At 35.0% G+C, this 72,089-nt stretch overlaps 1 protein-coding gene and 1 long non-coding RNA gene across 2 annotated transcripts; both read left to right on the top strand.

Moving 5' to 3' along the window:
- Positions 1-1,151: 1,151 nt before the first annotated feature.
- LOC149773719 (putative inhibitor of apoptosis) lies at positions 1,152-34,995 on the top strand. Its single transcript, XM_089946116.1, has 10 exons — positions 1,152-1,301; positions 17,640-18,537; positions 19,388-19,539; positions 20,795-20,855; positions 21,862-22,008; positions 22,790-22,962; positions 23,304-23,397; positions 24,178-24,294; positions 24,884-25,102; positions 25,937-34,995. Exons 2-10 carry the CDS (start codon positions 18,144-18,146, stop codon positions 26,131-26,133), a joined length of 1,554 nt encoding a protein of 517 aa, XP_089802242.1. The 5' UTR covers positions 1,152-1,301; positions 17,640-18,143; the 3' UTR covers positions 26,134-34,995.
- Positions 34,996-47,363: 12,368 nt separating this feature from the next.
- LOC149773720 (uncharacterized) lies at positions 47,364-51,649 on the top strand. Its single transcript, XR_016417310.1, has 2 exons — positions 47,364-47,757; positions 51,394-51,649. It is a non-coding gene; the product is annotated as an uncharacterized LOC149773720 (long non-coding RNA).
- Positions 51,650-72,089: the final 20,440 nt, after the last annotated feature.

The raw sequence follows: 72,089 nt of genomic DNA on the forward strand, positions 1-72,089 counted from the left end.
GCCCTAGGGCCGGGCCTGACAATAACGTTTCAAGAAGTTCTGCAAATTAACATATATTTTCTTATTCGATGAAATGCGCTTCCTTTATCCCGATGAAGAGCCTGCTTCCCTGCATTGTGGGGACCCAGATTGGTGAGTTGTGCTGAAGATGGCGTTCCCACACAAAAGATCAGTGGTGGCCACACGGTACTAATTATACGGAAGAACTGTGAACCAGTCTAGAAATGGGTGAAGAAATAATAGAGTATTTACAGGTTTGGTGGTCCATAATTGGTTAATAATGAAAATTAAAATTTTAGGAAAAATATCTTTTGAGAGCTTATCCTATATGTAATGTAAAAAAAAATATTGACAAATTTCTACTGATGTAATTTTAGCATTTTTACAGGCTTGACTCAGGAGTACTGAAAGTAGTACCTGATTCATTTGGTGCAGAATCAATAACACGTGTTTCATGCACATGTATGTAAACAAAGTGCCGCGGGTCATATGGTGTTCTCCACACATAAGCTTGCACCAAGATTAGATGTGCATGAAGAATTATAGGTGTCATTATCAGCACCCAGAAAATTTAAGTTATTGAATTTTGAATATGATAGTGTTTCCATATGTTTACCATTGGAGTTGAATTAGTACCGTGAGTCCTGGCGTGTTTCTCTCACTCGACCTTGAGTTTGTTATAGAAATATGATCACTGCATAGGCAGTTGTATTTATAGCAAATACGCGAGGTAATTGAATATCAGCAATGGTGTACCCCGTCAAAAGTGGATAAATGGCAGGTAAACAGTAAAGATTTTAATTGAAAGTTTAATAAAGATAACGTCATAGCTCATACAACGAATGAGGGAAAGATGGGAATTTCCAATGACTGTGTTTACTAAACCCTAGTCTGTCTAGCTGCCAAATAGTATTGCGCATGGCATGACTGTAACAGGATCAGCCGGTCAACACAAAATAGATCGATATTACATATTGGGACCGGTTATAATATTTTATGTAAAGTTTCATATTAGTCAGAAATGGCTAATTATTGCAGATCAAGCAAGAGATGCGTAATCCATCTGTTCTTGTTACTATACTCTATAGTAAGAATAAAGTTATCAGTAATTATCTATCTTGTTTACGTGACCCACTTCGCTCATTTTACATGTTGTTTTCATTTATTATAGTTCAGGAAATAGCACGTATGGTTGTGGACTGTTGAACTGAATTAGAATCGATATGTTTGTAGCAGCCGTTGACTGTCACTGATCTTAAAACATAGTGACTTTCGAACTTAACAACCTACGCTGCATCAATGTAAGTATGATACGCTATGTTTGCTTTTGCATTGCTCCTTTTCTCTGTCTCTGTCTGTCTCTCTCACTCTCTCTGTCTCTGTCTCTCTCTCTCTCTCTCTCTCTGCATGTAGATGCACTCGAAATGGCTCCAGATATGTATTTTTTCTATATATCCAATCTACCATTGCAAACAGTAGCGTTAAAAGCTGCGAATCGTATCCTTACACGAAAAACATTACCGCTGGAAATTCAATCTCTCACTCACAGGGTAATCATCATGTCAACATTCTCTATAATTATTGCACAATCATCGTCATTTCCATTGAATAAACTCTTGAAAAGATTACTTGTAGTATGGCAAATTGATGTACAACATGGTGTATAATGGTGGTGACATCAAAGTAAAAAATTAATTCTATATTAGTTGAAAAAGTATTATCTTGGGGTAACAGAGCAAAATATTACCCCATCCCTCTCCCACCCAAGACCGAATAGTTGGACCCTTACGTTGTAGGGAATTATTCCGGTGGCCCAATGGTTAGAGCGTCCACCCCCGATGCGGAAGGTCGCGGGTGCGAACCCCGGCCGAGTCATGCCATAGACTTCTAAAACTGGTACTAACATTTGTCTCGCTTGGCGTTCAACATTAAGAGATTAGTGTTGTGTCTGGTCAGCCTGGTGTCAGGATAATGTGACTAGGTGGGACATGATGTCATATGTCTGAGACATGATGCCCCTTTGCTAGACATCACTATAAACTGTCACACTGCATACAACGTAGCGATATGACTGAAAAGTGTTAAAGCTATGTAAATTTCCATATCACACACACAAAGTTTTAGGGATTCAGAGTTAAATATTATAATAAAGGTTGATACTATTTTTGCGATGCATTGACAAAAAAAACCCTATATTTATCTGCACATATTGCCATTTGTGCTCTAACTATTTACCTATTTCTTTCCTAAACCCTGTAGGAAATGACTTAAGTGTTTGTTTCAAACTTGCCTGAAAAGAGAACATGTTCCTAGCACAATGCAATTACACTATTGTAGTGTACATCTCACTTATGTATAAAATGAGGTCAATACCCATTGTTGCAGTTACAACAATCATGTACGAGTTTTAAGTCCGAGTTTCTCATGGTTTAGCAGAAATTTCAGAGACCTATTTATTCATCTTAAACAATTCAATACCTACGGATATGTTATGTAGCAGCAGAGAGGATGAACCGACCTCATTTTATAAGCGTTATTTTGGTAAACTAAGGCTTATACAAAAACGAAAAAACAAAATACGCTGATAACGTGAAATCGAGACTTCTAACCTTCCGAGAGTCTCTCTGGGGGGTTAGCTTTTTTTGTTATTTTTTGTTTCGTGTCTTTGTTTTCGAGAAAACATATATGTGATTTTTACTACGTTGACGCCTTATCGAGGTCACACCCTCTCTGCTGCTATCAATTAAAATCATTGTTATATCAAATAATAGCCAACATTGGCGAAGCGTATACCATCCGACTAGCTCGAGAACGGGCAGAAGCACCAAAGAAATATATACCACTAACAGATGATGTTAAGGAAAAGCTACAAGCAAGACAGGAATTTCAAGCTGAATTCGCAGAAAGTGCAGAACAATTGTTTAGACCTGTTACAAAAGTTACTGAAGGAGTCACAATGGCCATCAAGGAGAATCTTTTTCCAGTATCAAAACAAACTGCTGAGCAAACTGCAAAAGTAGCAGAAAGAACTAAGAAAACAAAAATAATTTTAAAAAGACTTCTAATTGATATAGCTGCCAAGCAACCTCCACCTGTTGATGAAGAAATACTTGAAGGTATTGGCAAAATTCGTACTGAAATCGCGGATGTGAAAAAAGATCTTGCATCTAAACCTAAAGTAAGAAAAGAAAATATTGAACTAATTAGTAAATTTAGAGAAGGTGTTGTTGAAAAGTTTAGAGAAAAGGTTAAAAAGAAATATTTTTCTCGTGCTGCATTTGATATTTTTCCTCAAAAGTCTAAAATTTTAAAACATAAGTATGCTAGCATAAATACTGATAGTTTGTTTAAATGGCTGTATCTCATGTGTTATAACAAAACCCAGGCTAGAAGTGATGATGAAGAAAACATTGAATATATTAACTACATTAAAAAAAATTATTTGGAGTCACAACTTCAACAACAACAAAGACTACAACACCCCCAGAAGGAACCTTCATATCAACTTCCTCCACCGCAGCAACAAATAGAAGAACAACAATCTTCTTCACCGCAGCAAAGGTTGATGCCGGATCTTGAAAGGTAAAAAGCAAAAGTAGAAAGATCACCCTTAAGACTATTTTAGAAAAAAAGCGGAAACAGCAAGTGAGGAAGAAGGAGCAACCGTAAGTGGTTTTACTACAGGAAGTGGTCTTATCGCTTGTCCTAACAACATCCTCGATGACTTGCAACGAACAGAAGTTCTTTTAGGAGGAAGACGAGCCGGTAACAATTCTCCGGAAATAATCAATGCAGCAGCTGATATATGTCGACGTTTATTTCAAGGCGGTATCATGGATATTAATGTTTATCGATCTCTGATTGATGAAATCGTGGACAGCTACTACAGCGATTAAACAAATAAATAACAATTAAGATGATCATACACAACAACGGTCACCGCAGACCCGTGATGGTCAGAGTAGTAAACTCACGATTACCTGTTTATATAATATATTACGGAGATGGATTCGATAATGTTATTCAGGAATTATTTACAAGGATTGCCCCAAAAGCAGGGCTGATTGCAAAACAATTATAAATGAAATTCATCGACGTTATTCGTAAAAAAGCTCCTGGTGCAATAAGCGACGTTGCTGGTAAAGTATTCTCGGCAATCAAACACAGAATAGCACGATTAATACGCCGACCGCAAGTGGTCCGACCACAACCACCAGTAAAATTACCCAGCACCGAAGTTATGCCCGCAAATGTCAGTAAAGTAATAAATCAGGCCGCAAATCAAAAACTAAAAGAATTGACTGGTGTACCTAAAGAAATAGAAATAAATATAACTGCTAGTCTGATAGCAGGAAGTGGTCTTCGTGTTGGACGATAACAGCTAAAAAAAAAATGTTCAAGCGCATATCTGACCTAGCATTTGACGTAGATGCACCAGTTCCCAAAGACGAGTCTGTACATGATTATCAGTATTATTCTTATGACGCACGCCACGAAACGAAAGGGGAAGAATTGAATTACAAGTTCAGGATACAAGCACATTCCTACCTTCTGGAGCATTTATCGAAGTTGAAGGCAGACTCACAAAAGCAGATGTAAATAAAACATCATACGGAATTGGTGATCGAGCTGGTTTTGTTAATAATGGCATAATGGCGTTATTTGAAAGAGCTACATATTCTATTGATAGAAAGGATATTGAATGGTGTCTTGAAAAAGTCGATGTTGCCACGACGATACTTGGCCTTGCAAGATACTCCGATGATTACACAAGATCGGCTGGTCCAACAAAGATGTTTGCAAAAGACGCAAATGATCATCCAGAAAACAGAATGAATGCAGCTTGAACCGAAGTTTCATCAATGAATGAAAATTACAATCTGAGTTTTGCTACACGTCGAGGAATGTTAAGCGACAATGAAGAGTTTGTATGCGCGATTGCACTGACCTATATTTTTTGACTTTGCAGAGATGTTAGCAAGGTTATATTTGGCGCCAAGTACACATTATTACTTGTTAGAAAACCTACTGACGATGATGCAATATACCATTCTGATAGAGATGATGATGGTAAAGTAACACTAACAAAACTGTCACTGTGGATGCCATTAATGACTCTATCGATTACTGAAGAACAGCGATTACTTTCTTTTATGAACACAGATGCTAAATCGTTGCTGTCATGGCTTACAATGTCCACAGATAGTACCTCCTTTAACGCCGCTGGTTTGTTCACGTGGCAAATAGCATCACAACAGGGAGTGTCAGCACCACGACATATATTTGTTGCGCTTCAGGTGTGCTATAATCGTGGTACTCTAAGTATGATCCGAGCAGCTGTGTTTTGAACTTTTTGACGTTTCTGGAATATTGAGATGAACCAGACAGAATTGAGTTACAATAGTCCAGTCTTGAAAGTACTAATGAACACACAAGTGTTTTAGTGGCATCAACTGAAAGATATTTACGAACTGAGCTGATGCGTCTCAGCTCAAGATATGCAGCTTTGCATATGTTCATGACATGTTGGTGCAATGTGAGAGTACTGTCCAGAGTAACACCTAGGTTTCGTACTGATTGTGTGAATTTAATGTTGGTGTTGCTGATATTTATTGTTTGAGGTAAAGGATGTGAATGAGAAAGTCTTTGTGTTGTGATCAGAATGGCCTCAGTTTTATCATCATTGTTACAAGTCATCCATGATATCACATCAGAAATGCACCTCTCTACACCTTGGATGGTAGCATCAACTTCAGTAGGGTGGCTAGATTTGTATATTTGCGTGTCATCATCGTACAATTGATGAAACACTGGATGATGATCTATGACACTTGAGAGCGACTGAGTGTACAGAATGAAGAGAACAGGTCGAAGAACAGACCCCTGTGGAACACCAAAACATATATCAACTGGGCTGGAGTATTCCATTTGCAGATACAATTTGTGTCCTGTTGACCAAGTAGGACTTGAACCACAGTAAGGCTGTATCATGAATGCCAAATATATGCTGGAGACGGTGAAGTAATATATCATGGTGTATTGTGTCCAGTGCTGCAGACAAATCAAGGAGGGTGAGGACTGTAATATTTCTGCTATCCAATGCAGAGAGAATGTCATTGACTACTTTTAGAAGAGTAGTTTCAGTACTGTGGCAAGGGCGATATGCAGATTGTACATTGCTAAAAAGACTGTTTGAATTTAGATGAGACACAAGCTGGGATAGAACAACCTTTTCTAAGATTTTTGAAATGAACGGGAGATTAGAAACTGGGCGGTAGTTCTTTAAATCGTTATGGTTGGTTTCTTCAGCAGAGGCTTTACAATGGCAGTTTTTAAAAATGATGGGAATTCCCCAGATGAGAGAGAGGTATTAATAACATCAGTTAGTGAAGGCAATACTGGATCTAAGCACTCAAGCAGCAGTGATGTTGGAATTGGATCAAGTTCACATGACTTTGGTGCACTCTTCATCACGATTGTACGTACGAAATCCATAGAGACAGGTTCAAATGCTGCTAATTGTTGCCGCTCAAATTCTGTATCCCATCTGTATGGTGACGAGTCAATTGAAATTGTGGTGTCAAGCTTATCTCTAATGGTGTGTACTGTGTCACGGAAAAAATTTGCAAACATGTCCGGAAGGTCGACTGGAGAGAAGGTAGTTGGAAGTGGTGTTGAAAAATATATCTCTTTTATTTCTAAAGTTTAACTTAAATTGCCAATATAGTTTTAAAATAATAAAACCCGTTTATACGTGGCTGATGTCAAAGATGCTTGGTTGTCATGGATGCTGTATGAAAACATCAATAACTAAATCATGTCCCATTGAACCTTTTTTGAAAATTTGACAACACTAAATGGAGTGGATTTGAAGTAGGTATGGAAAGTAAGTGTTTAACTCGGTTGTCACAGGGCCAAGATACCCGCCTTTGTATGTAGATTATGGCGTAATAAATATTTCATCCAGACTTTGAAGAACAAGCTACTATTGTATTTGGGGGATATGTAAAACATGTGTTTTCAACCAGATTGCGGTGGAGTTTTAATGGTTGATATAGAAGTTGTCAAGATAGAACGTGCCTAACAATACTCCTTAAATGTTTAGTGAATTATTGATCTGATTGTTCTAGGAATTAAATGTTGGACTCTACATAAGTTCATGCAGGACAGATGATGAATGAATACGATATGGTGCTATATGTGTCATGTCCCACTCTCTTTGAAGCTCCACATCTGGAATAGTCTTGTTATTCCAAGCCTATTTCATAGATATGTTCAAGTGAAGAGTTCTTTGGTACCAACATTTGTGTCATACTGAAATTAATGGAAAGTTATGTATGACGATTTTCCTTTTAACGCATTTGTAACGCTATATTGATATAGATACTGTATGAAAATTCCATGACAAAGGAGACTAAACTTGCATGAACATAATCTGCACGGGTTCAAATATTATGCTTGTACATTGACAGACGTTGTTGATTTTGTATTTTCCCTAGCTGTAACCTTAACCTTCAGACTGAAGACATGGTTATGTTATCTCTAATTATGATATATAACTAGTGAATGTTTCAATAAAATAACTTAAGTAGTTTTTAAGTTATCCTCCAAAAAATGACAAACATTACATAATTACAATTTCCCTCGCCTTGCTGTGAACTCGAAATTGTGGCAGGTGGCCTGCATATGTTTCGTGACACGTCATCTAGTTATGATATATACATGGGAACAATTTCATGAAATCTCTCGATGTATCACAAAGTCATGGGTTTCACAAGCAAATGTTAACAAAAGGAATGAATGAACTTGTGTTTACGTAATATACCTAATTTAATATGGTTGTAAAAATGCATCATAATTTAACATGACAACGTAAGTGTTCCGGGCTTTATGACAAATTGTATTGTAAAATCGTAATAAGGATGTTTTAAGTACTGTTCTTCAGTACATGCTTTTATATTATTGCTGCATGTTAAATACGTACCTTTGTAAACCAGTCTCAGGTATTTGAAGAAATAGCATTTGTCTGACGTTTTGTAGTAGGAAATAATGACTTTATCTGAAAGAATTGTTTGCTTGTGATGACGTTTCGATGGTGCAAAGCTATATTGTTGACTAGTTGTCTGGATGAATAATATATATGCATGCATTCATATCAGTCTTGCCATTTCTTGCTTTATGTTTCAAAAATGTTAAAATATTTAGTTATGAAACATTTATCATTATAGAATATTTTACAACTGTATAATATAACTTTCTCATGGATATCATATAGAGTCATTAGGAATGAGAATCTTTTATGCTTAAAGTTATATATTTATTAAAAGCTATTACCTTTACAGTTAATTTATTTATTTATGGAATTACGTAATAAATTCTTTAGTGTTAATTACCACGTACTTTAACCAAGAAACATATTACTGCATACGGCATTCTGAACATGCATAACTATTAATAAATTACCTGAATGCAAATTTGTTCACATAATAAATTGAGCTTTGTTCATTAATTTGACTTCCTCATATGCTTGTAGAATGAACATAATTCACTATCAGATAGTTTTTATAAGCAGTATACAACATTATTTTATTTTGTAAATATTATCAATCAGAAAATATAAAACAATCCGTGCCAGCTTTCATATAGTATTCTAGCGGATGTATTAATAACACAACAGTATACCAAATTTTAAATTATAGAGTGACGTGAGTTTTATCGCCCACGTCAGCATGGAGGCCTCTGACCCGGAAGCGGTACGAATTCACAATATCTACTTGTACAAAATATGTTATAACATCGGAACTTGTTGCATATATTATCTTCTTATAAACTCTAGCATATTAAGTTTAATCTTATGAGCAACTGATTAACGACGGGCTGTGTATAGAACTTGTTTCTCTAGCTTCTATGCTCGAAAATGGAAGGGTTTAAAAATCTTTGTACTAAACGGTTTAACCTCTGGTATTAGTTATTTTTAAAACAAATAATATTATGGCTTTTTCTGGAACTCATACAGATAAAATTGTCTCATGGGCGGTGGGTTTGTCGTTTCCTTAACAAAATCTTTAAAAAAAAAGATTAATTGTGTCTGAGCCAGTACATGGTTGTACAACTCTTTTCAATAATTTAAAATATTTATGTTTCTTTCCTTTGGTTTGAATTAATAATTTAGTTTTAATCCTGACTCTTTTATCACTTCCGCCTGTATTGATTGTCGCTGACCTTGCCACAAAAACCAAAGTATGCTGTCATGACATTGGATAACCGGTACAGGAGTGGAGCTTAAGTGCACCATTAATTCCAAATTCTGGAATTTGTGAGGTCAAAGGTCAGATGCGCCGTGGGGGTTAACGCCAAACACTCATTCGTAAACAGTCAGTAAATAATTTTTTGAATGTTTTTCTATTCTACTCTGGATATGAAGGCTTTTTTTAAGTGTGTTGGACTTCACACAAATGGGTATATAGAACGTAGTGATATGAAGTACAGTTTATTTTGAGATACTTCAAAAAATTCAGATATCAGAATGCCATGTGACCGTTGCAAGGTAGAGCACGCGTTTGGATATCTGTAAATGCAACTCATGCAGCTTATGTAGTTAAATCAGATGAGGAAAAGTTAAATTAATTCTTTATTTGTCTATGTGTATCATAGGATATTGGTAATATTCCAGACCATAGAGGGAAAACTGGAAATGCCGGAACAAAATTTGATAATGAAAAATAAGAGAGCAAGAGGACTGACTCTGTACGACATGGCGGAGATGCAGATGCACATGTTTTAGTCCATTTCACAGTAAGAACGTACGAGTTATCACCCTCTTAAAGAAAGATAATAGGAAGAACATGTGCTAGGAGCTGAGTGATTAGACGCATTTAGTTCGAGGTCTGTCTTTATGATTGACTTCATCTCAGTAAGATTATACATGGTGTCATAAATATGGCAGTATTCATCGCTGATTCATTTTCAGCCGAACCTGGACCTGCGTGAAATCAGTCTGACCGTGGAAACTAGGTTTTGTCAAACTTCCTAATAGCAAATGGGCTTGCAAAAGGTATCAAATTGATAATAGCCACGCTTCTTGCATGATTAGGACCAGCTGCTATATAACTATTTGATAGTTCACATTTGATAATGCTAACTATAGTGCAAAGCCAGAACAACTAGTAATCTCATTGGAAAACAATGTGTAGGAGAAACAAATGCAACCTATCGGTACAGTTTCAATTGTCGAAGTCAAGAATCAGGCTAGCGTATTTATGCATACGTCTCAAAGCTACGGTCACTAGCAAAAACATATAACTGTTTAGGGTCAGTGGACTGTTTGCTGAATGATAGAATGATCATTGTCATCACAGACTAGAGTAAACGGTTACCAGGCTGAGCGGAAGAGCGAAAAGTTTTCAAAGCATATTTACATAGGAGAAACTGTGATTAGTGTGGAAACCATACACAAAGCGAGGTCGGAGTTATGCCTAGCCGATGGAAAAATCTGACCAAATATGTGCAAAGTAACATGGTGCAGTAAAGACCCAACGGCAAACGTCAAAGAGGAAACAACACCGACTGCAATATCAACAGAAAGAAGAGGTAAAAGTTGTAGAAGAAGATTCAAGAGGTGACGAATTAGTTTTTACTGTCAAAGAAGTTAATGAGTATAAACATGCCCAAAGAAATTGTTTGCTTAAATGACTTCAGTTGAGAATTAGACCAATTTCCAGTTCAGCTGTGGTATTATGCATTAGCGTTCTCTCTAAAACATTTTGTAAGACGGTATGCCATGATGTAAACTGAAGCACTTGGAAAATAAATATTTGATACCTGTTTTGCATAATAACTGTGAAACAAGAGTCTTGTGTTGAGGAAAATTCTACGTTACAAATACAAAGAACAAGGAAGTATATACTTTAAAGTTTCGCATTGTTCAAAATAATACCAGACCCTTCTTGGAGTCAAAGAAATGCAGAAAATGAAACGTATTGCTGTAAATAAGCACCATGTCATGACGATACAGACATCACACAACCTCATATATAAATATGGAAAAAGTCTCTTTTAAGGGAAACTCCACCATCAACTGACAGAACAAACCAATCAAACTCTCAGTGAGAAAACTCCCACTCACTGTTACACCAAAACCGAGGGCAGTAATTGAACGACTGTGAAACTTGAATTACTGACACCATAGTAAGAACCTACATATTGGATTTGTTATATATTGGTTTTGGAGGAACAACAAGAAAAGAAGTCCCGAAAAGAAACCGTTGCCCGATTTCAAACATTGAAGATATTTTACCAGACCTAACCAAAGCGAGAATCATTACTGTTTTTGATTCATACAACTGCTTTTATTTCATGCTACGGTATCTAAGTCACATAGCTAACTCACCATTTGTGGAGCACCATCGGAACGATACAAATTTACAAGAATGTCATTTGGTACACAACTACTCAGTGAGAACATCAGGGAGAATTGTTGAATCTATGGAAGCGATACAAGATGTGGGAACAATAATTCTTGATGATATTCCAGTTTGGTGAAGTGCTGAAGATCACATTAATGCCACAAAATGCCATGACATAAAGCTTATAGGACATTGTAACGGATGTCTCAGAAATAACTTAAAATTGAGCAAAGCTAAGATGGAATTTAGGCAGAACTCATAATTATGGGACATTTGATTTCTGCAGAAAGGATGAAAAGTGACATTGCTAATGTAGTAAACAATCAAAGTAATGCATATACCAACAGTCACGCAAACAGTCCAGGAAGTGACATACATGTTGTTCAAATGCTATTTGAAGTGACCTAGCCATTGGGACAATTGATCAGGAAGGACAATGAGTTTTATTGGGACCAAATGAATGATACATTCATGCAAGAAATTGGACAGATAATGACATCAGATATTATCAAGTGCTTGAGATTGATACTTGCTCATTCAAGGAGAACACAGTAGAAAATGTGAACATTTTTGAGCATCTTCCACTTTCTATGGAATGTAACACACATATTCAGAGAGAAACTGAAACAGATTTTGCAATGAAGACATCTTAATAAAGATATTTCGATAGGATTGCCGTAAGAGAAAAAGACACCGCAAGAAATACAGTACTACTCTACTTTCTGAGCGGAAATGGCTTACAGAATGATTTGATTTTCCAAAGTGACCAAGTAGTGACCCCAACTAAACTAAAAGGTTCAGCCACGAAAATTATACACTCCAATCACATATGAATACAAGGGTGTCTGAGAAGCGCCAGAGAATCAACATGTTGCCCCAACATGAATCGTGAAATAGAAAATTTAATTACCAAGTGTAAAAAATAGAATACATATTCTTCTCAGCAGCAAAAGATGCCTATAATAAGTCATGATGTGTCATTTCAGTCTTTGGGAGTTCAGTATAGACTATGTGACTGGAATATTTAAAAACAAATCACATCTGGTCGAAGTGGACTTTTATTCAATATGCTTTAAGCTGATAGACCATGTAACACCAAAGTCAAATAAGTAATATATAAAGTGAATGCTCACATGGTCAAGTATGAACTATCTGATGAAGTTATATCTGGCAAATAACAGTCGTTCTTCTCAGATTTGTTATGATGAGTTGCTACTTAAGAGTTCAAACACGGAACTAGCTCATCAGGATACCCTCAGTCAAATGAAAGAGAGAAGAACAGGTTGAAATCAATGAAAAAACTATTGAGGAAGGTAGTACAGTTTAGATCATATCCCTACTTCTATTTCCACTCTAGTACAATCAACAATTTATTTCCCTGCAACAATATAGAATGTTCCGAATGAAATCTAATAGTCTTGAATGTCTTGATATAACACAAAGATGCATTCCAGACTCCCTTTGAGTGAGTTCACAAACCAGTGCAAAAGTCAATGAGCACATTGGTAATTCTAATGAATATTTTCGATAAATAATACTCTTGAATTATAACACAACTCTAAACTATGATCACAACTGAATTCCCAAATATTGATCTAAAGTACAAATTAGTTATTTGTTCACCAAATTCCTAGTTATACATGGTTCCACTTGGCTTCGAATATGAAGCATTCAAACAGACAAAACAGACTTGATGTAAACGGGACCTGTCTTGAACTTAAATGCTTTGTAAACATTCTGTTTACGTTTGTTAGGGTTAAGCTAAGTGCAAATGTGAATACATGGCGGAAAGAAACGTTTGCATTCTCTCGTACAGATTCATACAGGAGATGGTGCTGTATATCGCAGAAGTTTAACAGAAGTTTGTTCGTAAACTAAGGGTGAACATTTCAGAGATCCTGATGTTCAAGATATACACGCGTCACGGAGGAATCACGTACATTAGATAGACTCCTTTTGTCAGAAACTTGAAAAACAGAATCTGAAATTCATATGCTACACGAATCTAAAACAGTTAATAATGGTGCACCGATTACATCACAGGGCAAGAATGTAACATGCGCACCAGAACATGATTGAGTGGACAACAACCATTGGATTACACTGGACAACAAATTTTTACAAAAGTCATGTTACTGAAATAAAATTAGTCAATTCTTATCAATTTTTATGTGCTGAACACGAATATGACAGTCAAATTGCAAAATTGGCTCTAGTTTTTTTGTAATCTGCAAGAAATTAATGTTTACATAACGAAATGCATTCCAATAGTAAAAGGTCAACTGTAATAGCCTACCTATAAAAAATCAAGTCATTGACTACATCTTAGATTTCTTCGCCTGTCTCTTGTACAGCTGTTCGGGAGCATCTCTGAGGAGTGTCCAGCAGTAGTCAGCCAGCATTGTAGTGGACCATTTTCCCTGGTATCTTTGTTCCATTGTTGCGATATCTTGATGAAAACGTTCGCCGTGTTCATCACTAACAATACCACAGTTGCTAGGAAAGAAATCCAAATGGGAATGAAGGAAGTGAATCTTTAGAGACATATTGCAGCCAAGTTTCTTATACTTCATCAACATGTCTTCTACTAGTTCCTTATAGTTTTCTGCCCTAACATTTCCGAGGAAGTTTGTAGAAACTAGGCGAAAAGCATTCCATGCTTGTTTCGCGTCACCTTCCAGCAAGTTGTTGAACCGGTCATCTTTGAAAAGCTCTCGAATCTGAGGACCCACAAAAACTCCCTCTTTAATCTTTGCTTCGCTGAGTCGAGGGAATTTTTCATGCAGGTATCGGAATGCTGGCAAAGTCCGGTCAATGGCTTTCACGAAGTTCTTCATCAAACCTAGTTTGATGTGAAGGGGTGGTAGCAAGATTTTCTGAGCCTCAACCAGAGCTGGGTGTTGGATATTCTTCTCTCCAATGGCTACATTCTGCCTGTGAGTCCATTCCTTCCTCATGTAGTGCATTTCCCTTGCTCGGCTATCCCACTCGCATAAGAAACACATGTATTTTGTATATCCTTGCTGCAGTCCCATTAAAAGGGCAACTACCTTCAAATCACCACAGAGGTGCCAGCTGTACTTGTTATACTCAATGGAATTCAGTAGCTGCCTTAAGTTATCGTATGTCTCTTTCATGTGGACAGCATACGCTACTGGAATAGATGGAAGAACGTTTCCATTGTGCAAAAGCACAGCCTTGAGACTCAGTTTCGAAGAGTCCACAAATAGTCTCCATTCTTGTGGGTCATGAGTGATTTTTAAAGCATTCATGAGGCCCTCAATATCGGAACAGAATATCAGATTACTTTCCTTTCTGAAGAAAGGCTCCAATTGCTGGTGGCGCTTTCGATATGCAGTAATTGTGACATCTTCTTCTAGAAGATTCCATTGTTGGAGTCTTGATCCTAGCAATTCTGCCTTGTTCTTTGATAAGTCCAAATCACGAATCAGGTCATTTAGTTCTTCCTGTGTTATTCTGTGTGGGGTTGATGATACACCACAGTGAAAATCTGGATCACTGCATGCTGATGGACCAGGAGAAGAACAGGTCGACTCACCTTTGTCTTCGTCAGATGAATCAAGAGAATATTCTGCTGGAGGTTCTGGAATAGGAAGTCCCTCACCATGTGGAACTGGTCTCAATGCAGACGGAATGTTTGGGTAGACTATTCTCGACTTCTTTCGCTTCGTTATTCCGCCGGAAAGAGGAGGAACCAAGCAGAAGTAACAGTCATTTAGGTGGTTGCTTGGCTCTCTCCACACCATTGGGACTGCAAACGGCATTGATGACCTTTTGCAATTCAACCACTGTGAAAGCTGTGTTGTACATGTAGCACAGCATATATGCGGAGCCCAAGGCTTGTCTTGGTCACCAACCTTGCATCCGAAGTAAAGATGATATGCCTTCTTCACTTGAGAATTGATACTTTTCTTCTGGTTGGCAAATGTCACTTCCCCACAAATATAGCAAAAATTGTCCGCGGTATTAACACACTTTCGAGGCATTACTGTTCTTTATTGTACGTAAATGGATAAAATAATAAGTTTTATGTAACAGTAGCTTGAACTGTCTCGCACAACGTCTAAAATATTTTAAATGCTGAACCTATCTGATTGGGCTTTATATAGTACACTGCTTACGTCAGCTTCAGCAGCCGCCTGGCATTAGTATAATAGGCCTACACATGTATAGTACACTGCTGACGTCAACTTACTTCAGCAGCCGCATGGCATTAGTATTGCATTGCATCAGAAAATGATGCAATCAACTGTGGATGATGTGAGCATGATGGTATTATGCAATGTTACATCATTATTCCGGATGTTGCTGCAGTCCTACTGGAGAAATTTACACAGTGAAACATAGAAAATGAGGTATATGAATATCTTCAAAACGAGAGCCAATACAAATTTTTCACGGTTATATTCGTGTTCGGCACACCAAAATACTACAGATTAGGGCCTTTTCAAGTCAGTAATGATTTCACTGTTGACCAGTGTTATAATAGTGAATCTACAAGAGCATATCAGCCATCTAGAGGGAAAAATATCAAGAAACATTTCTATATTAAAGATTATACTACCTGATATGACTCTATGGCCATGAACCAAGTAACAGAAATAGGCAAAATTAACAAGTTTTGTAAAGCTTAACAAATACATTAATTATCAGAATGTTAATTAAAATATGATAGGAACTTAGAGTATTATGAAGTGAATCCAGAATAATCCTGTAAGAGTTATATTAAAGTCTACAAGAATGAAAACCCGTACAAACTTCACAAGAGGAAATTTATTGGTCTGCCAATAATTCTGATGATATCGAAATGGTGTTGTCCAGATTTCTTTTGCACAGTTCACAATAGTCTCAAAATAATATTACAGAAACAAACTGAGCTCTTTATATTCCCGCTGAACAGTCCAAGTACATGTTTTCCTCTCAAATAATACTATAAGTACAAATTAAAACACGTCCACATACGTGATGTTACAATAGAAGAACAAGAAATACGAATGACCTCAAAATAGGAATGAGTCTGATTGCTCAGTTGACTCCTGAAATAAATTACGACTATAGTTCACAACACTCCTACCCCCCAGGTGACCAATTGTGCCACTTAACAAATATTTGGAAATACCTATTCATTTGCCATAACTCAACCTATCGGAAATTACTGAATTCTGCTTGAACCCTACAAAACCCACCATCTAATTAGAAATTAACCCAAAGGTGTGAAAAACCACTGAGCTACCGCGAGTCCCAAGAGAACTGGTAACACATGTGCTAGGAACTAAATAATGAGACAATTATACAATTACGTTTGGCTTAGATGATATAGAGAAGAATGAGCCAGTAGATGTGGTGGCGGATCTCAAGTTAATTCTGTACTAAGATGTTATGTGTCTTTAAATACCTCTTTATGAATATGTGCACATATGTTTTTATTTAATGTATAAGCTTATACGTATTTATGTTTCTAGCTACATGTTCATGTGTGTATGTATGTATGTATGTATGTATGTATGTATGTATGTATGTATGTATGTATGTATGTATGTATGCATGTATGTATGTGTGTGTGTATGCATGCATGTGTGCGTGTGTGTGTGTGTGTGTGTGTGTATGCATGCATGTATGTATGCATGCATGTATGTAAGCATATATGCATGCAAGTATGTTTGCTTTCATCCATGGAAGTATGGTAGGCTAAAACCATGCCAACAGAAATGCAAGATTATTCAAATATGTAATGTATGTACAAACAAACTTTCACTTTCCAGTTCTCTCTCTCTCTCTCTCTCTCTAAAAAAAAAAGAAACTTCAATACAAGTATAATAACGGAGGTTTAATCTGGTAATTTTGATCTAAGTTTATGAGCATTTTTATTTATATTGACTATATTTATGTATTACAAGGATTTCAGCATAAATAGGCTTTTCACGTAGAGTACTGAGAATAAACGCATTACCATTTACATTGAAAGTATCAAGCAGACATCGAATACAATTCGGCGTTTTGTGGCATACAGCGTACAGTTTTGCCTTGTTTCTTCTTTTATTTGGTGGCCTTTTGCCGTTGTCTGCACTTTCAGTATGTATAGCTATTACAATAGATGCCTTAATGCAGATTTTGCTTATTTATACGCAACTTTTCACTTTTAAGAATATTCACTTGTATGAAAGAGTTGCATATAAACTGTTAGTGCCTAATTCTAGTATTTTTGTTTTTCAGATTACATACAAAGTATGCAATTTTATCATCAACACTTTTCCAGCTGTTGTCTTCGTTGGAATTTAAGAAGTATTGGAATACACACTTTAATTTCATTACGGATATTCACTTCCATGAACCTACATAAGTGCATATTCTATATGCCGCTAAAGAAAGAGTACTACTTCATGCAATATAAAGTGGCTGTACTACAGTATTCAGCAACATTGTTTATCAATGTTAAGGGAGTTAATCGATTGAACCTATTTGTGCACTGTTTCACGCCAGGATAGAGAATTACTATTTTATTTCGATATTAAATATAGTAAGAAATAGTAACTTCAGTATTCGGATAGTGCAGTAGATTTATCACTTGTAAGAGTGGTATAAATATAATGTTTAGAAGATACGACATTACTCATATGCAGGTGAACTTGAACATTAGCACACTACATTTTATCAAAATCTGAGATATGTATTTTTACGGCTGATTAGTCAAACTAAAATAAACGTCGACTTCAAAGTATGTTCATGTATCCAAGGAAATCTTTATCTGGTGCCTATGTAAATAAGGCTCTTTTAGACAACGTCTCTCGTCCGAGATCAAATAGGACCCAAGGTGGTGGCCATACAGTACCCGTTTACGTAGACGATGCCTTCATTGAAGAAACACACAACGGGCATGAAGCGGTATTCCTAACATTTGTGGTGTGTGATGAGGCCTCTTACTACCAGAAGCCCCTTGTTTCAAATTATGGTGGAACTCCTGTGGCTTGTGAAAATGGAATGACCATCACTCCTAAGGCGATAACTATATACCCACAGTTCACGCAGCGCTCTACGAGACTGGCGACGTTTGTTCACTGCAAGTCTTTTACTAACCAAGAGACTTTTGCCGATCTTGGATTCTTTTACAAAGGTAAAAGACATTACTTGTCGTTGTACGTGTGATTTTATCACCGGTCATGCATGTTCTCAAAAACAGATTTGAAATATGCTTAATTAATATCCTGATGTATCACACCAAAGAGAGTTCCTGCTAAGTAGGTTTAAATAACTAATGGATTGTATATTGATATCCTTTATCCGCACTTTCGCCGCGGAATGCCACATTTGAACTCAATACAACAAACATTAGAAACTATATTTAGAGTTTTTCGATATAACTTCAGGACCCAAATAGGTATACAATAACAAACAAGATATGACCCAAATTTGCATGCTTTCATTTGTATAGCCTACCAAAATATTTACATTACAATCTCTACCATTTTAGAACAAGTGCAATAGTTGTGATCTGAAGTATTGTTACAACGGAGAAACATTTGGAGATCCTATTGATATAAGATTATATTTGAGATTGAGTTTAAACTATCATCCAATCACCGGTGACTTGCCTAAAGTACAATCCTCTGTAATTGATTGAAAAATATAAAAGCACAAAAACATATAAAACATTACAGCTTAAATTTAAAACCAAGTATTTTTGTAATGTCCAGGCCAGATTTGTGTCCATTTGGGGCTTATGTGTTGCACTAATTCTTGTTTAAAATTAGTAATTTCTTTATTTTTTTTCTTTCTAATGTGGTCCCTAGAAGGAAGTCAAACCAGATTATCAATGGCAATTTAAGTGCAAGGTATAACACTACTGTTTATTATTCAGGGTCTGAATTCATGTTCCCTCATCAAACGTTCCAGTTAGCTTACGTCATTCGCGTAGTGCTTATCATACAAAAGTCCGATACAATCTATTGTGTTTATCTGAGCAGGGCAAGGGGACAGGGTATGCTGTTACGAATGCGGAGTCACTCTGTCTCGATGGAGTAAAGATGAAGATCCTTTGCTGGAACATGTCCGCTACTCTCCAGAATGTAGATATTTGGTTACAAAAATTCCTTCAGCCGATCTGAGAGATTACAAGGTAATAAATGCATTTCCTTAATAAGATATTGTCGTCCGCTATTATTTTATCAAGATTTCGGTAGACAGTTGAGTGTTAGAAATACTTTCAAGTAAGCGAAACAAGCAAAATAATTCCATAATGGATCTTACGCGTCACGTACCATTTTAAGTATGTTGTAAGATAAACTACTTGAGCTGGATTTACACAAGGCTGTTCAGTTTAAATGATACAAAAACAAGTATTAGATCTCTTTATTATTTTTATGAATTAATGAATAAGATAGACATGAATGCGTGTGATTATTCGGCTAACTTTGTGTCAGTTTCAATCTGGTGGATGCAATTTTAATTAAATGTGAATATCCTAAGCAAATGTGCTCTTTAAGGAAGTACGATACCGTCTAAATTAAATATTCTCCCATTTTCCAGTTTCTGATTTATGTTCCAATTTGTGGTTAATATTCAAGTTTACAGTAATTCTTCTGTTTACCTAATGCTAAAATATTAAGTGTGCAGAACATAAGTGTGATTAATTAGAAAATGATTCGTAAGTCACTTCATCTACTTTCAAAGGCGGAATTGCAATAGCTACTGTAAATACTGTATGTGACAGCACATGCATATATTCAGTTACCTTTATAAAAACTATAATCTTACATATTTTAGACCAAATGTATCAGTATTATCATATACGTAGTTAAAGAGTCAGAAGATTATGGAAATGCCATTGATGGCCTAGACATGCAGCAGGTGCTTGATTTGACTAAAAGTTTAAGACTAATCCACTAATTAATGAATATGTCCATATTTACATTTTGGCAATTTATACACTCTAGATGGATGCAAAGCTGCACACGTTATGATTCTTTGTGCGCTTTTAGAAGACAATTCGGAACGAATTTGATCTACCCTGTGCAAGCCAGCTAGTGTGCATGGAAACGTGCGTCCAGTTTAAATTAGGTGTATCTCCTAAACATATATATAATAACTGAAATAAACAATGATAACTATAATATGAAACGTGTATATATATATATATATATATATATATATATATATATATATATATATATATATATATATATATATATATATATATATATATATTCATAGTGTAGTAAATGCTTTAATCCGTTCTTATACGATTTGATTATATGAAAGTTAGCAAGGACCGTCTGAAAAACAAAAATAAAACGAAAGCAAAATTACACTACAAACTGATTTCTTGTAACATTAAATTTCAATGCGACCGTCTTGTCCATTTCATCTTCTAGGAACACCTCCAGCAAATAAAAACTAATACGTCAGGACAAGGAGTGACTGGAGTAAGACGAGGTAAGGGAATAACAGTTTCTTGTTATTTCTCCCTTTTTACGCTGTATCAGAGCATTTTATTATAATTGCATCACACTTCCAGTTCTCGAGAGATGACAGATATATATCATCCTCCATCTTTAGTCAAAGTACAGAATCTCCGATCTATGAGTGTGTAAAATTTAAAATACAAAAAATATTCGGTCGGTTTATAGATAGATGGAAGCTCTTCTCTTGCAATTGATCAATTCTTATGAATAAATGACAGATTCACTGATGTTGTATATTAATTATATATTCTCGTTCGGTATTTTGATGCATTCGTTTGTCATTTACACGTGTTGAACAAGAAGAATCAGGCTTGGGTTCTTTGAGATTTTCTCATCGTTAGAATGAAGTTACTTTTAAGTATGGAAATTGGCGTCTGGTTTGAATTTTAGTAATACAGGAGTAATGATCTACTTAAACGTGTGAATACCCTTTCTGGCTGAGTCAGGAATGAGGTGCAGTTGTACGGCCACGTGAAGCTCTTTGGACTTTGTGTTACTTTTGTATATTCGTCTGTCCATTGGTCACACATTTCTGTTGTGGGGCATCTGTGCTCCATGAATACCTTTCTTTTTTATATATGTGTGTGACTGGACTTTTAACGTAGCTATAACAAATGTTCAGTCATATTAAATATGTTACAACCTGCATAGCTTGGGGACAAATGTACATTCTCTATAAATTAAGTACTTAAATATATGCCTGTGCTTCCTCAAAGACCACGTTTAAAAGTAAATATTGACTGCGTAGTGCACGCAGCATACAACTCAGATCCAGACCTGCCATTGCATCATTCACATCCAGATCGTAGTCTAGATAATGCTCATAAAAAGTAAGAAAAGAATACCATATTCCGTAGAGACAAGAAGCTGATCTGCAAGCGTGTTGTGCCAAGGCAGACCGTAGGCTACGTTGCGTGCAGATCGGTGAACGTTATACGGTTTTGATCGGTAATAATGCTGTTTAAAATCTTCTTCAGAGATTACATCGTCTCAAGGAGACAGAAAGAAGATAAGGTCTCCAGAATATTCATCATATAGCGTGAGATTGTCAACTTTCGCAAGGTTTCCAGCCATCGATGGATTAGACGTCGGAAGGATTGCAGATGCTGGATTTTACTACACAGGTGTGCATGGACCTATTGGCATTACCGTTTGGCATGTCTCAAACAAAAGCAAAGCTAGATATTCAAGCAAGAAGTTGAAACTTTGTAGAAACTAAGAATTTTTGCTCTCTTGTAATAATTTGTGTTATTCTTAGTATTATTCAAGGGTCAGTATAATGTAATTTTGCTACTTAATAAATCTGATATCTGAAATATATTAAATGCTTTAGATATTAAGTTCTTTTTTAACAAAAATTATTTTGTATTCAAATGATTGCGCATCTTTAGTCACACCTTCTTTCTTCGTTGTAACTGCATTTATGTAATTGTACACTGTTAAATAATAAAGGGGAAATTATATCAATTGACCCAGAAAATAGTCATTTACTTCCAGAAAATAGCATACATAAAGGGTTAACAAGCCAGACAGCAGACAGTTAATTACTCACATTGTTGAAGCATCCACGTTAGCTATTGTAGTGACAGGTAATCACCTGGTCAATTAAGATCAGTGGTTAAATTTAGTTTCTTAACAGCTTTGTATTAATATAATTAGTGTGAACGGAAAACAGAATCTCACTGTTCATGTCCACACTGTCGATTCATTATCATAAGATGAACTGGTTAATGTCTATTTCTGTACCCAATTTAATACAATCTAGGGTTATGATCAAGCTCTGGCACCTTGTATACTATACATATGCTTCGTTTTCGTAAGGGAAATGATATATAAATGTCCACGTCACCCAACATTTACATCAAATTGTTTTCAACATGATGTTTGCTATCAAATCACGAACAGGGAATCTTGACATAGTGAGATGTTACGCATGTGATGGTGGCTTAAAGAGATGGGAACAAGGGGATGACCCATGGGAGGAGCATTATAAATGGTTTCCTCAGTGTCCCCATCTTGAACAGTCCAAATACCAGATGCCAAGAAAGGAGACAAAATCAGAGATTGGCACCACAAAGGTTAGCGAAACATTTATTTCAATTGTGTGAGATATATTCATAGACATGCAATCATTATTTGTAGCGAATTTACAGTCATCTATGTTGAATCTCTATATAGAAAGGCAGTTAATGTGCAGTGTCATTGTCTTCTTCTAATTTCAGAGTCTTTCGTATTTTGTATATCACGATATGCGGTAAATAAAATGAAATTTCGTTTGATAGCTTAAAGAGTATTAAATCTGCTGTAAATCTAGCAATATATATATATATATATATATATATATATATATATATATATATATATATATATATATATATATATATATATATATATATATTCTCATTTATGTGTTAATTAGTCTGCAGATACAAAAATAGCTTCCGCCAGAAGAGATCCTCACTCAGATGATGTTCTGGCTGGGATGGTGAATAAGTTCAATGTTGGAGAACAACGTAAGTTTATGATTTCTTAAGAGACTGCAACAATTGAAACATGTGCTGATAAAAAAGCTGAGTGTGATTCTGGCACCTGTTCCAATGTGAGCAAAAATATTTAAGACAACTATGATTTAATCTTCTCCATGGAATACCGTTCGATGATGAAGAAACATATTTCAGGGCAAATGCGTCTAATATTCTTCCTGTACACCAGTCCACGATGCGATTGCTGCCTCTGGACCCTTGTAATCACACGCATTGTCATATCGCATGTCAAGGTCCCTATACTTATACAAGTATGGTTCATTGTAACATAGACGATACGATGACTATATAAATGTGTTACCATGTACAATGGTATAATATTATTTCATTCCATTAGTCGTTTTCAAAAGACATTATCCTTGAAATTAATGAAATATCAGAGTGATTTGATTAATATGGTATGAAGCACAATTACTTTAAATTGTATCAGTTTTCATTACGTAAAAATTATTTTTCTTTTTAAAAAATCTAAATCTTAAAAAGAAATTAGATTTTATACATAGACATCTGCTTTAAAACAAGCACACATTTGTACATGGCATAGCTGGAAGTTTTAATAGGCATTGGTTTTATTTAAAAAGACGGTTTGCTCAGGTTCGATACATGTATCTATCAACATCTAAGGAGCAATTCTATTTTAAAACTCAAAAGACCTTTATAAAATCAGAAGAGAAAATCACAATTGCCATTGTAGTATACCTTTGTATAGTATTTACACCTTTATCTTATAAAAATACTTTTAATCTTTAGAACCCAACAAACAGGAGGCCGAGCCGGATTTGAATACACCTGCAGCTTTGGCTGTTCTAGACATTGGGTACTCAAGAACAGCCGTGACTATGGCAATCAAGGAACTTATAAAGACAGGTTATAAGCATTTTATTCGCCCAGTGAATGAATTTGAGATGCATTTTTTTATATATTAAATATTAAATTTAAAATAAGAAATAAACACGGTAACAAAACGTAATCTGTTTGGAGTATTACAAGAAGTAATACATAGAGAGGTCTATATGTGGCACACATGAAAATGCACATTTATAACTTTTATTAAATAAAACTGATTTTATTCATATATTTCAGGATCATTTATGCTATTGTCATCTCTGTTTTCTATACTGTTATATTTAAAATGATTTCTGCTCTGCACCAAGAGAAAATTAATGTTCATCTGTTTAGCTTTCGCTGAAGGAAATCGTACTTATAAATGGTTTTCATGAGCTCCTAAAGTGCTCATAACAATTTCAGGATTATTTGTACTGTTTTTATCTCTGTTTCATATTGGTCAGTCTCAAACTTAGCTATTGTTATGCAAATCGCTCCCTAACTGTTGCAAACTGGGAGGCGTCGTAGCTACGAAAGAGAAATGGTGAAACTATCTCATCGAATCTTGCATTTCAGCTGTGTTTCCTACATTAGCATAGCCTTTATTCTTTCAATGTTTGTTGATTTACAGGGCATAAAACGTTAACACCTAATGCTATTCTTCGAGTATTGGTCTCCTTAGAGGACACCGGAATAAAGCTGCCTGTCGATGATGATGATAAAGAGCACGATAACACAAACAATATCTTATCAGCTTTAAATATGGTTTCTTCAAATGATTTATCTTCCGAAGAACGGTTAAACGGGAAGAAAACAAAACCAACTGTGATATCTGGGACAAGAGATAAAGGTAGGTGGCTCTTCTTTGAATGTGACCATTTAGAGCCGCTCAAAGGTCGCTCATAATTAAAGAATATATATTATTTCAGTTCACTAGTACAGGAAACAGTCTGCCTACATATATCATTAAAGTAAGAGAATAATCAAATTAACGGAATAGTATCATTAACAACGAATTAACAAAATTTTCTTACTTTTCACTAGTTCTCTCATTTCCCCAGTAGTTTTATATTCTTGACAACGAGGCTCGGTAACTGTGTTGTAGGCGTGCTGCATTAGCGACCGAAATGGATGCCGGTTCTAATCCTAACAGTGTATCAGCCTACGTCTCCTATCATCATGTGTTCTAGAGCAAGGCACTTTACTCCAAACGCCTTGGCGATAAATAACCTACTTGTGTTACTGTGACGTAAAACACAAGAATCAACAAACATATTCTTGACAAGTTCTTGGTGTTTTGGGGTACTAAATATTGGTGTACAAGTAAATGACAGTTTCTATTAGAATCTTGATATTTAGGTACTAATATACCTTGTATATAATGTTGTATCTGCTTAAATGTTGTTCACTGCAACATCCCTCGCCGAAGTTTTACAATTATTAATATTCAATATACAGCGTGTTCAAACGTATTTACGTGAATGAACTTAGATCTTTTGGTACATATATGTACTTTCCAGCCTAATATCTTTTTTTTATTTACTCTACCTAGATTCCATCAAATGTTTCTTTGAGAGGTTCAGTTTAATCCAACTTTCATTGTATCCTATGTTCGAACACCATAATTACCTTCACTGAATTATCAACCTGCATACATTAAATTTTATCTTTTATTCCACCACAGAAGTTTGTCATCTTCTGGAAGACAATGAAAAACTAATCAAGCAGATGATATGCAAACGATGTAGAGAAAGACAAAGAAATGTTCTTTTACTTCCATGCACACACTTTTGTTTGTGTGAACAGTGTTCGAAAGAAGTATCACTCTGCCCTGAATGCTGGAAACCTATCAAGGAAAGGGTCAAGACATATGTTTCGTAACAATATTTTACGGACTGAAAATTTTACCATTTGTCACACAAAGAAAGAACTTTATCAATTGGTCATCAAGTGTTTGTTTCTTCCATATTATTTTCTTTTTCTCTTACATTTTGAAAGTTCATTTACATCAGAAACATTGCTAGCATGGGAGGAAACTTATTGATATTGATGTCATGGATTAATAGCGAGTTATTAAAAACAAAATAACAATAGAAACATAAATGTAGCACACATCAAATATACTACTGATCGTCACATATGCATGTATTCTTTGTTCCAATGACTCAAAGTAAAGAGTTATTTAGACTGAACTAACACAGTAAACGAGAGCTGTATTAAGCATTTTATCAAGGTATATAGTACTTGTTTAAATTTCCCGAAATAAATGTACACTGTTTCGGTCAGGGACCTTGAACTCACCTTTAGAAATATATGGATCGATATAAATAATAGATAATGAGCAGGAATTGATATGTTATGTATATTTAAATAGTATTGTATGTTTACCTTTATTCTTAACTTAGGGATCAGGTTTGACTTTCCTTAATACACTCACGTTTTTTTCTTGTGATGTTTGCAATTTATAAAGATATTAAAATTGATATATCAAAATTACATTGATTTTATTTTGGAATATGTATTTTCTCTGGTAAGAAAAATTAAGTGAAACAGCCAGCGTTCACATTGTCATTTAATGTAGTGACCAGTGTTTCAGTTCTTACGTAGAAGTTTTATGGTCTATGAAAGGGATGAATTGCTGCCCAGAGATTTCGAAAATAAAACAAAAACCATGTTTCTGTGAGCAAGAAACAATTTTTTTTTGTTTCAGTATTTTGTGGGAAAAGAAATTTTGGATGACAATCCTTTGCGTTTAGTAAGTAAATCTGATCTTGATGGGAAATTAAAAAATTATAGTTAGAAAACCGGATGGAATTTGAACTATTTAAAAAAAATTGTTCTCATCAAACTGTTCAGAAATCCTTGTCTCTACCTACGTGCATTCATGGTAAGAAGAAATGACACGTTATTTCGAATTATTGCAGTTGGATAATAAACAATTTCAAGCGCTCTTATTTCAAGAAGCCGACGTCACAGTTTGGTATTGTTTGTGTCAATCAAACCTCAGTCTGATTCTATTATGAAGAGTTATTAACCATTCATGTCGAAATGTTCTATATCTCTTTTTGCCGATTCTACGAAGCCTATACCTCTTAGACTATTAATGAACACACGAGTTACTCAGACTGTTTTATTATCAGAACATTTGCCTCTGTCTCAGAAGATTTATTTTAGTGAAAACTTTTTACTTAGGGAGTAGAGTGCGGCTTTGTTACTTTTCCTCTCCATTGTGTCTATTTGGCATAAAACTTTGTGCCGTGTTTAAATAAGAATCTTGGTCCTGACTTATATCCTGCATTTGCAGTTATCAGAACTACAGCAATGAGAGCACTTGACAAGGATGATGATCAGACAATTATTCCTTTAACTGGTCAGTCTTTTGTAGAGGCCAATATCGATCATGTTATGTACTGATAAAGAGATATATATCACTGTGAATATGTTTAACTACTCAGACTCACGATTCTATTTAGGGTCACAAAAGACAATCAATCATTGTTCATGAGCAAGACCCTGCTATCTTTTGTTTGTTTCTGATGGATATGATCAAAAAGCATCACTGTGTTATTTTGTGCAAAGAAGGAGTCATTATGAGAAAAGGGAAATCACATAAGGTACGAGTGGTCAGTGAGCTATCAAATTGTCTTTTCGAGGTCATATCGACAGGAACTTTTTAGGCTAGCCCATATCACTCCCTTGCCTGGTCATTTAAGGGTCAGTAAGAGTTTTCACAATACGTTGAATCGTTTTTATTGGCCAAAAATCAAAAGAGGTGTTTTTAAATATTGCATATATTGCCATACTCAAATCGTAGTAAAACCCAATTAGATAATACTTAAGGGCCATCTGCCACATATCCCTGCATTTGACGCATCATTTAGCAGAATAATAGTACTAATACTTATTGACTATAATGAGTGCATCAACAAGATATCCAGAGGCAAGTTCTGAGAGTAATATTCAAACTAAAACCATAGTAAACGCTTTGATAAAGTTTAAAGCACATGTTGAATTTCTCAAAAATATCTAGTCTGATCAAGGAAAAAATTATGTGTCTGGAAGTTTCCAACAAATTATGCATGAATGAGGAATCCAACAGTTAAATCTGCTGCATATCACTAACAGAGTCAAGGAGCGTTGGAAGGATTTCATGAAGCTTTAAATAATTTGAGTTGGTCACATTGCTGAAAAGATTGGAATGAGAGTATTCATTTCATGTTGTTTGCCGTTAGGGAATCGGCTCAGGAATCTTTGGGTTTTAGTACTTTTGAACTAGGTTGGGATATACTGTCCGTGGACCACTGAAGTCATTAAAAGAGAAACTTTTTTCAAATGAAGATTAAACAATTAATCTTCTTGACTATTGCTCTAATTTCGAATATAAGTTGTCAAGCGCATGTGAAGTAGCAAGAGTACGTTTTCACTCTGCTCAGTCAAAAATGAAATTAAGATATGACAGAAATACAAAGGAAATGAACTTTCAGTCCAATTATAGTGATGTGGCTCAATCGCCCTTACCTCAACATTCGATTCAGGCTAAATTTGTTTGGCCTTATACAATTGGAATGAAAGTAAATGACAAACTATATCATTAGTACTTCTGGGCGAATGAAATAGAAACCATCCTGTCATACAAATATATTAAAGAAGTAGGTAAATATACTGCAGATGATCATTCTATAAATGTTGTTGAACCTCTTCCACATAGCGAGGATGTAAACACTGGAATACAATCTGGTGGCAGTGACTTTGCTTTAACAGATGCTCGGAATTTTTCAGAAATAGTAAACAATCTGGACTAGAAACTTTCATATCAACAACCACAAAAAAACAATGAGCTAAAACCACCATTTCCTGATATTCCAATTCAAACGAATACAATCTACCGAGACGCTGAAATTGTAGATTCTACTCCTGTGAAACAGTATCCTTATATGTTTGAAAAAAAGCAATTTAATATTTACAAGAGGATGATTGCATAGAACCAAGTAAGAGTAACTCGAGTTCGGCAATTATATTATTATTGAGCTAAAATCAGACAATATTTAGTTAAACCAGTAGTTAACGACAAGGCTATAAAGGAATTCACAGTTCCTATCACTAAAAAGTAAAGTATGTAATGTTTGAGGTATGACTGGATATTATCGGAAATTTTTGCTTAATTAATGCAAGTTTCGTTGGTCTAAAAATATCAGAATGAAACTGATAAATTAAAGTCTAAACTTATGAGTGCACCAGTTATTTCAGCCCCCAATTTCAGGCAACTATTTAATATGTCTGTTGTTGCAAGTGGTGTAAGTGTTAGTGGAGTATTGATTAAAGAAAATAAAAATGGTTTGAATAAACCAGCGTGCCCATTTCTTCAAAATCAAAACAACATATATGCATCAGACAAATTAGTCTGCAAACCAGAAGTACTATTTGGCCTAGCAACACTTTGATGTGCATATTAGTTCAGCTTTTCGGATTACTGCATTCAGTGATCACAACCCACTTTATTTTGTTAGCAAATGGAAAAATAGAAAAATCATATAATTGTGTGGTAGAGTGGGAAACTGTAGGAATACAACATTGACTTAAGTCACATCAAGGGAAAGAATAATATGGCTGTAGATATACTCTGGCATGTATAGAAGTACTATATCACATTACGTTATTTTTGCGTCATTCATAAGACATATTTCTAACCAATTTAATTATTATAGTATTACATGTACAATTCATTAATATTTAATAGCAATCTTTATTAACATTTCATAGCAATCTTTATTACATAATTCTTTCTTTCTTTGTATTTGGGGAGGAGTTATGTATATTGAAAATGTGTTGTGTGCTTGACCTTTCTCAGTAATTAAAGGTAAACCTCTGGCCAACCTGTTCTCGTGTTTCCACCATATGTTTAATTTATAAATAAGATATTTACACATATGCTAGCTCCATGTCTTGTCTTACTTGCAATCTTAGAATGTTATGGAACGAACTTGTTACCCATATCCTGGTCATTTACATTATGTCATATGTTTTCTTTTACAAGTTTGAGGTAAACAACATTATTAAATCCTACTTTAATATCAGTCTACGGAATCGCATTTACTACTTAGAGATTATTGAGTATTCAGTCAAAGATATTATGACTTATATCATTGTGGTACATCACGACTATTAGTGCATCATCACATTCAACGCTATTTGAATTTATTTGGCATATTATGTAAATTTTAAATTTGTGTCGTACATAATGTAATCATGTGTTGGTTTCAAACCTGCCGGTTTTGTTTTGTCTTTGACTTAGTTTAAGAGAATAGAGCCAAAACAGATGATTCAGCATGAGGCATAACTGGTATAAATGTGCCCAAAGATTAACGGTGAGAGAGGCTGTTATAGAGAAAGGGAGGGAGAGAGACTCTTTGTTTAGGTGTGTTTATGTGTGTGTGTGTGTGTGTGTGTGTGTGAGAGAGAGAGAGAGAGAGAGAGAGAGAGAGAGAGAGAGAGAGAGAGAGAGAGACAGAGAAGTTCTATAAACATATATTTGTTACATGATAGTATTTTCATATTCTAATATGACCACTTTATGGATTTAGTCATCCGTCCTTCCACCCATGTTTGAACAAGTACATTTATGCGCAAAAGTGTGTATAATACACATGCTCACATACAGTAAAATACATTCGTGTATACTATTACATGCATACAAATACCCATACCCACATATATTCATATTCATAAATACATATATATATATATATATATATATATATATATATATATATATATATATATATATATATATATATATATATATACAAAGAGAGAGAGATAGATAGATAGATAGATAGATAGATAGATAGGTAGATATAGATAAATAGATAGATTGATAAAGATAGATAAATAAGCATAGATAGATAGATAGATAAACGTATTAATTAATACAGTGAAATCTCAGTGGATCAGGCATTGCTGGAACATTATTTGTTGCTAGAATTTAGCTACAATCAATCAGGTGGGCAGACCCATGGAAGCGTCTGTGTAAATTCGAATAAAATAACATTCAGTTAAAACAACGTTTTGAAAGGTTGCCGTTTTGCATAAAAATTGTCCCATGTGCAGTTTGCATATGCAGAATACATTTTGGGGCGAAAATGTAATTATAGTTCTTTTTTAAAATGATATATATTATACATATCAATTCAATATGACACCTATATTTATAAATATATAGTTCAACTGTAATATAAATAAATTAATCATTTCCTCACTCCTGTGTCTGTTCATTAATGCAGATTGCCTGTCATAAATAAATGTTTTAGTGATGATTGCTCTCACTCCTTATACAGTCAATAAACCTAGTCAATACTGACTTTTATTTTGGGCACTCCAATAAAATATGCTATAAAACGTCTAAAGAGTGTTTGCAAACAGAGCAAAAATTATTTGAAATTTGTAAAACTGTTAACAACAAATAGTTTTAGCTGAAATTTTCTGTGGAGAATCTTATTTTCAAATCATTTATGTATATGATATATTGTTACCTTAAGAGGCAAGGAAAGAAAGATGATTCTACTCGTTCTCATTTATATTGTCAAATTATTTATTCCATTTTGCAATGAGGTTGTCTCCTGGTCTTTGCGAATGAGTGTTTTGTAGATTCATTTTTAACGCATGTTTCATCCATTATTATTACAGTATTATTATTATTATTATTATTATTATTATTATTATTATTATTATTATTATTATAAAAACAGATGGATGAATACTAGGTTATGATATACTCCTTATTCAATTTTATTTTTGAACATGAATTTCCAATAATGATATTGGAATTATCCATATTTGCATTTAAATGACTTCATCCTTGTTTTCAACTGTAGGCTTATTTGACTCTTATGTATAACTATATAATGTGTTCGACTTTTGTCCGTGATTGTAGATTGTAAGGGTCATTTGTAAATATATTTCATTTCTAGCTATCGTCCATGATTGTAAATTAAACTTTAAGATAATGATCATGTTTAACAAAATGTTTACTTGGATTTCAGTACAGAAACTTGAGTTTTCCCTTACAAATTCTAGTATCTATCCTTACTTACAAAATGTTGAATGTTCTAGAAAGCAATCTTGTTTACGAATTTGTTTTATTGATCCTTAATTTTTATGTATAATTTTGTTTACATCAAACTGAGTCGTTCCTATTTTAAATTATGTCAATGGAAACACTTTAGGTTATGTTCAGGTATAATTTAGTAGGATGCATACATTTGTTTAATTTATTGGAATTACCATGTGCGCCTTGGCATTTTGGATTAAAACGTTACATAGCGATTATTGTTAATTCATTCTGGATTATATAATTGTGATACAGCAGGACTAGTTGTACGTCAACACATTCAAAGCTCTTGGTACGTCAGCGTATTTAAGATTGGAAGAGTGATAGCACATTTAAGGTCATTTGAGACTTTAATTCACAATAGTGTAAGTTTCTATTATAATTTCATTTTTATGTTAGATAATTAAATTATTTGTATATTTAAACAAAACCTGTTCCTTTTGCGTTTAATGCTTTTGTTATTTTATAGTTGTAACATTACACTTATATATATATATATATATATATATATATATATATATATATATATATATATATATATATATATATATATATATATATATATATATATATATATATACATATATTGATATCAACCATTTTAAGACCACCCTTATTATACCTCTTAATAAATAATTTTCTTGAAATTTGGTCTCTTAACCCACTCCAAACAAACCTGTAAAACAAAAATTAGTTTTGGTAATACCCAGTAAGTGTGATTTAGTAAATTTATTAGTAGATTCTTATGTTTTGATGGTGACAAACGATTGATAACTGACTTAACATAAAGTGTTTAGTGATCTTTTTGATGTTTTTTCCCTGATATTGGTATCATATTTTAATTTAACCATATTGTTTAGATATGTGGAAAATGTTATTCCTAGGCAAATTAATTAAGATGGATCCCAATCCAAATGGTATTCTGAGCAGTATTTAATAGTAATGCCTGTTCTTCTTCAGCGTCACACTGCTTTAAATATATCGATACTTATACAAAGTCCCGAACAATTTAAGTATTGATATATTGGACCCCACGTTGATCTCATAGGTTTTTGTCGGACACATTAAGAGTGTATTATGTATCATTTGCATGCTTTGAGATAAGACGTTCTATATGATTTGTATTCCTGTAATATTTTATTTTTTCTTGATCATGTAGAAGGAAAATGTGTGTGGAGAGTGGATGAACGTGTCTGCAGCTCCTCCTAATATCAAAACAGTATGAAAATTGTCAATTTAAAATAATGCATGAATTCAATCTGAAACCGTTTTGTCCAATTCATGAGGTCTCCTGCACATATTTAGATAGTCTAATATGTTATCAATCAAAAGCCATCCAACACAGTGCAAAGCCTTCTCAAAATCAGGTAGGAGAAGAAATCCAGGAATGTTATATTGTTTTGTAAAACAAAATCATATAAGGTAAAGATATATAGCTACCTTTAATGAAAACAGTTTGATCATTATTAATAATTTCTGGAAGTACATGCTTAGTATATTTGCATTAAGTAAGATAATAGTCTCAAATTGTTCCGATACTGTTCTGGTTTAACCTTTTGTGTAAGACAAATTACAATTTCATTTTGAGTCGATGATAGATACTGAGAATTATATGAAAATTAATTCCCTTTACATAATATGTACCAATAACTATCCAAAAGAATTAGGAAAACTCCAGTGTAACCCATGTGAACTGGACTTTTAGTATTTGCAATAAATTTCAGGGTTGCAGTGGCTTCAATTAAAGTTATCAGGCCATTCAATAATTCTTTATGTGCACTATCGAACTAGAATTAAAGAGGATTTCAAGATCAACTGGTCCAACAGGTACCACTAATAGAGCTTCTGATAATATAACGTCTACTCGTAAGATAATTTTCGGAACAGTTGCCGCAATATGCTTAAGATGAGTTTGGTAAACTAAGCGTCTTTTAACTTATGTAATTTCTGTTTTTCAAATTACATAAATATTTTGACACTCGTTCTCCTAGTTAAATACATTTTGCATTTAATCATGTTACCGCACCTTCAGTTTTATTGATATGATTTTCAAGCTAACAGGTTTGTTCTACTGTTTAAAATGTAAAAATATAAGTTTTATTAAATTTGTTCTAAAGAATGAATTTCATTAATTAGCTGTTTCCAGTCGATCTTGTCTTTTTTTGAAGGATGAGAAGGAGACAGGAACATCCCCACCCCCAAATTTCTAACAGTATCATTTCAATCATAACTTGATCATAAAGCAAAAGCCAACTCCCTTGCACTGGGATGGATTAGCATATTATAAATATATGTATCAATTTCTAGATCCGAAGCTAACTAAGTTAAAATCACTTGCAATGATCACATAATCACTTTTAATGGCTGTTATAAAACTCGTGATTTCTAATGAAATGTTTGGATCATCTCGGTTACGAATGTATATGTTAATTAGAATTAATATCTAATTTTTGTTGTTATATCTGGATGTATTGTATTGCCACCAGTATTTGTACTGGTTCTATGTATAGAGAATTGACAATTATTATTTAATATAATAGCTACCCCTCTCATCTAAAGTTTGATGAAAAAGAATTGATTGTATGTGATTATCACACTTCTGAATAAAGTGGGTACTTTGAAGAAGAAAAACTGAATATTTATTTTGCTTTATATATTTCAAAACATCTCTTCTTTTGATTATATCCCATATTCCCTGACAATTCATATTATCGTTCTTTAATTGCTCATACGTGTAACAACTGAGACAAAATTTGTTTTATGATATAAATCTGGAGACCATCAAAGTACAAAAGAAACTCTGATGACAGTTCGATTTGCAGATTTTTGGTGACTCTGAACATGAAGTGAAGTGTACAATTGTAAGTAAAGAGATGAAAATTTAAGGGATTAGGGAAATTATTGAGAAAAATAGGACAACATTTAACAAGTTGATAGCAAACAAAGGCAGTTAGAAAGAAAGATAAATAATGTGTAGTCCAGAAAATGTGGTGAAAGGAACAAACCTAAACAAATGATCAGGAAAGATAGCAGAGAATGTAGAATTAAGGAAAGTACGAAAGAAAAGAAATAAAACACGAGCACATAATAATAGGGGTACAAAAAGTACATTTTGTCACTGGTCATGCACACCATATGAAATATAGACACAAAATATAGTGTGAAACGCAAAAATAGGTTACACCGATTGGAGCAAGAATGTAATGTATATTAGTTATATCTACTCATGATACAAATCCTTCACCAGAACATGTACATATAGAATACACTTCTATATAAATATTCCAAGCAAGATATGAAAATAGAACTTATAATTCTGTATTTTTTTTTTTTGTGATTAGGGTTTAACGCCATTTTTTAGCACATGATAGGCTATACATGGCGGCCAGTATTAAAGGTGGAGGAAGAACCCGGGAAAACCCCGGAAAGAACCACCGACCCACGAGAAGCTACTGGCAAGCTTTCTCACATACCCACATTAGCCGAATCCGAGACTCGAACCTACGCAGACAGAGGTGAGATGGCAGTGATCCGTAACGGACAGCGCTTTAGACCACTCGGCCACTCGGGGCCCCCTTTATAATTCTGTAAATGGATAAACTTTCTACATTTTTTAATTCTCAAATATATGTTTAGCCCGTATCCTCTCATTATCCGCTGGATATTCATCATTCAACGTCGTGAGTCTGGGGCTGGCTTCGCGGTCAAGTCGAGTTTGGTGAATAAGCTTTCCATCTTACCAAAGTGAATTAATGACCGGCTAATACTTCTGAACCTTACCATTACATGAATAAAGCAAGCCACGCTCATTAGTGCTTATGCACCATTCATTCTACCAGTATCTGGAAGCTCTGATTGCTTTGGTATCAAAGTCAGAAAAGCTGATCATTCTTGGTGATTTGAACGCCAGAGTTTGCGCGGACCACATATGTGGGAGGGATTTATTGGTAGACATGGTATTGACAACTGAATCAGCAGTGGAAATCTGCTTTGGAGGACGTGCGCAAACTACGATCTCCTCATCGCAAACACCGTCCTCCGTCTGCCTAACCGCAATAAAACAGCAATGATGCACCCACGGTCTAAGCATTGACATCTGATCGACTACATCTTAGTCCGTGGGAATGACAGGCAAGATGTCCGGGTGACCAAGGCCGTGTGTGGTGCTTACTGCTGGACAGATCACAGGCTACTGATTTCCAAGATGAATCTCAGAATTTAACCTCCAAGACGGCCACAGAGAATTAAAGTCCCCAATCAACTTAACGTCTCCAGGTTGAAAGCATACATCACTGAGCAAGCTCTGTCGGAAACTCTCACAAGCCAACTGGAAACTACATACTCTGATACCAACAACGTAGATAAATGCTGGCAGACCTCAAACATCTGGTGCACTCTACTGCATATGAAACCCTTGGCATCACTGCGCGAAAGCACCCATACTGGGTTGACGAGAACTGTGAAGAAACACAGTCTCTGCTTGACACATGGCTGAGCCGAAAGGCTGATGATATTCAGTCCTTTGCCGACAGACACGATATGAATAATTTCTATATTACTCTTCGTGATGTTTATGGCTCAGTAACAGCAGGCACAGCACCATTCTTGAGCACAGATGGCAGCACTCTTTAAACCAAGAAGGATAAGATACTGGATCACTGGGCGGAACAGTTTGACGGTGTCCTCAACAGACCCTCTTCCATCAACGATAAAGCGATAAACCGTCTACTCTAGGTAGAGATCAACGAGAGATAGGCTGACCCTCCTACAATACTAGAAACTCACAAGGCCATTGTGCTCCTGTCTAGTGGTAAAGCTCCAGGAGCAGACTCCATCCCAGCTGAGATCTACAAGTTTGGTGGGACTAAGCTCGTGGAAAGACTAATAGAGATGTTCTGTGGGATGTGGAAGCAGAAATATATACACCAGGAATTCAAAGATGCATCCATCTTCCACATTTACAAACGCAAAGGCAATCGCCAATCCTTCACCAACTATAGCGGAATCGCTCAAGACCCTCGTCAGGCTACTGCTGCACAGACTCACAGATCACCTTAATTATGGTCTACTGCCAGAAAGTCCGTCTGGCTTCAGAAAGGAGAAAGGCGCAATCAGCATGATCTTTGCTGCCAGGAAGATGCAAGAAACGTGTCTTTAACAAAATACCTAGCTATATACTACTTTGGTGGACCTGACTAAGGCATTCAGCATCATGTCCAAATTTGGATGTTCAGAAGTCTTCATTGAAATAGTGATGCATTTTCATGACGCCATTCTTGCTAGAGTCCAGGACCAGGGTAACTTTTCCGAACGCTTTGCGGTCACGAATGATGTTTAACAAGGATGCGTATTAGCCCGCACTCTCTTCAGCCTCATGTTCTCCGCAATGTTTTTGGATGCTTTCAATGACAGTTATGTGGGAGTAGGTCTCCTATACCGTCTGGATGGGAAGTTGTTTAACCTGAGGAGGCCTTAAACCAAATCCAAAGTCCAGGTTGAGAACATTTGCAGCCTTCTGGATGCAGATGCATGTGCCCTCATCTCCAGCACGGAGGCAGGTATACAACAGAGTATGGACCTGTTCTCCACAGCGTGCACTAACTTCGGACTTACCATCTCTACCAATAAGACTGACGTTTTGCATCAGTCAGCTCCCGGAGATGATTACCTGGAACCATCCATCACTGCCAATGGCCAACAGCTCAAAAATGTAGACAGGTTCACATACCTCAGTAGCACCCTCTCACAAGCAGTCCACATAGACGATGAGGTCAACACCAAGATTGCCAAAGCCATCATAGCATTTGGCAGACTCTGCTCAAATTTCTGGGATAGGAGAGGCATCAAGTTTGCCACCAAACTCAAAGTCAACTCAGCGGTTATTCTCTCCACCCTCCTCTATGCTTGCGAGACCTGGACTGTGACGCCATGTTAAAAAAACTGAACCAATTCCATATAAGCTCCCTGAGAAGACTGATCAAAATCAGATGGCAGGACAAGGTACCGAACACAGAGGTGCTCATTCAGGCTGGCATGACACGCATTCACACCATTCTGTGCAAGGCACAACTCCCATGGGATGTCCATGTTGTCCGCATGCCGGTAAAACGCCTACCTAAGAAGGTCTCCTGTAGAGAGCTACAGCAAGGCAAGATTTCTCACTGTGGTCAAAACAGAGGAACAATGACACCCTCAAGGCCTCACTGAGTAACTTAGGCATTGACCCTGACAGCGGGGAGAGTGTCGCTGCTATTCGATCTGCTTGGCGCAGTCAAGTTAATTCCGGTCTAGCAAATCCAGGAACAGCAGTTCCGCAACTAACAGTCAGCATCCTGTACATCCATGTCCCCACTGCAACAGACACTTCCGGGCCCGGATCGGACTCATCATCCATCTCCGGACCCACCCCCAGTCAGTCGATGACATTGAATAGTCTTCATCGACACCGATGGACGAACATCATCATCTTCATTCATTTTAACTTAGTATCAGTCGTCTGAAATTGTATAATGCAGAACAACATTCTGATCTCCTCAGTGGTTATACATCCTAAGGATTTTGTCTGCTCTGGAGTTATCCCCCTTTCTTATGTGTGTGTGTGTGTGTGTATATATATATATATATATATATATATATATATATATATATATATATATATATATATTGGAGCGAGAGAGATTTAGTCTTTGTTGATTTTCGCGTATGCTTTCTCTCTGTGTGCGCACGTGTGCCAGTGTCTATAGGTGTGGTAGGGAAGCTAGGGAAAAGAGAAGAATTTACGAAGGAAGAATGCAAGAAAGTACATTCGGCTAATATTGATCGACCCGAATTTTGTGCCTATTTTTGTGCCTATTTTACCTGCTATGATTCCTCTCCTTCTTTATGTTTATCCACAAAACTATTCACCATCGGACCGACCGGTGGTCTAGTGGTTAGAGAGTCCACCTCGGATGCGGAAGTCATTTCTGATAATATTATAAAATCGCAATACATCCATTCAAGTTAAATCTTCCTGTAGCCTTTGACAGAAAAATATCTTTACACTATTGTTTAATACAATGGAGACAAGTTACTCATCACCCACCTCTTGATTTACACAAACGTCTGCAAATTCGTGTGAAAACAATAGATCGTTACGTATATTTACCGAGCATTGTTAGTGTTCTTCCTATGTCAACTGAAGAGTACAACTTGGCCTGGAACTATGCCAGTCATCTTTATTACTTTGCTTACTTATTCTGCTAGATTTTATTGATTGCCTAATATCAATAACATATTTACGTGCGGACAGATTCTATGTAATTTGCTTCGTGTTGACCTCGAACTTCAGACCCATTTAAAATTGGCGCAATCTTAGTATCAAGCATACGAAATAGAGCTTTTAAAGGAACGTTGCCAAAACGATTGAATGGACTCTTCAGACCATTTAGAAGTAACAAATATACATTTCGACTTTAGAAGCATACACAACAAAGACATTTATAATTTGATGATTATTATAGACTCACAAAAACTCCATATTTTATGTCCTCTCATATATCCTCGTTTCCGAATAAATGTGATTTTAGTCTCCTCTGAGTGTTGTCTTTAAATATTTCAATATGTTGCAGTATTTTTAAATTTACTATGCATTTTGTAAAGTTGCATAGCTGTTTCCGCAAAGACAGCCAAGTCATCTGCACGTTGTTGTAATAATTCAGTAAAGTTTTTGTCATACCGTAAAACTGGTCAAAACGTTATGTGCATTTAGGAAAATAGTTGACATCTGCGATATCCCACACGAGATCGCCTGGGTAGATGTTTTATAGCGGTACATGCACATCGGTGAGATAATAATAATAATAATAATAATAATAATAATTATAACGATATTCATTGCATTGTATTTCTTCAAAAATCAATTTTAAAAGGTGAACCTGTGTACAGCGATCATAAGCGAGCATCGACCAGGTTTGGCTTTTCCACTGAGTGAGAGAAAGGTGGATTCATATTTTTGATTAATATTTTTTATTCTGTCCATTCACATTTCCTCTCTCGTTGGTATTATGGTATATATCATCTGAAGAAACACAATTATTCTTTACGAAAGATCACATATGTATATCAGATGTAAACGTTCTTGGAGACATTACACACCGTTCGCCAAGATTACTAAATATTATACATTTAAACCTATCCGAACCAAAGCAATACAAAGCAGCAAAGACGCCTTTCATTTGAGAGACATTGTTTCTGTGAAGTCGTTCAATGCCACATTCTCTTTTCCCACGACCACCTAATTAAGCTTTACGTCGCACTTAAGAGACCCAATTTATGCGATAAGTTTGTGACTCACGATATCTGATACATGCCGTTTTGAAAATTATATAATATTTCTTTTACAAATTTCAAGGTGATCTTTACTATTTCAGTAATATTCATGTGATGTCACACATTTGTACGGGTACAAATACATCCTTTTGTTGATAAGCTGATGTCAGAATGATAAACTGTATGTTTTTTTATTTTATGTTTCAATCTTTTCAAACATGTACTCAGTGCAGCAGCATCGCAATCCATAGTCGATAATCTGCTACGCTCCTTTTACACCCGTGGCAGTTGTACGAAGATTTAATCGCTGCTCATGAATATGCATTAACCTGCTTTAAAATTCACCGCTAGTGCAATTAATTGTTTCTCGCTAATGTGACCCAACATGACCTCTTAGGCCATTTGAATGAAACAATCCAACCACAGTCTCTTTTTCATTGGTAAAATGGGCCCTTTCCTTCGTGTATCTGAGATTGTTTGCACTGTGGGTTTGAAGATTTTTTATGCGTACTCATAAATAACGAGAAAATCTAAGCACATGCAGCCGCGGGTGATAAAGGAGCGTAGAGGATTATCGATGATGGCTTCCAACAATGTCAGTGCAGATTCAATAGCAAAAATCTGATGAAGGATCTAATTCCGGTCGACATCATGTAGTCATATTTTAGTTAAATTAATCAACTACCTAACTTGTCGATTTGAATAATGTTGCTTATTATTGATGATACCATGTAAATTACTCCATAGGACAAGATGTTTGTCCATTTTGGTTAATCAGATTGTCGGAAATAGTAATGAATAAGGAACACTTTAATGATACGTTCAGTCACAATTTTGTAATGGTGATATTGCAAAGTGTAGCCCAATTTTTTGCGTTATGCAAGCTCTTCGTCGGGGAAAACTGAAGAACACTTGAAAAACAAAACACATAACAAACGTTTGAGGGGTTGGGTGTCTACATTATGGTAAAAAGAAAACTCCCCTATGAAATAAGAAGAAGTAAAATAGACAAAAGCTACCACAAAAGGCAACTACACCCCATTGCAATATTGGTTAGTAAAGAACAAATGTTTGTTCCATAAAATACAATAAGTCAAATAAAAACAACGGGTGACACGGGTTGTATAAACCAGTTCCCAGGTTCAAGCTGTTTTAGAATCTTGGGTTATATGCGACCAGAACAATTACATCCTTGGGAAAACAAATTCTGTTTTATATTTCCTAGCGGTGGAAGTAAATTTTATAAAATGTGTTCTGTGAGAAATGATACAATTTTTAAAATAAACTTTCAGAGAAGACATGAAGATAGAACAGCAATGTCGATGAATGCAAAACGTATGTCACTAATACAGATAGTAATATCGATGAATGCAAAACGTATGTCACTAATACAAATAGTAATATCGATGAATGCAAAACGTATGTCACTAATACAAATAGTAATATCGATGAATGCAAAACGTATGTCACGAAGTACTTTGATGTATGAAGAATAGCAAAGGTAATAAAATAATGAAACGGCTTAAGGGCTCCGTGAAACTGTTTGATATAGGAATAGTGGTCAAAATAGTTCTTATAATGTACGCAATTATCTCATTGGGAAAATACGTGGCTGCATTTTGCGGTTTAGAGTTTTTGGTAATGCTAAATTCTGGGCAGGTTTTTTTTTTGGGGGGGGGATCTAAGTGTTGTCAGTTGTGGGGGGGGGGTCTTTCGGAAAAGGGGGTTCTTTAATCCAATGTTTCTTCCAATCTTCAATTGGGCTCGTTTCGCAGTTTCTCAGAGGACTCTACTGATTTTCCAGATAAGTTGTAATGGCTAGCAGATTTGTCGTAAATTTCAAAATGGCAAAGAAGGTGACTAGAAATTTGCATAGCTTATATAACCAATGAGAAGCATAGTTAAGCGATGTACACACATAGTGTACACCTCATTTCGACTCCTCCACTGACGCGCTATCATTATTTTTTAAAGCTATCAACGAGTGTGTATCCACTCATTGACGATCCTTATTTTTAAAAGCTATCAACGAGTGCGTACCTAACCATGTATTTGAATAGTCTGTATGTGGGACAAACAGTAACATATATGTAGAACACCTTTTGTTTCTGACTTTTTATGTCAGTCTTGCAACAAATTGAATGAAATCCTATGTATCTTTCTGGCGCTAATTATCGGTACGTTACTGATGTTACTTTGTCATCAGATTCATGTTACAAGTGTAGATGAGAGAGAGAGAGAGATGGCGCTGTGTTATTCTGCATTTTCTTTGCTTGCACCGTGCGAATAGAACGATAGCTACGATGTATTGCTTTTGTATGAAAGCAGTGTTGCACTTGGTTAAGCTGAACGGGTGATATTGTATTTACCGCCGATTCCCATAATGATCCAGATATGGGATTTGCTGAACTTTATAAAGACGTTGGAATCTGGGGTAGTAAAAAGCCTCCCCCACCCCTGCGCCCGCTAAAAGGTTGAACACTGTGAAAGGTAAGAACTAAAACTTCTTTAGTCTTAACAGATAATCCTTTGACAATAAGGTTGTGAATGAAGTAAGGTAGGTGAGAGAGTGAATGACTGTATGCTTCGTTGGATATTTATAGCGCTGCGGGGATTCCCCCTCCCCCTCCATTGTGTATCTAGGGGTAACGAACGGCCAATTATACCTATTGGATTGTGTTGTATCAACCGATAGCTTTACTCCGGTACTTTACTGGTACATTAATGGACAGGTAAGTCCGTTTTAAAATGTATTTTGTAGTTGTTGTTAAATGAATGTCTGAATTTATGATATGTACTCAATCTGGCTTTTGTTGCCGAAACAGTTTAAGTTGGTTCACTAATTTATTTTCCCTACGGTTTTAGGAGCGTTGACCATGGTAGCTATTATTCCACAGTGGCGTCACTGGGGGGTGGGGTGCGGGGGGTGCGGACCGCACCGGGTGACACCATCAGAGGTGATGACACCCAAATGACTGTCTATAAAATTTTCGACTTTTGTGCAGGAAGTGTTCCATGGGGGTGACATCACGAGTTACTGTACATGACTGTCTATAAAAATTTAGAATTTTTGTGCAGGAAGTGTTCCATGGGGGTGACACCATGAGTTACTGTACATGACTGTCTATAAAAATTTAGAATTTTTGTGCAGAAAGGAGGTCCATGGGGGTGACATAATGAGTTACCGTACTGGGTGACACCAACCCTAGTGACGCCACTGGTATTCCACATTTTCAATACAACGCGAAGATGAAAGCCTTTCAAATTGTTTTATTTTATAAAGACTTAACGATTCGAGGTATTTAACTGAATATGTAGTAAAGCAATATTCAACTTCAAAACACATTTCTAAACTTAAGGCCTGTTGGCTTGGGAGCATTTACACAAGTGCGACTGTTCTGAGTATTTCAATTGCAAAACAGGTTTGTATTTTTTTGTGATAATAGATGGGGGCCTAGTGTTATCTTTCTCTGTATGAATAACACCAGTTCCAAACAAAGTCTTTAAGAGTAACTTACTGCATATCTGAATTTTCTGTATGACTTTTATATGTCTCGCAAGGCGTAAGAGTACGTATAAAATAACCCGCGAAAGCTTTGCAGTATTCATAGAAAACTGAGGATAAAATGAAACTAGAAATCCGCAATAAAGCCAGCACTGTCTCAATGCCTTTTATCATTTGCCTCGAGGTCAAACTATTATTAATACAATCACTATGCCACCCCTAGTAGCATCAAACTTCAGAAACCTTTTTATACAGAGATTTGGAAAACAACTTGCAGATCTATCCATACATATGAGTATCTATCTTAAAATATGAAAGACTTTTTACGCAACACTGGACGGGCACATATGTACTCACGAACGAATGAAGTCGTACCATTTTATAGTTCTCATGTTTACTTCAATACGAATGAAAATGGGGAGGAATACATCAGCTACGGATTCGGGGGTCCTTACTATATCTTACAAATGTGGAAAATAACACAAAAGCATGTAATTTTCTGTTTTTGATGCTCTGAAGTATGTTCTTCTATATTTCAAATTGTACAAATTTATCCATGCTACTGAAACATCTTCGTCGTATATATCGATAGAGTCTGAAATGTATTATTTTTGTCAGGCTGATCATACAGTTATATTTATGCATTCAATGTCTTTTCGGGCTGTTTGGGACATAGTTTGTGAATAAGGGAGGTAAGTCTTTTGTGTTCCAAGGTTCGGTAAGTTAATTACTTCCCTTTCATTCAAACTTGTTCAAATCCCGAATTGATGTGTCATTCATTTTAAAACCTTTAACAAGCACTTATCTTTGTTTGCTAAGCAATTGTCCCTTGGCAATGAAGATCACTTGTAGTCTACGAAAAGCCAAATATATGATAATTCATATACTGGTTACAGATTGTACTTGATAGCAATTTTTCCCCTCATTTTATTTTATAACTTTATATGGCGTTGCTTTTGTGTTCCGTAAAAATTCAAGTGTTAAGTTTTAATGTTAACGTTTTCATACAGTGCTAGAATAAACTGCATATTTCTGCAGATGTTGTATTTGACTGAATGCCAACGTATTGAAATAGCTTTTATCTTTTAATTACTGTCTACTTTTCAAACTGTTATTTCAAATGTCGATTTTGCGTTACAGTGTTTAATGACGACCTAACATCGGCAGAACAAATATCCTCGGTCCTCGGTTCCATACTCAAGTCCTCGATATTTACCAAATATAAGTGTGTGTGTGTGTGTGTGTGTGTGTGTGTGTGTGTGTGTGTGTGTGTTTCTAGATCATTCTTAATATATCTGGGCATTGTCCCCTACTTACTGTCGATGTAGTTTAGTATTGTAGCCTTGGACCTATTGGGTCGTCCTTTTTGTCCCCTGTATCTTTCAGGTTAAAATAAATTTGTGGAATTTGGCATGTCCACGGAGGATATGGAAACTATTTTATCAGATCTGGGTTGATTTCTAGGACCTTAGTTCTAATTCGTACTGCCATTATTTTCCCTCTAGGTATTTTTTAGAACTTGTGTCGAAAGGTGACTGGTACCTTGTATGGATACTAGAGATACCTTAGCATCAGTTCCTTACTCCGTAATTATAGTGGGGGTTCTCCAATCATTATTAGGCTTTCTTGTGTGGATGTACTTTTGAGCACACCGGTGTGTGCGTGTAATGCATTTGACTGGATTGTATACAATGGAGCGTTCTCACCTGTCAATCAACCTGGGCACGTTGACCAATCAAATATAGGCATTGACTTCACTGCGTACTTGCGCGTTGCTTATCCGCCACATTTGCTCACAAACTTAAGACCACGCTTCTTATTATATTGCATTGAAGTTTGAAAGATTGCTGATAAAATCACTGATAAGTTCGGATACATGGGACGCAGATTGTCGTTACTATTAACAAATTCAAGAAGACATTTTATATAATTAAAAGGAATCCCAAACCAAACATCAGCATGGAAAATAAGTTGGAAGTGATACATTATTTATAATCATATTTAATATATAAATACACAAATTTGTTTTTCAGTGATGGTATTATTTGTTGTGCTTGTGGAAATGTTGAATACAATTGCATGCTGACGCAAGTTAGCAAGTTTCACGTTTCAAGGTGGCAAGAAGGTGACTGGAGATTCGCATATCTTGATACCCATTGAGATGCATAGTCAATCGATGTACACATATAATGTACACATCATATTCGAACACATCGGCAGAACAATTTAAATTAAATTACTGCATATAACAGGATATTTTTTTTAATCCTGGATAATCAGATTGTCCGAAACTGAAATGAAAAACGAACACTTTAATGATTCGTTGAGACACAATTTGGTCATGGTAATATAAAATGGAGCCCAAGATTTTGAGCTATGCAAGACACTCGTCAGGGAAACCCGAAGGAAACTTGGAAATACAAACGTTCGAAGGGATGGGTATCTACATTATGATTCGAAAACAACTCCTCTACGAAATGAAAGAAACAATGAGAAGTAAAGTATACAACATCTACTACAAAATGTAACTACACCCCATTGCGATATTGGTTAGTAAGAACGAACCTTTGTTTCACAAAATAAACTATATCAAATTAAAGTATTTGATAAAATAAGAGGGAAATGTCTAATTGGTTCACACTGGAAAACAAAGGGATGGCACGAGTAAGATAAAGCAGTTCCCAGTTTCGCAATGTTTTAGAATATTGGGTTTCTTACTGCCCAAAATATACATCCCTAGTAAAACAAATTCTGTTTTATATTTCAAAGATGAGTATGTAAATGATTTAAAATGTTTGCTGTGGGAAATATGACAAGTAACAAAAGTTCACAGACGAAACGAGAATAGCAGAGCTGTGCAGGAATACAAAAAATAATATCAGTGAAAACAAAACAGAACAGAATAATCGCATGTAGGAAGAATAGCAGGCGTAAAAAAAAAGGAAACGGTAAAAGCATGCCATGAAAAAGTTTGATATTGGAATAAAGATCAAAGTAGTTTTTACAACGTGTATAATTGTTTCATTGTGAAAATACGTCGATGCATTTTGCGGTCTACGTAGGTGTTTTTCTTGGGGGTGATGGGATCTAAGTTGTCTCGGGGGGGGGGGGGGCTGTCTCTTGTAGGGTGAGCGTCTTCCTATTCTGAATTTTAGTCTTTTCGCAGCATCTCAAGGGACTCGACAGAATGTCGAGATGATTTGTAATGGTTAGCAAGCTTAGTCGTAAATCTCAAAGTGGCAAAGAGGATGGCGGGAAAAATTTGCGTAGCTTGAATAACCAATGAGATACATAGTTTAGCCATGTACACACATAGTGTACACGTCATTTTCGACCTCTCCACTGACGTACTATATTTATTTTTAAAACTAACCAACGAATGTGCACTTAGCCGTGTCTTTTAATTGCCTTTATGTGGCTGTGTCCCGGTGTCATCGTACATTTTCTTTGACTGCACGAGCGACATTGTATTTACCGCTGGTTCGCATAATGATCCAGATATGAGATTTGCTTGATTGTATAGAGACGTTGGAATCTGGGGTTGTAAAATGCCACCCCCACCCCCCACCCCGACTGTGATAGGGTAAGAACTCGAACTTCTTTAATCTTCCTAGTGCCTAACATATAATCCTCTGACAATAAGTGTCTGGTTGAAGTAAGGATAGTGAGAGGAATATAATGACTGTATTCGTATTGATTCGTATTGTACTGGGTGTAGAAATTACCTTTGGATATTTATAGCGTTGCTGGGATCCCCTGCACTTTGTATCTAGTGGTAACGACCGTCCAATAGACTCACTGGATTGTGTTGTATCAACTGAGTTCTTTACTCTGTTATTTTAATGGCGAGGTGAGTCCGTTTTAAAATGTCTTTGTAGTTGTTAAATGAATGTTTGACTTTTATTGCAGAAACAGCGTGGATCGCTGATTTATATTTCGTGGCAGGTTCACGGAGCATTGACTATGATAGGTAGTACTACACATTTTCAATACAACGCGAGGGTAAAAGCCTTTCAATTTGTTTTAATTTTATGAAGACAAAACGATTCGAGGTATTTAACAAAATACCTAATAAAATAATATTTAAGTTCAATATGCATATTAAAACGGAATGCGGGCTGGCTTACAAATGTAGAAAATAACACAAAGGCAAGTAATTTTCTATGTAGTTGATGCCTCGAAGTATGTTCCTCCATTATTCAAATTGTGCCAAATTTAGCCATGCTACTGATACAACTTTGTCGTACATATTGATAAAGGCTGAAATTTATTTGGAATGCGACTAAAAAGTATTTTCCTCAGGGTGAGCATATGATTGTACTTGTACGTTCAAGGTCTTTTTCTGGCTGTTTGGGACACATTATGTGAACAAGGGAGGTAATTATTTTCTGCATAAATCTTCAGTAATTACTTCCCTTTCATTCAGACATGTTCAAATCCCCACTTAACTGTCATGTTTCTTTTAAAACCTTTACAAAGCTCTGCTCCTTGTTAGATAAGCAGTTGTCCCTAGGAAATAAAGGTTATTTTCAATACATGAAGAGCCAGACATATGATAAATCGTGTATCTTTTACAGCTTGTACTTTTTCTCCTTATTTTCTTTCTTTATTTTATTTGGCTTTTTGCTTGTGTGTTGCGCACCAATTCAAGTGTCAATTTTTAATGACAACATTTTCATAGAAATTATTGCTAGAATAAACTGCATACTTCTTCAGACGTTGTCTTTGGCTGGATGACAAAATAGTGCAACATTGTTCATCATTTAATTACCCTTTCTCTTTTCACAGTGTAATTTCAAGCATAGGTTTTGCGCTGTACAGAGTTTATAGGCGACCCACCATCTATAAACTTTCAGCGTGCTATTATAAGAGATATCAGTTTTTACTATTCAATTCCGATATGTCATTGAAGTAATGGTTATTGCCCACTTTAATCTCAGTCAATCAAAAATCAATTTATATATCAATTTATCGACATGATGCGTACTAGCTGTCAAAAATGTTGGAGAGGTATCTTTGAAAACTTTTTGAATTTAAAAGGATTTTATCCTTCAATAATACTTGAATTGTTAAACAACAACAATAAACTCCTTGCATTTTGACCACATATATTTGCATTTATCAGAAGGAAAACAAAACGTTCAAATTAAATAAAATATAAAACCTTTTTCAAAATTCAAGATTGATATTTTTTACACACTTTTCAAACATAATGAATAAAGCGATGTGAAAATTTTTTTGGATAGAATGACAAAGACTGGTTGTTTCCCGATTTAGCTGTGTCCCTTTCTTTCAATGGCCAGCAGATCACATTTTTACTAGTTTCAGTAATCTGAACCTCCAAGAAACGTCGTTCAGAATGGGAACATCAGCCACTTGCCGTAAGAAAAATGCTCCTTAAAAACTTTGACAGCTATTGAAAATTCCTTGAAAAGTCCTTTAAAAATAAAACTCTCAAGTGCTGTACGAACTGAGATTTATCTATCAGCGTACGGTGTTATGCATATTTGGAATACATACAATAGTATTATAGCAATCTGCCTGACATAAATTCACACAACTGATTTTTAATATGGAAAAACTGACCATGTGGCTAGCTAGTATTTTCTCTTTCTCCCTCTATCTCTGTCTCTCCATCCGTCTGCCTCTCTCTCTCTCTCTCTCTCTCTCTCTATATATATATATATATATATATATATATATATATATATATATATATATATATATATATATATATATGCATTGTTTGTTAGTTATTCTTTATTTTTTATTATTTCATTATATGCTATTGTAATATAACATTGTATGTTGGACTTGATCTTGTCCAAAATCAGGTTTGTTTTCTGCTTGACCTGAATTATTGTTTTTTTTATGTAAACGACTAATACATAGCTAACATATTCTCTACGTGTATGGGTTTAATAGTAGGATCATTATTAATAGAATTAAATATATTATTTAGGTCAGTGTCCACGGTATTATTACGAAATTCCCATATAAATATACGTTGATTACTTGATAAGTTCTTGATCCTATATTATAATTTAAGTAACAGATCTTATAAATATAATTACGATTTTATTTTGTGAACATTAAGAAGTTTCTAGTAGGTTATTTTCCATTAGGAAATAGATTTTTATTTTATAGAAAATGCTAATTGTGACTGTAGATCAAGTAGAGTACTATATAATCTTATTACGGGAAAAATTGTTCATTCGTTCTTTAAGATCTTAGCAGAATCAGTTATATTATTTTTGTGTCCAGAAATTCATTTGGGCTGGAATTTTGTTTATTCCAATTGTTAAATTCAGGTGATTCTTTTCTGGAAATGCGAAGTGCTCTTCTAAAATAACATTTTTGGAAATACGGACTTGAATTTATGCTGAAATTTCAAATAAGGATATATTCTTTGGTTGTATTACTGTGATCCAACAAAAGACTGTTGGCACATCACCATCAGCCACCACCGGCACATCAACACTTTCAGCGTAGGATTTGATCTGGATTTCGGATTTCCACTAAAATTTATTCAGAACTTTAATTATTAGGACATGTGTCTGTAATTCAATGATTGTTTGCGATTTAATTCGCAGTACCGTAAGTTCCTTTTTTTTACGTTTACAAGTTCATTTTCTATCTGACCTGAATCACTGTGTTTATCTCAGCCTGAGTCTAGAACATTGGAAATTTCTATGAAATGCCAGATCTACCTATTGTTTACTACATTTTATATTATAATGTAGGTAATAGATCTTCTAATTATATAACTAAGATTTTATCTTGTAAACATTTGTTACCTTCCAGAATGAATATTTCCATTATGCAAATGCAAAAGTTTTGTTTTTTTAACGGAAACGCTAATTGTGACCTGAGGTCAAGTAGAGGAATATATAATCTTGTTTATCTCTACTTATTCATTCGTGCTGTACGATCCGAGCAGAATCGGTTGTATTTATGTTGTGTCCAGTATTTCATATGAGCTGGAATTTATTTATTCAAATTGTTTAATTAAATTCATTCTTCTCTAGAAGTACAAAGTGCTCAGAAATAACATTTGAAGGAGAGACTTGGATTTATTTTGAAATTCAAGTAAGGATAATTTATTAATTTCTTCAGAACTTTAATCATTATGTCTTGTTTTAGTAGAAATTCTAGGATTACGTGGGATTTAATTCGCAATACAGTAAGTTTATTTACATTTTTTCACTTTATATTCTAGGGAAATAAATTGGATTGCATTATTATGATTCAACAAAGACTGTAGGCACATCAGTACGATAGAGGCCATCACAGGCACGCCAACACTTCCAGCACTGGATTTATTTTGGAATACCACTAAACTTTATTCAGAACTTTGATCATTATAAATTGTGTTAGTAGATATTCTAGGTTACTAGGGATTTGATTCGGAATACCCTAAGTTCTTTTTACATTTTTCACTTTGTATTCTTGGAAAATAAATTATATCTAAGGTATATTGTGTTCGTTGAAAGTAAAACACCTTCCGTTTCTTTATCCACACAATGGGTCATTTGTATTCTCACTTTATGGATTTGTAGTGGAAATGTTATATATTGTTAATATTTCCTCATTAATTTTGTTCTCTTTATACTTGCATTTGTTTGCTATCTGTCAATTAGGTACGGTGGAAATTTGTTTAAAGCCTTCTGTAAACAAGTTTTACAAGCTAACTAGATAACGTAAGGCAGCATGAAAAATGTTCAATAACAGATACCAGAGTAAACACTGTATTGTGCCTCGTAGAAGTAAAACGAAAGTGCTCGGATACAGACGGGTTAAACTTTATTTCGTTTGGATTTTTCTGATACAAATGGTAAGAAATATGGAAGGGGAGCATTACCAAAGTATAAAGATTAAGGCACTAGATAAACATTTCATATAATGATACGTGAACATTAAAATAATTTCTTTTTAAAAAATTAAAATTTGAAGAAATAAGACCAGAGTACAGCAATAAAATGACCCTGTCCCGTCATGGTAAATATCTGTAGGCGCAGATGATAATTCAGTTATGCATTGTGTAAATGGGTTTTATGGAGATTGCGTAAAGCATATGAATTCAGTTAAGTACATGTAGTCTGAATTACCTAGATGCCTACTTGGCTGTTAGAGCACTTTTGTTTCACGTATATGCTGATACTGCTAACTTTGAACATGCAAGGAAACTATACCCTTGCTCTAGAAGAAGGTACTAAAGTCTCATATCATCTCATAGCAATTATGTTTGTTAGTAATTCCCTTTTACACGAAAATATATGAGTCAATACCATATATCCTCCTTTATACTGGTCTGTTCTGTACAATGTAATCACTAAATGGTACATGACCATGTTAATTTGGCTGAGTGCTTTTCGGCTAAGAAACAGGTTATTTAGCGACGAAGCAATTGGGATAAAGTGACTAGCCCAAGCACATACCACTGTAACCAATCCGTGCTGATCTGATGGCAGGATTCGAACCCGCACCCTTATATTCGAGAGTCTAGCAAGCTAAAAATGAACCACGGCAGCTCCACGTAGTAACTAAGTTTGCACAACGATATGCAGATAACTCCTTTAACAGTTCAGACCTCGAAATAATTTTAAGTCAGACGTCCATTCCCTTCCGTCAGCCTTGGGTGGAGAGATGAAATGTTCATAATAGATGGACAAACCATTTTCCCCTCTAAATATCCTTCATATGCATACTGGCATATGTCCATAATTATCATAGACCTGCAAAGTGGGAAGGTAATGTTCCTCGTATCATTTTATTATTACTAATATTTTCTTTTATTTGCAAGTTTAAAATAAGGTACTTTTGGGTTTAGAGAATTTTCTTGAATTAATCATTCTAAATGTACCTTAAATGAACAGTCATTTTTAAAAGCAATGGCTTCAACACAATACAAGTGTTTCTCGTACGATTCCACGACCGTCAAGCAAGGCTGTCTGAAAGAAACATGAGTTACATTTGTCGTCAGCTTAAAGTAGGATTTCATTACATGATCGAAAAGAAAAAGGTTATTCCATTTTTACGTGAGTCATGCGATGACTGTTGTTGTATTTTTTTTTTTTTGGTTGTTATACTTTGGGTGGGTAGACAGTGGAATTTCATAATGACTGTATTGTGCAGAGCTCTTTTACACTGTTAAGGTAATAACAACGAGCCTTTGTTGTTAATTGGGAGGGGAGGACATTCCGCTTGGTAAGAGGCGAATCAAGTGGACCATTGTGGATTTGGCCTAAATCGCTATTAAAATGACTAAACATTGGCGGTAATAGACGACAGTGGCTATATTAGAAGTGCAAATTGACCCACCCTCCACCGGCTTCCCTCATATGCTATCATCAGTATTTTCTTGCATGATTTAGCTAACCGTGCTGTTAACTTTCTTCATCAAACTTTTAACTTTTGAATACATACGTGCAACTTTTGATATTAATTTTAACACTTTTTCGTAAATAGTAATCAGAATAGAAAACACGACTGTTTTTGTTGCGTTTTTGATTAGTACTGGCGTGCTAATCTCATATTCCCACCTGCGCAGTTGGAAAACAAAACGTTGTCGTCCTATCCGTTACCATTGATATTAGTATGTGATCGCATATTATTACGAGTCTATGCTCTTAAAATAAGTAACATAAAAGAGTGAAAACACCAAGCTTTGTAAAATTTAACAAATAATTAATTTTCCTAGAATACAAAGTGAGAAAAAAAATGAAAAAATTGAACTTACGGTATTGCGAATTAAATCCACACTGTAATCCAAGAATTAAAGACACAAGTCCTAGTAACAAAAAGTACGGAATGAAACTGAGTTCGAGTCCCGATGAGATCCAAAATTGAAGGCGATGACGTGTCTGTTATAACCTTTGAAAGTGCAAGATTTAATCATAGTCCGTTTCGTTGAAGTTTCAAGGCAGACAGACAGACAGACAGACAGATAGATAGATAGATAGATAGATGCAAATGTCACTTACCTTAAGGTTCTTTAATTAATAGAATATTCAATCAAATCAACTAGAGAAACTAACTGCTTAAAAGCTTTCTGCAGGAAAAAAACACGGATTTTATAGTAGCATGTTTGAAACGTGCTTCAAATGTGATTAAAAGAATGAATCAAAATAACTATTACCAATTCAAACAATTTATTGCAAAGAGCGTTGTGAGAAAAGACAAGTGTAACTTGTGATATTTCCAGCAAATGTAATTCTTAGGCCTCTTTTCGAAACAAGATATGACTAACACCTATGACAGTGTGACACGGAATTTTCCGCAGGGCTTTTACCTCTACTCGAGCCAATTAGAATGCTTAAACAAAGTCCAATTTGTAATTACCTGACATGCTTTAAATGGGCAGGGTCCGTAAATAGTGAGTCAATCTAATATGAATCACAGTGTACAGATGTGATTATTTCATAAGCTTTGTCGCGCTTACCTTGGTCAAGCAGTGTATATTATACATCACAACTCGAGTATAAACGATTTCATTTAGTTGGTGTCTTAACCTGTCCAACGGAAGACACAGTATTGTCTTCACACAGACAATAAATCTCTGTGCGTTAAGGCTACTTCTTTATTACAACTGAGTAATTATAAAAAGGTACAGGTTACATTGTGATATGTCCCTGAGAAAATGGAGTGGACTTTATTTAAACTGGCATCTATACGTGTGCCACCCAACTGTATGCATTGTTTAATTCTAGCGTACATTAATAAATGTATTTTCAATAATACCATGATTGGGTCTTTATATTATCTCTGATTTTATGTAATGTGTACCAAAATTTGTAATTAATTTTATATCAATTAGCACTCATTTTTTTACCTTCTGTAGTTAATATAATTCTTCAAGGCAGTAAAGTTATGTCTAAGTATCACTGGAAGCTATACATAGATTTTATATGACGTCGTTGGAATGTATAACTTGTTCTCTAAAACTACTCTTCTCTATCGTTTTTATCCCCTGTTATCAAATCGTTAGAATAAACGAAAGTCATGTTAATTGACTGATTTCAAGTAGCTTGTGTATCGTAAGTGTACCAACACCAACACCAAATTATGAACAAGTTCTGACCCCGTCTCATAATATGTAACATATTGCTATTATCATCAGTTATACAATATTATGGAAGGTTTAAAGTGACGGGAAACCATTTCCAGGCGACAAAATATCTGACTGGAAGTAACGCCTATCTAGTATACACACTGTTGTCATCATGAAGAAGTTGGGTATAGTTGTACAGTGAACACATAGTTCAAATTAAATCAATACTGTCAATAGAAAAATAATCTGAAGAATAAACCCGTGGTCTAATTAAACATAATCCTTGAGCAGAACAGTGCATTGCTTTATGCTTATTTTACTTTAAGATCACAGAAGAGAACGTACATGAATAACTAGCCGAATCAAACTGATAATTTTCTTTAAGTATTAGCTCTCATTTTCTTGATGCAAGAAGACATCACAGTAATCAAAGTATGTTTTGTTTTCTTTTTACAGACACAACAGACCAAGGAGTTCGTATTATGGCATAAAAATATCTCAATTGTCTTTCTACAATAAAAGGTAAGTACTGAATGTTGACAAGACCTTAGACACACACAAACACACACGCGCGTACAAACACCTGATTATGATCATGATCTCGCAAATTAAATACGGCAATAGCCAATGACCGACTACCTTACTAACATTCTAAAAAGTGTTGTATGCAAAACCCGTTGATTAGTTACTACGAAAATGAATAGAAGGCAAGCCTGCCAAAATCATTCTAATACAGCAAGGTCATACGGAATTATTGGCCTCATATCAACATGATATTTTATTTCCAGCATCTCTAGTTCATACTCTTAGCTTTTATATCATTCATTCCTTCCCATTTTAACCGTGTTTTCCTTCTTTCCTTCCAATTCTAAAACCGTATAGTACCGGTAATCGTCATTTTCTTTCAATTTATAAACGTATTCCTTTTTATTGTGCTAAATGCTTTGATACTTGAATGAACATTTTGGGCCATAAAACCAAATATATTTGATAGGATTACCGCATAAATAGTTGAAGATCCGTTTATCTTACTACTTAAAAACTATAGCGATATCATACGCATCTTCAATATTATTCCTATAGATCTTACCTCAAATGTATGACTGCGATAGCTGCCATTAGCTGTCATTTGAACCACCTCTTTTATCTACGAAACAATGATCTACCTAGACATTAGCACCCTTTCGGATAAACCTGTGGTCAATTGAATCGTATAAATGTTTTCTTTCATTTATTTTGTTTTCATCGAAATTTCTGGCGTACAAAATGAATTATTTCTGTGCATATTACTACATCTACATGCATCTGAGGAATATTTCTTTCTCGTGGAAAGAACTGAGATGGTCCAAACATTGTAATATGACAATGATACGGCATTGTCTATCTTCTGTTTGTTCGCAGAACTCTTAATTCTTTAACAATTGTATTCATCTCTCTTCATATATATAGTTTCTTTCTCAATGTTACATATATTGAACGTTGACAAAAATAGAAATGGTAAATATATTATGGAGAACAATGTATCCACCTAGTGTATTCATGAATAATTTGTCAGCTACTTTACCAAGTCAGTTCAGTGTTCGGGATTCATACATACCATTCTTATTTAGTATTATACTAACTCTTCTCTATTATTTGTGTGTTGTTGATTGTGGTTTTATATTTATAGAAGGCCACGTTCATTTGGTCCGTTTTACTAAAATTGTTAGCGTTTTGTGTCTAATTGTAGTTTAATATGTCATCCAGTAATCACACTTTTTTCTGATACGTTAGCATGAGTAAAATATATGTGTGAGTTTTGGACAATGCCATTTATCTGTGTGGTCCAGTGATCCTTTTTTGCGTGACCCAAGGATGTGCAGTCGTATTCGAGGTAGTAATGACCTAAATTACACAAACTCAATCTATTAGGAGTTGAAATGATCTCAAATTCAAATATACAAGACGAATCAGGAATAATTCCACTATTGCAACTCCATCCTCCGAAAACAAATAAAAGAAAAGACTGAGAAGCAAAAAGCTTTGTAAAATTAGACAACTATTTTTTTCCCTATGATACAAAGGGAAAATGTAAAAATTAACTTACGGTATTGCGAATTAAATTCCAAATAATCATGTAATTACAGATACAAGACCTAATGATTAAAGTTCTGAATAAACTTCAGTAGAAATTCAAAATAAACACAACGCTGGAAGTGTTGATGTGCCTGTGGTGGCTATGTAGTGGTGATGTGTCAATGGTCTTTTGTTGGATCACAATAATACAATCCAAGAAAATGTCCTTATTTCAAATTTCAACATAAATTCAAGTCTCTATTTCCAAGATTGTTATTCTGAGCACTTTGTATTTCCAAAATGAATCACTCGAATTAAATAATTTGAATGAATAACTTCCACCCCAAATGAATTAATGGACACAACAATAATAAAACTGATTCTGATAAGTTCTTACAGCACAAATAATCAGTTTCTAGAAAACCAAGATTGTATAGTCCTATAACTGACTTCAGGTCACAATTAGCATTTTGTAAAATAAAATATAGTATCTAATGGAAACATTTCATCTAGAAGGCTCCAAATGTTTACAAGATAAACTCTTAGCTGTAATAAGAACTCTATTTCTAAAAGTATGATATATAATATGGTAAACAAATGGTCGACCCGACATTTCATACGGGATTTTCACATTTATAGACTGAGATTGAGATAAACATGTTTACTACGAAACCAAAATCAATGAGTCAGGTCAGGTAGAAACTGAATTCCATTTTGGACAAGATCAAATCCAAAATACAATTATCCATTGCAATGAAAATAAAAACATAAAACAAACAAACAAACAAGACAAATTAAATATACATAACACCACGTAGATTAATAATTGACATATTGGCCCGGATGATTACGGAATCGATCAATGAAGTAAGTTTTAAAATTTAAAGAATAAATGTGATGGTATGATAAAAATCCACAAGCTGATTTTATGGAAGGATACTCTTTTATCACGATTTGAGTATCCCAATACAGGACATGTGTAGTACAATATCCAGTATTAGTGGCAATTTGGAACACTACTTTTGCAAACAGTCATTATTTGCAAGGCTCGAAGATTTATGAGCTTTTGAGCTTTTGTGTTGGCGTTAGCATTTAGTAACTCAGCCTAGATGTTTTAATTTTTTATGAATGGTAGTAAGTTTTTTGTGTGTGTATCCAACATTACATATGATTTGTTTATTTGTAGAGAGAGAGAGAGAGAGAGAGAGAGGCCAGTGTTTTGAACTTAAACTTTCGATATCTATTGAGGAAAGATGTGTTTTAGGAAGCTCTTTTTATATGCCGCAGACGGTTTAAGGGTAGTTCGTAGAAAGAATGGGCTCTTCCCTTTGTGTATCCGTTACAGATCGATTGTTTTCACCAATCAAAACAAAATTATCATTATCAGTTTGTTAAACATTATCATCACCTTAAAATTCGAAATTTGTGTTATTGCTGAAAAATTATTATATTACCATTATGAAGATGTTGTACTTATCTGTGTTACTTGTTAGTCTAGCCTTGGTGTATATTTTCCAAGTTTATTAAGTGTGACTAATATAAGAATAAGTCGCCTTAACTAGTAATGTTTCTTACCAGTATGTTTTGTTGTTTTTTAGATACGGCTGTATCGTTAAAAGTTGTTATTACAGTTTTATTTTCTCATTTTCCTGTCATATTAGTACTGGTAAAAGTATTCATATTAGTTTTTACATTCAGAAAATATTTTGTGTCTGAAAGTGGTATATCTTTTGTGAAAAAGAATCAGAGTAAATGCTGATAAAATTTCTAAGAAAATCAATTTAAAAAAAAAAAACACAATCCATCGTAAAGTGGACAGTTGTTATCCATGTTGTATGTGCATGTGTAAGGCATAAAACAATATTCCCGCGAACTGGTGTGGTGTTTGGGTCGACACCTACCATTGAAACTCTTGAGTAGTTGGATAAATGCCATTTTATTCACCTAAAAGCAACTATCAATGAATCTGAATAAAACCTAATAATTAGTGCAGTGATATCATCTGTTTCCCCATCTACAGTTCCGGTTTATGTACCAAAGAGCAGGATTTCCAAATGGTCCTGACTGCAATCATATGAGTGCATGTCTAACTACCAGAAACTATCAACTCTTACATGATTACGTGACTTGCGAACTGTTTTAGAAACATATCATATGTATGGTATTTACTTGTAAGGGTTAAAATTAAATTTAAACTTCCTCAATCCAGGAACGGTATATGTTTGTTACATGAAGGTTACCGCTGTGAATTCATTCCACCGAGACTGGATCAGAAGGTACAGTATTATATATATTGCTTAAGTACAATATGGCATCAGTGTTAAGATTCAAGCTACAGTGGTGGACATCACCAATAGGATTTATGTAGCACTGACCATGGCATTTTGAGATATGTATTTGGGCAACAATAGAGAATGTCATGAAAATTTCACTTATTAATATTTTAAAAAAACTTTAAATAAGTTTAATAAAATGTGCATTGGTATAGGGTTCGCCAAATTAAACTTTTATAGATATTTCCGTAACTCCAAAAGACGCATATTTACTGTCCTTTCCATCGTGTAAGTGTTTACACCAGTGTCCGCCTCATTTTTGTCCAGATTATTTTATTTCACAGCAAACAATCATTTAGCAAACAACTTTTTTTTTCTCTCGTGTATGACCTGAATGTTGATGTTAACGAGCAAAATTATGACTGCGATTGACCTTGTCAAGTATACTGAATCAGACGAATCAGTACTTTTCTAGGATTTTAACATTCAGAATTAACCAGACCACTCATATGTTTATCTACGACAATATTTCTCGACAATTTTTTTATATAAATTATTAAAATTACTAGACCACTCATGTTATTAAGACGATTAACAACTCACAACACTCATAAACTTCACTTACTGAAGCACAAAGCTGTTGTATTGAATTAAAATTATGTTTTCATCAGTTATCATGACAGTAACGATCCCTGCATTAGAAGATCACGTGTATTTGGTTGGTTAGGATAAACGAATTTTAAAACTAGTTATGATATATAATAACGTAATATAAAATCAGAATGTTTAATTGTTTTTATTAGAAATATTAATCATGATATTCTACATTGGTTTAGAAAAGATGCTAATTTACATTTTAAAATTTAATGATAATAAAATCGGAGTACTCATCCTTAACCCAATTTGCAGGACGGGTTTAAAGGGTATAGTATGAGGAAGGAGTTAATTACGAACTGGAGGGGAGAACGAGGAAATGCACATATTTTTATCGGCTATATTCATAGGATACGTTTAAGATCTTGTTCATTTTACAAGGTCAATCTAAAAGGATTTAACAAAATCATGTATATAATTTATTGCGAACAAGGTCAGATTGGAAACAATTCATTTTGTCGCAGTATTTTAAGTAGCTTTTTAGGATCAACCATAGAAAGAAAACTGATATAAATCGGAAATCATTGATACACTAGACAGGATCAAATAAACATTGCATAGTCCTGACAATACGAGTACTTGTTGGAGATGGGTATCCTGTAGGTTGTTGATATCAGCTAAACTGAATGTATTTATCATGTCTAAAGTAATATATGTTTTATATCATTTTAAATGTTCTGCCACGAAACACCTTCCAAATGTTGCAATTACAAAGGTCGATCGTTGCGAAATACTATGCGCCCAAGACGTTTTTGGGATTAGATGACGACCGTAAGTTTGTTCAGTCCCACTCTCTTCTAGTGGCATACTACAGCTACTACTACTACTACTAATGTCGATAATAATAATAATAATAATAATAATAATAATAGTCGTAATATTAGCTTAGATTTATCTGTCCAGCACTTACATTCATATAATTGTTATCGTATATAAAATTATATCTGAGATGTAGAGACTACAACGGAAAAAAATGTGCTGCTCTATGCTAATTGTCAGACCAGGATGACAAATTTCTTTCTAGGTTTTGTTTGGCTGTACCCTTTATTGAAAAATAATTATGACATGAACTGACTGTTATCAGGGAAGAACTGAAAACGAATTCTTGTTTTTACATAGCATTTTTTTGTGATTGTGAAAGCAGTGTTGTGGAAGTGCACTTGTAAAGTTTGTGTGAAATATGATTACATGACTAAAATATGGAAACATGACAACGATTTGTTTGAATCATCTGCCTATTGTAGTTTTGCTTGCAAGTGTTGGTGTATGTAATCTTAAATAATGACAATGTCACTCCTAGTGTGATTGAATGTTTGTGAGCTCAGCGTATAGAAATGTACTCGTGTAATATGTATGAAAAATTCATGGTGTTCTGACTCCAATCTGAGCTCATAGATTAATTCCTGGCAATGATTTAGTCAAAGAGAGGATGCTAAGAATGCAACTCTGCATCAGTTTTCTCTGTATACTTTATAAATTGACAGGTCCCTTTCGTGGCATGAAGTTAATTACTCTATTACATCAATGTTATCACTTTCTCATAATGAAATATAAATATTATGTCTAAGCAAGGGCCACTGAGTATGTGTGCCTTCTTTGTACACGCTTATTGTCTCTTTGTGAAAGTTTGAATGTAAGGTAAGACAACCATTGTTTTGCCCCGCGCCAATATATATATATATATATATATATATATATATATATATATATATATATATATATATATATATATATATATATATATATTGGCGCGGTGCAAAACAAGGAAGTATGGTCTACCTATGTGTGTCTATATCTATATATATATATATATATATATATATATATATATATATATATATATATATATATATATATATATATATATATATACATCGCATAGGTAGACAATAGTTCCTTATCGATCTGAGTTTTAGTGTTCCTTGTTTATGAATGAAAACATATGTAATCGGAATTCAAGCCACTATACTGAATGCGGTAAAAATATAAATTATGCTTCACTCACTGGGTAAGTCACTGGTTATTGGAATGTGTATGTGAAAGGGACAAGGTTCCGGATCTGGTTAGCAGAAAGACCATAGGTGTTACAAGAATCATATATGTTCAATGAACGCTTTCGAAATATAATAAATGGATTTTATCAGACCATCCACGTGCTTCTTCCTTGTCAATGTAATCTACCAATCAATATGAATGTCTCCTGTGTCTAAATATACTATTGGACAAAAATTATGTTGTTCAACCATAACTGTACAACGCAATCATAAGGGAAGTCTTCCGTGTGTGTGTGTGTGTGTGTGTGTGTGTGTGTGTATATATTTATATATATATATATATATATATATATATATATATATATATATATATATATATATATATATATATATATATATATATATATGGAGCTTTCTCTCCATGTATGGATTTGACAGAGTCGTTATTTATAGAGACCCCATTTATGCCATTTTATATATCTTCCGAATATATATCAATAAATTAAACTCTTAATCATCTCACTTTAATTAATGTTTTAAGATTACAGCTGTAATAGGAATCGAGACAAATTCTAACTGTCGAGGTCGGGAATCGAACCCCATTCGTCTGTTTTATAATCAGGCTCACATACCAGGACACAAATGTATGTTCAGAAATACTGCGGTAACAAATTTCTCGTGGTATTCAGCTCAAGTGCGACGTAATGTAATTCCATTATTTTAGATCGTCTCAAAATGATCAAGCTCTTCATAAATTATCTCAACACACGATTAAGTTACGTTAATTGCTATATCTTATTAATATATTAACTGTATAATTTTACAATTTTTGATTTCCAAATTTTGTTTACATAATAATACATGCATACAAATAAATAAAATTCGACATACCTCGAGTCGTTTTATCTTTAGGACTATTGTATCCGCTATGCTGAACAAGTTCCGAAAGGTTTACTATATGACTTAAACTTTAGAAACCCTATTTGTAATAGCAAATCAAGAATACCATCAGCTGGTACAAGTTATCGAAATAGCTACATGATAATGAGGCCTGATTGAATCAGTTACATAGAAATACAGACATGACAAACGAACTTCACTTGATTACTCGTCAGTAAGGGCTTATTGATTTATCCAGCCCATGCGAACGTCCATTCTTCTGTATGTCTGTCGCAAGAAGATTTTATGCAACTGGGCGCAAGAATCATTCAACGTATACCAATACATATTTTTGCTAGCAATTTGTTTCAACTTTTGGAACTTCTAATATTATAATGGAAACCTTGCAAGAATGATTAAGCAAAAACGACTTGGGGTAGAGAAAGTAAAGCAAATTTTCTCTTTTTCTCATTTTCATCTGAATAAAGCCGAGACAATAGATATATAAATAAGTACAAGTAGCACATTCCCGCTTCATCGATCTCGATGCATAGAAGTTCCGTATAATATAAGAATTTAAATTTGTTGTTTGGAACAGCATTTATTTCCCCAAAATATGCACATTCTTACCTTTGATAATATTAGTCTGTTGATCTGAAGTTCATACGTGGCTTATTTTCTTCTTTTATCTTTTTGTTAATAGTATCTAGTAAACCAGTGTACTTGAAGAAAACTGCACATTAAAGATCAAATGCCCTAGTAAACTCTGCAAAACAAAAAGAAGAATCAACATCTACTATTTGGAGATATCTGAATGTCCTGACTAAAACAATATAACATTTTTAATTATTAAACAGACGATATATATACTTGTTCTAAGCATTCAAATGTGTTAAATAAATACGTCAATCAAATGATAATTATTTAGGAAAAGAGAAGAGTAAATTGCTTCTGCAGACAGCTACTAGCTCGAAATAGAGACCTGAAGAAATTGTTATTTAAATTTTAAAAATAGTTTAAGTTTTAACAAAATTGTAAATCTTATATGATATCATGGCTGCAAATTTCCAGCGCACTCAGCATGCATTTGGACACTTAATTTACTGTTTGGTTGAAATTATTTCAGTGAGTTTAGTACTATGCACTGTGCACAAATTTTCTTGATGCATACATATTGATACTATACATTGCAACAATAATATAGTTTGCGTAGATTAAAAATGATGCAGTCATGTTAATGACAGTATTTGTAGCATTGAGGAATCATTTTACAAATATGCGATTTCAATGGAAATAGGAACATGAGTATGTGATAATAGTTTATTAATCCTGCAACGGAATGATAACACTGGACAACAAATTTTTACAAAAGTCATGTTACTGAAATAAAATTAGTCAATTCTTATCAATTTTTATGTGCTGAACACGAATATGACAGTCAAATTGCAAAATTGGCTCTAGTTTTTTTGTAATCTGCAAGAAATTAATGTTGACATAACGAAATGCATTCCAATAGTAAAAGGTCAACTGTAATAGCCTACCTATAAAAAATCAAGTCATTGACTACATCTTAGATTTCTTCGCCTGTCTCTTGTACAGCTGTTCGGGAGCATCTCTGAGGAGTGTCCAGCAGTAGTCAGCCATCATTGTAGTGGACCATTTTCCCTGGTATCTTTGTTCCATTGTTGCGATATCTTGATGAAAACGTTCGCCGTGTTCATCACTAACAATACCACAGTTGCTAGGAAAGAAATCCAAATGGGAATGAAGGAAGTGAATCTTTAGAGACATATTGCAGCCAAGTTTCTTATACTTCATCAACATGTCTTCTACTAGTTCCTTATAGTTTTCTGCCCTAACATTTCCGAGGAAGTTTGTAGAAACTAGGCGAAAAGCATTCCATGCTTGTTTCGCGTCACCTTCCAGCAAGTTGTTGAACCGGTCATCTTTGAAAAGCTCTCGAATCTGAGGACCCACAAAAACTCCCTCTTTAATCTTTGCTTCGCTGAGTCGAGGGAATTTTTCATGCAGGTATCGGAATGCTGGCAAAGTCCGGTCAATGGCTTTCACGAAGTTCTTCATCAAACCTAGTTTGATGTGAAGGGGTGGTAGCAAGATTTTCTGAGCCTCAACCAGAGCTGGGTGTTGGATATTCTTCTCTCCAATGGCTACATTCTGCCTGTGAGTCCATTCCTTCCTCATGTAGTGCATTTCCCTTGCTCGGCTATCCCACTCGCATAAGAAACACATGTATTTTGTATATCCTTGCTGCAGTCCCATTAAAAGGGCAACTACCTTCAAATCACCACAGAGGTGCCAGCTGTACTTGTTATACTCAATGGAATTCAGTAGCTGCCTTAAGTTATCGTATGTCTCTTTCATGTGGACAGCATACGCTACTGGAATAGATGGAAGAACGTTTCCATTGTGCAAAAGCACAGCCTTGAGACTCAGTTTCGAAGAGTCCACAAATAGTCTCCATTCTTGTGGGTCATGAGTGATTTTTAAAGCATTCATGAGGCCCTCAATATCGGAACAGAATATCAGATTACTTTCCTTTCTGAAGAAAGGCTCCAATTGCTGGTGGCGCTTTCGATATGCAGTAATTGTGACATCTTCTTCTAGAAGATTCCATTGTTGGAGTCTTGATCCTAGCAATTCTGCCTTGTTCTTTGATAAGTCCAAATCACGAATCAGGTCATTTAGTTCTTCCTGTGTTATTCTGTGTGGGGTTGATGATGCACCACAGTGAAAATCTGGATCACTGCATGCTGATGGACCAGGAGAAGAACAGGTCGACTCACCTTTGTCTTCGTCAGATGAATCAAGAGAATATTCTGCTGGAGGTTCTGGAATAGGAAGTCCCTCACCATGTGGAACTGGTCTCAATGCAGACGGAATGTTTGGGTAGACTATTCTCGACTTCTTTCGCTTCGTTATTCCGCCGGAAAGAGGAGGAACCAAGCAGAAGTAACAGTCATTTAGGTGGTTGCTTGGCTCTCTCCACACCATTGGGACTGCAAACGGCATTGATGACCTTTTGCAATTCAACCACTGTGAAAGCTGTGTTGTACATGTAGCACAGCATATATGCGGAGCCCAAGGCTTGTCTTGGTCACCAACCTTGCATCCGAAGTAAAGATGATATGCCTTCTTCACTTGAGAATTGATACTTTTCTTCTGGTTGGCAAATGTCACTTCCCCACAAATATAGCAAAAATTGTCCGCGGTATTAACACACTTTCGAGGCATTACTGTTCTTTATTGTACGTAAATGGATAAAATAATAAGTTTTATGTAACAGTAGCTTGAACTGTCTCGCACAACGTCTAAAATATTTTAAATGCTGAACCTATCTGATTGGGCTTTATATAGTACACTGCTTACGTCAGCTTCAGCAGCCGCCTGGCATTAGTATAATAGGCCTACACATGTATAGTACACTGCTGACGTCAACTTACTTCAGCAGCCGCATGGCATTAGTATTGCATTGCATCAGAAAATGATGCAATCAACTGTGGATGATGTGAGCATGATGGTATTATGCAATGTTACATCATTATTCCGGATGTTGCTGCAGTCCTACTGGAGAAATTTACACAGTGAAACATAGAAAATGAGGTATATGAATATCTTCAAAACGAGAGCCAATACAAATTTTTCACGGTTATATTCGTGTTCGGCACACCAAAATACTACAGATTAGGGCCTTTTCAAGTCAGTAATGATTTCACTGTTGACCAGTGTAACAAACCAGTGGGAATAGTATATTAGTCTCGATATTGAATCATCGTGTCCCAATAAACTGTGTGCAATATCCAATTAGAACATAATACTGTACAAATGTTATGGAAAATACCCAGATTTTTGTTTTATACTTTTTAGACCAATCAACAAAGTAAAATGTATGATAAGCAAATTAATGCTTATATATTATATGTTTATAAATATGTTAAAAATTTGCTTTGTTATGAAATATCCACTAGGCGGTATATATTGGAATGTTAGAGATCATCTCTTAATACCCCTATCTCTGACTACTTACGAAAACAAAATGTTCTTACGCGTGTCTGGGACTTACAGCAAAGTTATCTACAAATGTAAGGGAAACACGAAGAATCGTTTGAAATTCTCGTTGGTGAAATACAGATAATCACGTAAGAAAGTCATATGTAAAAGATTAATGAAAACTTGGACGCACCTTGTTGTTTGAAATGGTACCTAGGGGTCTTATGCGAAGATTCAGTCTTGTTTAGCAACTAAGACTCATCGTACTCTGTCTGATACAGTGAAATGTGTGTTTGTGTCGAGCACACTAATGGTGTCCAATATGCTAGGTATTACACAGAACTATATAGAGGATGATACATAGTATGGTCTCATGTGATAGCTTTTAGGCAACTGTGCCTGCCTCCATGATCCATATTTGATATTTCTTTATAGTTTGTATGGATAAGCAAAAGAGAAAGTATATAATACCGTAGGTATGATTTGCAAATCGTTGGAGGTCGCATGCTACCATAGAATAGTATGGTCTACCTTGATTTATTCTGTTGTCTGTTTACTTTAGTATTAAAATAAGCTGGGTATTTCCTTAATTTTCCTTTCTTTCTCACGTAGACTACACCAAAATAATACCATATACTTCTTATTCTTTTACATCTTCTGTTAGTTTGTTAGTTGTTTTCTTTTTCTAATAATAATAATAACTTGGATGTTGTCAGAAGAAACAAACCAAGACAGATGTATGAATATGATAATTGTGTTGTCCTTGACTGCATTGTTTCCTAGACGCAGTATTTAGAATTGAATGTTTCCTTGATATTGTTAGTGTACACAACAATTTTGAGGTGAAATGACTAAGAACCAAGGTCAATATCAATTGACTTGCAGTTTACGTACAGGATAATGAAAAGGTGTACTTATGAAACATGTATCCTTAAGTTTGGAAATGTTATGGCATTGTATCCGTTATGATAAAAAAGAGATACAAACTTGCGAGACAAATTCATCAGCGGTGATCATTATTTCTATATTTCTTTACCAGTAATACTTCGTACAGTTTAATTTTTGAGGCACTAAAATAACCTCTACCATGTACATCAACACTTCTACGATGGAGGATGTAATGATGGTGATCGAGATAGTACTATATGTTGTAGTTGTAGTAGTATTGTTCAAGTATAACGCAAATAAACAGCGGATTAAAAATTTAGAATCAAAGTCGAAAGTAGAGCAAGTCAAACCTTTGAGGGGAAACTGGGAAATCCAATGGCCATATACTGTTGGCATGTGTTTACATTGCTAGCTGCTTCTGGAAAAACGCATGTCATCACTAGTTAATGATGTAGCGAGTATGGGCGTAGACTGCATCTCTAATGAAGCCAATATAACTCTCTATCATCCAATGGATGTACTAATTGGAGAACAATACGGTTAATTCATATGTTTGCTAATTCATTTTAAAGTTTTAATTAGTACGATTAGAACGATTTCTTTAATTGTCAACATTTTAAAGACATGGGACAATCTGTTTTCATTTTTATGTAAGTGTAGTTTAGTAGAGTGAATTGGCTACCTATTGAATCTTTTAAGATGCCAATTACAAGATATGTTTGTACGCCATGCTATTTTTCTTCTCACTCGACTTCAATGTTCCACAATCTTAATGACCCCATATATTGTTTAAACGTATGCAATGTACACATGTTGGTAATATGTGAGAGCTCTTGACCCCTTGTTAAATTCAAAATAGCTTGATCTTTTCGCACCGCATACAAATAAAACGATTTTCTATTTAATTCTTATAAATCTAATCCTGCAGAAACAACATAATTACGTGCGTGTGCTCAGTAGTATATTGCTGGACCACTGCATATATAAACATCCCCATCTTCCTACACCTTATTACTAGACCATCCGATGTCTAACAACTCAAACACTACCACGTAATCGTGATATGAAACAACCTAATACCTTATATGTAATTAATAAACAATAAATGTTTGTTATCTCAAAATGTCACCATGGTAAATATAAATACTCCATGATGGAGAAACGGTTAATTTAGAAAGCATCACAGAGTCAAAAATATGAATGACATATTTCTTTTACGCCATTGAGTCAATTTAAATTTATCCAGCGATCACGTATTTATGCAATCAAGGTATAGTTTGAATAGATACAGTCACTGGTGTGACAGATGCTCTGAACAACATTCGAATACAACTTCTCCATAAATGTTAATCAAACAGTTGAAATCAAGTACTCTAGAGCGGTTACAAAGACAGAAGAAAAAATGATTGGGATGCTAACATTCTGCTTTTATTCGATGAAATATTTTAAAAAAAACATTATGTTGGCGTAATTTTTTTAGCCAAACTGGTACAGTCACGAGAATTACATGTGTAACTGATGCTTTACTGTTTCGACGCGCCATACAAATTATTGGGTCATAATAAATGTCTTACACCGTGGACAACTCCTTAGTCATTTAGCATGATAAGGGATCAGTTATCGAATTCTTAAGTTAGCATCTTCAGCAGAAAGTCCCATATATCTTTTACTGAAGTGACTTTGAAAGTATCATTATACCGAACACATAGTATACGAATTACTTACTCGCCTCAAAATAGTAAGGGTGCTGCAAAATTAGACCAGTGCATCTTGCACCGTGCATACAGCTAAGCACATTCCATCCCACCTGTCTGCACGTCAAGTTAGTACACAAATGTTAAAGACCAAACGTTGGAGAGGTAGTTATTGTAGTTATTTTATACACGTGGATTAAAATAGAAATACTAGTCGTCACGGAACTGAAAAATGCAAAACCTATATTACTCCCAAAGAACATGAAAAGCATTTTAACCGAGCAAGTACACGTTCTATATGTGAGATCAAAAATCTTTCTTTTTTAAACCACGATAACTTACAGAATGTAGTTTTAATTTCACATATCCAAAATACATCTCACTATTTATGAATATTTAATTATGTTCTGACATCAATCTCTTTGCTAATACGCTTGTAAAAATAACACAGATCATGAGGCGAAATCAATACACAAAAATGAAAACGATTAAAACTGATTTAGGAATGGTGTCACTGTTGATAGGGTTCATGATAGACATGAAACCTAATGATGATATCAAAGACTTTTACCCATACGAATACATTGACAACTTTGACAGATTATACTACCCAAAGAAAGGTTTAATTCGAGTCTGAATTAACCGAATATATCAGATAATACATATCTGTATGTCCACAATAAGGCATCACACTTCAAATTGAACACACTAGGTGACCTTAACGACTGCTGTGGCAATAATAGATGTTATGTGACATTTTAGGCTAGTTCCCAAATGTACGTATAACAAACTACAGACATGATGTAGCTCACTTTTACAATACACCCATTTTAGTTCATCATATCATTTTAAATACATAAGTTATAAATCTTGAGACTATGATTATGACATGTTTTTGATGATTGAGAGTAAAATTAGAGTTAGTATTTACCATGGTCGCACACAAACATGCCAAGGCAAATAAAGAACAATAGGTTGATGATGATGGCAACCTTAACAGTAATGGAAAATATAACAGATCAAGGTCACAAGGTGAGAACAAAATCCGTATTGGTCATGTGTCATGTACGAATATGTCAACAATTTATAATTTTGGGTAATGTATCAGTACATGCTGGGTATATACTTCAGATGGAGAAATGGTGTTAAATTACATGGGTAGAAAAAGACTTGATAAACATACCTGATTCTAGTGATACCTGGGGATATTAGAAGTTTTGTCGGAGATACCAACAGATCTCTATAACTATTTAAAGAGCTCATCCACCACCACCCCATCCTCCTCATGAGCAACTTATTTCTAGACGAAATTGATTTATCCCACTAGCAAGAGTGTGTGTGTGATTTAAATTTTGAACCTAGGTTTAACAATTATCCATTCATATCGCTAAGACGTCTGCAGTGTGGCAGTTTATAGTGATGTCAAGCACCGGGGCATCATGCCACAGACATGTAGCATGATGTCCCACCCAGTCACATTATCCTGACACCAGACCGACCAGTCCTAACACTAACCTCTTAGTGCTGAGCGCCAAGCGAGGCAGCAGTTAGTACCATTTTTGTAAGTCTTTGTTATGACTCAGCCGGGGTTCGAACCCACGACCTCCCGCATCCGAGGCGGACGCTCTAACCACTAGACCACCGGCGTGGTCCCACTAGCAAGAAAATTGACCAATGATTATATGGGCTCTAGACCAACTGCACTATAATGATTGTGGGCATTAAAGAGGAAGAATAATGCGTCATAAATAAACCAATAGCTTTATGTGTAGTTGAGTTTAAACCACGGAAAATATGCAGAATTGTAATCATAGACAGAGTTAAAACACGTTTGAGACTAAAATTATTCCAATGATTTCGGAATACACTTTACAAAATGAAGAATAAATCAGTAATCTCCCAGCAAAGAGAACATCTCAATAAAAAAGAAATATGTAAGATATGTTCAGATGAAGATAATGTTTTATCAAATGTAGAAACAAAAGATAGACCTAACCAAATTTATCGAAAGTGATAGGAGACTACCCATCACAGATGCATTCACATTTTTGTCACACATGAGAGTTACACGTTTTACAGCAGCATAAGGATGACATCAAGTACAAAGACACTACTGCCTATCAAAAGGACAATATACCTATCATGCTGCTAATGAATAGAAAAGTCACACAATGGCACACAAAACCAAACAACTATGTGTTACGGGCAAATTATTATTTATACAGGACTGATGATGATGAAACGAAATTTGTGTTCATTTGAAAAACACAAGGATTGCCTATTCAATCACAAGGAAAATTACCAAATAAGACATTGCTCACGTCAAAAAATAGAAGAATGTACAACATCGCAATACACATAGTAGCATGACGACAAGAGGTTTGTGATCAACAACATGAAATCATTACCTTCAGGTCACA

The sequence above is a fragment of the Sinohyriopsis cumingii genome, unplaced genomic scaffold (genome assembly GCF_028554795.1).
Source record: "Sinohyriopsis cumingii isolate HCF-2022 unplaced genomic scaffold, ASM2855479v2 utg000622l, whole genome shotgun sequence".
NCBI lineage: Eukaryota > Metazoa > Mollusca > Bivalvia > Unionida > Unionidae > Sinohyriopsis > Sinohyriopsis cumingii.

Coding starts and splice junctions, on each gene's coding strand:
- LOC149773719 (XM_089946116.1), top strand. CDS start 18,144: ATGTTCATGTATCCAAGGAAATCTTTATCTGGTGCCTATGTAAATAAG. Junction 23,398..24,177: donor GTTCAATGTTGGAGAACAAC/GTAAGTTTATGA, acceptor TTTAATCTTTAG/AACCCAACAAACAGGAGGCC. Junction 24,295..24,883: donor CAAGGAACTTATAAAGACAG/GTTATAAGCATT, acceptor GTTGATTTACAG/GGCATAAAACGTTAACACCT.